This window comes from Lissotriton helveticus, chromosome 4_1 (genome assembly GCF_964261635.1).
Source record: "Lissotriton helveticus chromosome 4_1, aLisHel1.1, whole genome shotgun sequence".
Classification (NCBI taxonomy): domain Eukaryota; kingdom Metazoa; phylum Chordata; class Amphibia; order Caudata; family Salamandridae; genus Lissotriton; species Lissotriton helveticus.
The window spans coordinates 1,192,951,586-1,193,023,674 of NC_136063.1; positions in this window are offsets into that span (position 1 = coordinate 1,192,951,586).

Consider the following 72,089-nt stretch of genomic DNA (forward strand, 5'->3'; position numbering starts at 1 on the left):
ATGAATGCGAGCTCAGCTTCTTGGGCAATCTGTTCAAATAGTACGTCGTTGTCGGGTTTAAGGAACACCAGGGTGAGCCAATCCATTAACTGGTCTGGGCAGATGTGCTCATTCCACACCATTTCACCACTCCGCACCACAGCCCAATAGGGGAGTGCCTCGATGTGGTCACTGCACACGAGGAGTTGTGCAATCTCCAATGCACAATTGCCAGCACATATGCCAAAGATCAGTGCATGCCATGTACGGGTATCCCAGTGACACTCCTGTTCGTGGGCCAACAGGGGCACACTGTCAAGTCATAATCCAATTTTGCTACCGTTGCGTTAGATAGGAAGACCTCCATGGGCCACTTGAATGTTCATGATTGACAGTGGAACCAGGGCTGGAAGCAGGTGACGTAGGCAAGACGGAAACTCAGGCGGAAACTGATTTGCAACACTGTCATTGGCAGTGATCCCAACAGATGCAGCACAGGGGTTGTGCATGTACCCGGGATTACCTGTCATTGCGTTTGTTGGTCTTGTAGCACTGGCAATCCTCAGACCGGCGCCAGTTCGGTGGACGATATGCCACAGCTCCGGGCAATGAGTTGTATGTGTGTGCAACGTTTGGCTGTATGGGTCGTTTTTAACCAATGTGTCAAGGGCATCCCTTGTAGGTGTAGCTTGTGCAGGGACAAGTGTATGTGGGGTGTAGGCATGTTAGGCTTTCATTAGCGCAGTTCGTGGTGTGGGAGTCATCAGAGCCTTGTATGGTATCTCACGCAGGGTGTGCCAGCCGCATTAAGGACCAAGGTCGGGGGTTTGGTTGTCCTTCCACCTTGTGTATTGAGACAAAGGAGCTTTCATACCTAATTTTAGTCTGACTACTGCTTGAATTTCTTAAATGTGATGTGGCCTTCGCACTGACTTTGATGCCAGGCCTGTAATTTGGGGTGCATCAATTGCAAAACACATGCAGTAGTTGGCATGTTTTAATGAGCCAGTTTCCCGACTGCCCTTGCTCTCCTTGTTCAGTCTCTCTTCTTCTCTCTCTTTCTTTCTTTCTCTCTCTCTCTCTCTCTTTCTCTCTCTTTCTCTCTCTCTCTCTGTTATTTGATGAGTGCCTGACACACCTGTTTATCTTGGTTATTGTCTTGCAGGCTGTGACTCACAGAATGTCCAGAGATGCCCCACCATTACTCTTCAAAATAGTTGTTTTGAGACAAATTAGAATGTGATATTCTGTTCGGACTTTCAATGGTGAATGAATGAATCAGGTTTTCTGTACTCACATGTATGTTGATTGTTATAATTGTGTGACATCAGGCGGGTGCTTTTGCTCATCGTTTTGTGCCATTGATGTTTAGTGTCTTGGTTCGGGGGAGGTGGGGGGTGCCTGGGGTAGGGCCCGGGGGAGGGAAGGGGGTGGTCTTGGGGGTTGTGGCGGTGGGTGTGGTGCGGTGGCCCTCTTGGGTGTCTGGCCCGCATGATCAGTGGCTCCATGGCATCTGTTGCCCTTCAGCTGTGTCTCTGGGCTCACGTTTGTGGTGCAGGTTGTCATCCAACTTTGCCCCAGGTCAGAGCAGGGGTTACTTTCCAGCTGCTAACACGCCTTATCAATGTTTTGGGCTCTTATCACCGATCTGGCTGATCATTGAGAATGTTGCGGAGTGGTGTTGTTGCTGCTTTTGGCACGGGAACACCTACTCTGCATCTCATTAGCGATTGTTGCCGGGGTCATCTGTGGCGATGTTTTTTGCGGCTGCTATTGTGGGTAAACTGGTGATATGGGCTGTTAGCACCCGCTTGTGAATGGGGAGATAAATGTATCGCGACTTTGGCTGCGATAAAGTGCTGTTAACTCGGCGATAACTTCTTGAGAATATGCCCCTAAGTTGATACAAGGACTAGATTCATATAAGGTAAGAAAATATACTAACTTGCGGGATCATTCGCTAGCTTGTCTTTCAAGAAAATTGTGTCAAAGTACTTTCCATCATTTAAGAATGATAGGAATACACCACTCAGAAATGCTGATGTTAGTAAGGAGACTCTACTATGTAAAACGTCCTGCATTATCTTTAAGTGAAATGAACAAAGCTATTTTGCACGGTTCAGTATCACATGTAAAAAAAGTTTTTGGTGATTTCCCATTTAGTTTATTCAGTTCACAAGAGGAGTGTAGAGAAAGTGAGAGCTTGATAACTGTAGGTGTTGAAGAACAGCAGGAAGATATTAGTACTGCTACGTTTGCAGAAGAAATTAGAAACTTTAACATAGTTTCATCTGAAAAACCAAACTATGGGGCATATTATCAAGCAGGGTGTTAAAAACTATTGCTGTTTTAGCGGCAGAATACTGCTGCTAAAGAGGCGATAATGGGCTTGATAATATGGCCTTGTGAATTCCAATAGAAACCCATGTTCTGGTCAGAGCATGGGCTTCTGTAGGAATTCTCCAGGGCATATTATCAAGCTCATTATCACCGCTTTAGCGGCAGTTTTCTGCCGCTAAAACGGCGATAATTTTTAGCACCCTGCTTGATAATATGCCCCTATGTTTGCATTTGTTGTCGACGTACTCACTGTAAAAGTCAAACGAGGAATGTTGATTTATATTTAAAAAGTGAAAAAGGAAAGAATGATAAGTGGCAGAAATGTGGTGCTTATTTGTTGGTAGAAGGTCAGTTTAAATTGGGTGTTGATCAATGTATTTGGAAATAATGTTACAACAAATTAGAAGAGAACAAAATGCCAGCTAAAGCTGTACATAACAACTTAGAGTTGGTAGCCATTTCTTCAGAACTGGCAGATTTGAATGCATATGAGTCCATTCTTATTCAATCTGTCCACCGATTTTAGGCTATAGTTCGTATGGAGCCTAAAACAGGTAAGCTGCCACCAACAGATTTACAAAGAGGTCTGAAAGGAAGAGTTGTATACTTAACTTTTGATTTTAGGAAAGATATTGAAACTGTTGGTGTAGACATTGAGCCTGTAGGTATTCTTGTAAATGGTGTACCAACGAAGACCCCAAAAATATGGCAAGAGTTTGTAGATGTTAATAAACGTCAAAAGACTACACTATATCTGATACAGAAATAGCCAATGCGGCAGTAAAAAGGAAATCCTTTCTGGAGGATAAAGAGACATTGGCAAAACGTCGGCATGGCTGGACTATCATGAACTCTTATACAAACTCAAAACCACTCGCTTACCTATCATCTCACTTTAGTGGCTATTTAAAAAAGGCTTTCATCGATTATCGGATGGGGTTGCACGTTTCAAAAGACTTATTGCCGTCCTGGAAACCCTCCGACCAGAAGGAGCAATGTCGCCTCTGTGGGTATAAAACTGAAACCCTTGCCCACTTTCTTTGTGTTTGTCCTGCGCTGATAGGACAAAGACGACTGTTATTGAAAGCTATTTTAACGCGCTAAACATACGCTCTTGTAGACATGCCGTTACAAGCTGGCTTGGAGGTTCCATCATAATCTTGGCATGCCGCGGAGTTAAATTTTTGGCAGAAGTAAGAAATCGCCTTGGACAAATTGGAAGGGGGGATCACCAGGTTGGTGGGCTATCAGGAACTTTTTAACACGATGATCTTTCACGTTTTGACCCTAATTTTAACAGACGCAGAGAGTTTATAACTCTAGTATTTTTAATCAATTTTGTATTGTTATTTTATTATGCACATTTTGTAATAATTTTAACCAATTATGCAAATAAAATTTTGACACCTTGACACCTAGATACAGAAATATATTTACTATAAGAATGTAAATGTTGATGAACAGAAATTTTAAGTGGCCAAATAGAAAAAGTGGACAAATCTAGGACTGAAGAGAACTATGAACATTACACTATACATCCTCTACATTCAAAAGAAGTGGAAGGAAACAATATTGAATTATTTCAAATGAATGAAGCAAAGGGAACTCTCATGAGTGTATGGGAAAAAAGTTTAGAAGCTCGTTGTTTTTCACAGCTGTTCCCCATTGGAGAAGGTGGAGGATTTGATGACCAAGCTGTACAGATTCCAGCTTCAGATTCCACTCCACAAGATTGTACTCTGAAGATCCAAGATTTCGACAGTGCATTCCATATATATTTCATCTTCTGTTTGAAAGTGATTTGTCTGCACTTTCATATGCAGGAAACCATATATTAAAAACAGAAGTTCATCTTTCAAATGGTGCTGAAAAGGAATTTATGGACAAGGAGATGAACAGTAAGAATCTCAGTTAATTCATTTGATGGCATGTCAACGTGGTACCAATGAGTATTGGTATCGTTGTAACGGGGAACTTAAATGTATGTTAAGAAACTTAGGTACTCCTACATGGTTTCTAACACTTAGCTGTGCTGAATATGCATTTGAAAATGTACTTGAATTTCTACGAGCAGCAAATTCAAATATTAAAAATATTCATTTGAAGACAGCAGGAGAACTCTGTTCCTTGGATCCTGTGAATGATTGCAGGAATTTTAACCATAGGTTTCCAGCTACGATGTTGTTTATCTGCAATAAAAATGTTGCACCTCTTGGAGAGGTAACAGATTTCTTTTAGAGAAAGGAGTACCAAGCCATAGGTGCTCCTCATATTCACATGCTATTATGGATCAAGAGTGCTCCAAAATTTGGAACTGATATTCATGGTTTTTTTTTTAGTCCTCATCACGCAAAGGTTTGAATAGTTGAGTGTTATAGCAAAGTGGCCACTTAAAAAGAGCCTTTCTGGCTAACTGTACCTTCTGTGTCCCTTCCCCGACAATAGGATCACTCCTTAATCTTCAGGGGGTTATCCTACTGGCTTATTAGACATCTCTTAAGCAGCTTACTCACTCCTCACACAGGCTATATTCTGTACCCGATACTCAAAACTATTGATGCGCTTAATCATTGGACCTCAAGGTTTGCTGAACCATGGTTTATTATACTCTTTCCGCCCAGTACTGTTCTCAGTTATTCCAAAACTCCAGCCTTTTACTATATAGCCCCGCTTTATCCAATTTATTTATTCTAATAACTGAATTAGACCATTCTTCTACTGTGGGGGGAAGGGGATTAACCCACTTGATACAGATCTCACGTCTGGTTGCTAACACCATCATAAATAATAGATTCCTGAGCTTTTTGTTAAAGCTAGATCCCCCCAGAATCGTCTAATTTCACCCCGAATAGTATCAAATGGGTGCTTACCTGTATTTCTTATTTGAGGACCTCGGAGAGGATCTTACCTACATTATTCCAATAAGACCGGAGGTGCGGGCACTGCCAAAACATATGGATGTCGTCCACTCTTTCTTCGTTGCATTTGGGGCAGCTCCTTATTCTACCTTTATTCATTTTCGATAACCTCTTGGGTGTCCAATATGCTCTATGCAGAGTAAACAAGAAGTTCTTTTTCAAGGGTGTGGATTTAATCACATCCCCGCATGCAGCCACAGATACTTGTCATAGTGCTGATACATCCTGCGACAGCAGCGCCTTCCGCCATATCTCGTCCCTCATTGATAAGCGCCCAGTACCAGTAGGCTACTTCTTTGTTCTCAAGTATTTGTTGGATCTTTGCCTCTAATTCTAAATTTCCTGGCCAATCTTTTCCTAGGGTTTTAGCCCAGCTTGCTAACTGGTAGTACTTACATTTTGACAGACTTCCGTTTGTTAAGTCTGCGAGTTTTCTCCAGTCAATAATGTTAGACCCAGTCAGTATTTGCCCATTCCACAATTCCGTTTTCTTTCAGTGGAGCTGATAGCACATCCTTTAAGCATTCGGGCGTGCCAGGTGAGTCCCAAATGGGGGCGTAATGACTATGGAAGGGGATCTTCCATATGCGTCTAATCTGGACCCACAATCTAATGGCTGTCCCCAAGATTTTCAATTTGATCTTCTTGAAAAATTTTGTGTGACCGAATTTGTACAGAAAATAGTCCCCTTCTGGACCTGTCAGTGCTTGCAAATAGGCTGGAAAATTGTTGAGTGTTTTAAATAGCACTCTAAAATTCTTAAAATGGAACGCGCTATATTATTGGAGAATGTCTGGGCTGGCTATCCCTCCATGTTCCTGTTTCCTTCTCAGCTTCTTCCAAGAAATTCTGACTCCCTTGGAGGCCCAAATAAAGCTATTGCTATCGCCCTGAAATTTGGCTATTGAATCTTTTTTAAACTCTAACGGTATCGAGTTGAAAAGGAATGTAAATTTAGGTAAAATCATCATTTTAACCAAATTAGAGCGACCTATAAATGACAGAGGGAGAGAACTCCAAGCATTAAATAGTTTTTGACCTCAGATTGAACCTTATTAAAGTTTATCTGAGCAATCTTCTTGATCTCTTTCACAATTGAGATCCCTAAGTATCTGATTTGCAATTTTTCGAAAGGGTGGTTAGTCTGAGTTTTCCAGCATATTATCTCTGTCTTTTGTCGGTTAATTTGGTAACTTGATAGGCTTCCAAACCGCTGTAATGTACCTATTATTTCAGGAAGAGAGCCTGGCAAGTTATTTGTGTATATCATTAAGTCGTCCGCATAAAGCGCAACTTTCTTTTCCCATTTCCTACAGCTAAAAGGAGATATGTGTGGGTTGGATCTTAAGGCACAGGCCAGGGGCTCAATGTATAGATTAAACAATATAGGAGATAACAGGCACCCCTGCCTAGTACCTCTTTCTATGTGTATTCTCTCTGTCAGGGACCCATTAACCAGCACACATAAAGTTGGGGAGACATATAGGGCTTTAACAGCTCTTGAAAAGTTATTGCCTTAATTATAAGCTTCCAATGTCTTGTGTAAGAAACTCCACTCAACCCTATCAAAGGCTTTAGCGTCATCAAAGGTAACGACCGATAGGGGGAGGTTTTCTTTGTTAGCTAGATCTATGGCTCCTATCAGCTCATGTGTGAGTTCCTGAATCTGTCTACCCCTTATAAACCCTTTCTGATCTGTGTGGATTAAATGTCCTGCGCATGTTCCTAGTCTCTTTTCCAGCAGCTGTGTAAAGATCTTGTAGTCACAGTTTAACATAGAGATCGGCCTCTAGGACTCACAGCGCTTAGGATCCTTCCCAGGTTTCAGTATTATACAGATAGTAGCTACGCTCCATGATTTAGGAGGTGTTTGTCCTCTTATAAAAATGTCATTGAACAGATTGGTAAGTTCTGGAACCAGTACCCTCCACAATACTTTATAAAAATCATTAGGCAAGGCATCAGGCCCAGCTGCCTTAGCACTCTTCAGACTTTTAATCACCTCGTCAGTTTCCATAAATTCTTCATATAGTTTCTCTTTTTGATTTTCTGATAGGGTCTGTTTAACCCATTGCCTAAGATATTCTCGAGTTAAGTCCTCGCTATTTTTTGTATCATCCTTATATAGTTCTGAGAAAAATTCAAAGAAAGTGTTTTTAATATCTGCCTCTTCCACCAGTGGTCTAGTACTATTTGCCTCTTGAATGCTTGAGATTTTGTTTTTAGTTAGATCTGTCTTTGTTTTCCAAGCTAGAAGCTTGCCGCATCCCTCCCCATATTGATAATGAGCTAACTTACTTGCTTCCCACTTCTTCTTAATTCTAGAATCTAACATGCTTATTAGGTTGTTTTTTACCTTAATTAGTTCCTTCCTCGATGTTTCTAATATTTCAGCTGATGTTTCCTCATTAATATTCCTTTCCCACCTGTGTATCTCACCCTCTAAACACTCTATTTCCTTCTTCTTTATTTTATTTCTGTGAGCCGTTAGGCTGATCATTTTACCTCTAAACACCGCGTTGTAGGCCTCCCATCTGATCTGGCTCGAGGTCTGTTCCTGATTAAGTTGAAAATATGTCAAAGTTTCATCCCTGAGAACCTCTATTATATTGTTTTCTGCAAGTATTACTTTATCTAAAGTCCGCCTTGGCTGAGACCTAAGCTTGTCCAACTCAAATTCCAATGTTACTGCAGAATGATCTGACAAGTGTTCAGGTAAATGTCTAATCTTCTTAACTTCCCCCAATAATGATTTATCTATTAAGAAGTAGTCAATTCTAGAAGAGTGTCCCAGTTTTTTATTTTTGAAAGTGAACAAGTGGTTTGTTTTTTCTCCCTTGTCTCTCCATACATCTATTAACGCTAGATCTTCTTGGTAAGCCTTAAGCCATCTCCTCATTCTAGGCAGAATGTGTTTACTTTTTTACGAACTCCAATCTAATACCGGGTCTAACAAAATGTTAAAATCGCCAACAAGGATGATGGGCCCTGGTGCGTCCAACAGGTATGCGTAAAGCTCCTGCAATGCTGAGGGATCGTCGATATTGGGCCGATAGTACCCTCCAATCACTAGTGTTCTACCCGCTATACATATATTCCCAACAGCCCATCTCCCTTTTACATCAGCTTTGTGAGCCTCCATAGTTGCTTTTGCTGATTTTTAAAAAAAATGAATACACCTTTAACACAGCATGTTTGTTTTGTACAAATATAAAAATCTACCCAGCGATGGCCTTTTCATTATTCCTTCCCATTCGTATAACAAGGGATGGGTCTCTTGAAGAATAGTTATGTCCCAATATTTATTTTTAAAGTACTCTAAGATCCCTTTGCCTTCTTGCTCTAACTCTCAAGCCATTTACATTCCATGAAAGAATTTTATTTCCCATGATTTAAGGTGGTAAGGGCACTTTCCCTATTAGCTTTGCGTGGTTCGGACCAGGAATTTAAATTTTTTTTCCCCAAGATGCTCCCACACTGTGTACACCACATTCTATACAAAGGCCGTGTCCCCCCCTCCCCCCTTTTACCACCTCCCAGGGGAACCCTCCCTTTATTCCTCAGCAGGCCTATCCTGCCTATTCGAGAACCCTACCCCATGGGCAGATATTTGTTACTTTACAGTCCGGCTTTTCACACCTTAATAGTATCAATCAGTGCTTCTACCTTTTGTGGCTCTTTCAGGTTATACATGTGATTGTCCCACATGATCCTCAGCATTGCAGGAAATTTCATTTTCACATTTGCCCCCATGGATTTTAACTCCTGTATGTATTGACCTAACTGCCACTGGCGGTCTTGTTTCATGTTAGAAATATCAGATCTTAATCTAAATGTCCACTCATCCTTTTTGTAAGATCCTGCACTTATCGCCTCTTTTAGAATTCTCTCTTTTAGTGCATAGGTTTTAAAGTTTACAAGGATTTTCCTAGGATCTGTCCTGTTTTTATTTTTCATGAAAGGATCCCTGTGGACCCTCTGTATATCATCAGAGAGCAAGGGATATCAAAAAAGGGAGTGAAGAGGTGGTGCAACTCGGCACCGCGGTGGGCTAATCCTCCTCTTATGAAAGTATGAGTAATCAACAAAGACCACCTGAAAATGAATCAGTAGATATTCCGATGTTGTTGGAATACACTCAGTGTGTTAAAATACCCCTCACACACCAAAAGGGCCCTTGGTGTCATGCTTCATCATCGGGGTCTTCCCGCCCCCGCTGCGGGACGGGGCAGTGCTGCGACAAGCGGCTACGCCGGAGCACCTTTTAAATGTGAGTGCTATGTGAGTGATAATGAGGTGAGTGTCAGTGGGGTCAGGAGTGATATAGGTGAGTTTAAAAGATACCTGGCCTGGTGTTAGAAAAAACTGTTTAATAGGCACTGGCTGGTATCGTTAAAAAGGGTGAGGCGGAGGGCAAGAGCGGGTTACTAGTCTTGCTCTCCTGTGTGGGTCAACATGTTTCGGGGCGACATGCCCCTTCGTCAGGACCGGGTATATAGATCCCCCTGTCACTCACTAATGTGCTCCCACAGATGGAGAGTGTTATGTATTATCAATGTGTATAGATAGACTTAATAGATACACGTGAAAAAGCTAGGTCAGAAATACTGATGATATAAGCCTGAAAGGATAAGAACACAGGTTTTAGAAAGAGCGCGGATCCCAATGCGCTTTACTAGAGAGTACCTGTAAGGAAAGAAAATACAAAAAAAGGGGGAAAAACACACTTATAGGCTTTTACATGGCACGCCAAAGATTTCTTGGGGGGACCAGGTTGCCGAATATGGATAGAAAATACAAAAAGGGAAAAACACACTTATAGGCTTTTACATGGCACGCCAAAGATTTCTTGGGGGGACCATGTTGCCAAATATGGTGATAGTGGGAAGGAATAGACACAACTGTATACACACACAACATAGTAGAGCACCAGACACTAGCAGTGAGATGCATATTCAACCAGATACATACTTTTGAAATGAGGAGGCAATGCCCCATGAGCCAAGCTGGGCGAAGGGTACAGAGGGTCCAACTGTGGGAAGGAATGGAGAAAAGGCAGAGATAGTATTGCCAGGACCTAGAGTAGCTACATACACTAAATTGATTAGAGTAGTGTATTCCAGGTCAGTTCTATCGGCTATGCCGTACTTACTCAACCCCCACACCTCAGTGCTTCCTCCTTCGTCAGTGGCTTCCGTGATAATGGTAAGCCAGGGCGGGGCGGGTCTTTTTATAGTCTGGCAGAGGCTTGTTGATTGAGCCCTGATTGTTAAACTCGGTTCCGATGTGAGCGTTCGGTCGAGTAGTTAGGGCTGGTAACCAGGGTGGCCATTGTTAAATGTCCGAGGACGGCTGGGCGGAGGTGAGTTTAAGGGATCACTCATAGGATCTGTATGTCCTATTATAATGTTGGATCGCGGTAGGCAGATGGTGTTGATAAGTAGGTAATATACACCCTTTGTCCGCGCTGGTGAGTGTAACGGCGTCTGCGCCGACACAGGGGCGCATGCGCGGTGAAGTTCAGTGTTGAGTATTCACTTGGCGCATGCGCGGTGATGCTTAGTTTAGAGTTTTTTCAGCGCATGCGCGGGGAAGAGGCGTTCCTTCGCGCTACTCGTTCATGAAGATTATGGATCCATGGGAGATTCCCTGGTGTTGTTCAAAAGCAGGGGAACGTGGGACTTATAAGCTGCTTTTGAGAAAAACCACTAGAGACACACTAAGCAGCTCTTGTTCTTGTTGAATGGCAGTAGAACAAGGGGAAAGTATCTGTTTTTTAGTCTTTGCAGGCGTTATTCAACACTATGAAATACATATTAACAAGTCATGTTCCACTGTGCCAGCCTGCAGGTTATTGCGTTGGCTGGAAAAGGAAAGCAGCTCTTGTTCTTATTGAATAGCAGCAGAACAAGGGGAAAAAGGATCTGATTTACAGTCATTGCAGACGTTTATACAACACCTTAAGAAAAAAATATAAATAAATACATATTTACAAGTCATGTTCTCCTGCACCAGCCTGCAGGTTATTGAGTTGGCTGGAAGGAGAAAGTGGTATTGTGCTTTACATTGACACTGTATTCATGTCCCGATCTGTAAAACGGGCGCTCACATGGTACCTGGGTGGATCATACCTTAAATTGGGACCAGGGAATATCGTCATTCAACCCTGTTAGGTGGGTGCCCAAGCGGTAGACCCAACGTTGTTCCTTAACAAGAAGGTCCTTGTCATTTCTGTAGGCTTCTATGACTGTCCATTTTAGGTCATCCACACTGTGACCCATTGTGGCATAGTGGGTGGCCATTCTTGTGGTAGTTTTTTTGCAACGTACGTTGCTGCGATATTCGCCCATTCGTATTTTGACCGGCCTTGTGGTCATGCCAATATATTCTTTCTTGCACGGGCAGGTGATCAGATAGACCAAGTTCCGGCTGTTGCAGTTAGTAAAGGAACGTTGTTCCCATGTAGACTGGTTGGAAAAAGTTATATTCCGACTTTTTTTTGTGTACTGACAAGATGTGCATGAGCCACACGGGTGGTGCCCGCCAATAGTTGAGAGTTTTGAGGGTCCCTCGTTAGTGAGTTGTTTTGGTCTCGTGTGGACCAGCAAATCCTTCAGGTTCTTACCTCGCCTGTGTGCAAACATGGGTTTCGGGAAATCTAATTTCCCGCAATTTAGTATTTTCCAGTGTCTATTCACAATCTTTGTGATCTGGTTCGAATTGGTGTTATATGTTGTGACACAAATAGGGCGTTGGTCTTGTTCCTTTTCTGCTGTGGGTTCTAATAAGGCATCTCTGTTGTTATTTCGTGCTCTCTTAAAACCCTTGTTGACCACCTTGCTAGGATAGTTTCTGCTACTGAGCTTCGTTTTCAAGTCAGCTGCTTGGGTCTTAAAGTCTTGGATAGCGCTGCAATTACGCCTAAGGCGGAGGAACTGTCCGTAGAGTAAATTGTCGCGTAGATGTCGTGGGTGGAAACTACTATATAGCAACAGGCTGTTTTTAGCCGTAGGTTTGAAGTGAGTACATGTTTCTAAGTTGCCATTAGAGGGGTAGATATTAAGATCAAGGAAGACTAGGTTTTCTTTAGAGGCTGTGTGGGTGAACTTGAGGAACCGGTCTTGTTGGTTCAGCCAAGTCATGAATTGGACAACAGAGTCTTGATCACCCCTCCAGATGACTAAAACGTCATCTATGTATCTTTTCCATGCGACCACATGGTTCTTGTAAGGGTTCTGGTCGTTCAGGATTCTGGTGGCTTCGAGATGGTGCACGTAGAGCCCTGCCAGGCTCGGCGCACAGGTGCTGCCCATGCTCGTGCCGTGTTTTTGTAGGTAGTATGTGTTTTCATACATGAAAAAATTCTTCTTCAGGGTCATGGAGATGCATTCAAGGACCACCTGTCTCGGGGTGTGGTAGGCCCATGGGGTAGAGAACAGAACTTCCTCAATTATTTCCAGAGTCTCTTGATGGGGGAGACTCGTGTACAGACTCTCTACATCCAGACCTAAGAGGAGGTCTTGTTCGGGGTCAAAAGATATTTCTTTTACCAGCTGTAGGACTGCTTTTGTGTCCTTTAGGTAGGTACTCGTCTTTTGCACTATCGGTCTTAGGAAGGCATCGGCAAATTTTGATAAGGGTTCAAGGATTGACTGTATCCCGGATACTATAGGACGCCCAGGTGGATATGGGGCGTCCTTATGAATCTTGGGAATAGTATAGAAATAAGGAGTCTTTGGATTTTTTTGAATCAGAAAATCGCTCTCCTGTTTTGTTAGCCAGTCGTGTGCCATTGCTTCTTCAATCATTATGAGGATACAGATCCTAACTTCTTCAGTCGGGTCTTCCCTTAGTATTTGATAATTGCGTCTGTCTTCAAGTAGTTTCCTGCACTCCCTATCGTAATTGGTATATGTTTGTATCACCGTAGCCCCGCCTTTGTCGGCTGGCTTAATTACAATAGTTTCATTATTTGCGAGTTCGTGAAGGGCCGTTCTCTCAGCTGTGGAGGTGTTGTTAAAGATATCCCCACCGTCAGTGGTTAGCTTCTCCAGATCTGCCATAACTGCCTTTTCGAAGGTTAACAGTTCAACTGGTAACATTGAGTCTAGAGGTGTGAAAGTGGATTTGTTTTTTAAGCCTGTATCTGATCGGACAATTGTTTCATTGTTTGAGTCCTGAAAAAAAGCTTTTAGCTTAAGTTTTCTCGTAAATTCTTTCATCTCTTGGCAGAGTTTAAATTTATCCATTTTGTGAGTAGGGACAAAACCTAAGCCCTTACTTAGGACATTGTCCTGGGCTTCCGTTAGTAAGTGGTCAGACAAATTTACCACTAAGTTCCTCGACTGGTTGACGCTGTTTGACTCCGGGTTGATACACCTAGGGGTGTCACTGGCTGTTGATTCCAGTGGACCTGTGTACCTTTCCGATTGCGACCCTTTCTTGTTCCTTGGCGCTGGCCTAAAAAAGGCGGTTGGCCATAGTGGTTGAAAGGGGGCATTTGTTGGTCCCATGGTGGGAATTGATTCCCCATGAAAACAGGCCCTGGTGGGTATTGCATGAAACCTGGAGGTCCTTGCATGAAGGGAGGTGGTCCTTGATAAGAGCCCCAACCTCTCCCACCTCGTGGGTAGCCTTTGCCAAAGAATTGTGTCCCTCCTCGTGTGCTCTGGTTGCTGTTCCTACTGGAGTTTGATCCGTTGGAACTAGTATCTGACAGATCAGTGTCTTGGTCATTGTTCTGGTTTTTGGACACATGGTCTTTTCTAATGTAGGGGTATATACGTTCATGTGTAAAGTTCTCTGTATCTTTTTTGTGTTTTTTATACTTGTTCTTTTTGAGGGTACACTCAAATTCTGTCATTTCTTGATTTAGTTCCTCCAGTCTTTTTTTCAGAGCGGTTGGGGATAGGTAGCTTTTTATCTTCACTTCTAACTGGGTTATCTCTATTTTGAGTTCTTGTGTTAGTTTTGTTGCAGTTTTTACTATGAGGACTAGCCAGTCCCTAGTACACCTCCAGCTTATTAGAGACCAATCCCTCTTGAATTCCAAATCATGCGTGAAGATAAACGGTTCGTTTTTCACTATTAGGCCAGGAGGGGCCGTTTTTGATTTCAAATACTCGGACATGAGAAGCCCATGTAGAGCTGTCTTTATTTGTGTTCTCCTAAGGGCTGCCAACTCGTCCCAGTCGCCTTCATTGATGCCTGGTTCTGTGTTGCTCAGCCCTTCGAATGGGCGTAAGGTTGCTAGGATCCTATCGACCTCCTCATCGTCAAATGCGAGGCCTCCAGCTTCCTCCATCGAGGCTAGTAAGATGTGTGTATGCTAGATGTGTGTGCGTTGTTAATTGTGACTATGTGTGTAGGGAAGGGGGGATAGGAAAGGGGTAGAAGAAAGTAGAAAAAACCGAGTTGGCTTTTCTACTGAAGTCCAGAGAGCTACTCAGTTTTAGCCCAGGGAAAAAACTCTTTTAGAAGATTTATCACGAAGATCTTTATGTCACCTGTTTCTTTGCCCTCTGGTATGTGCAGGGGCCTCAGGTTATTACATCGGGCCTGATTTTCTAGTGACTCGATTTTGCTTCGAAGTTCTTTTTCACTAGCCTGCAGGGCCCCCGTGTTTTTTTCATTATGGGTGAGTCTTCTATCTAGCTCTTCCATATTGGTTTCCAAGGTGGTGACCCTCTCCATCATAGAGTTAATCTTAGATTCCAATGTCTCACAAACTCCCTGGATTCTGAGTTGATTTTTTTCTGACATCGCAAAGACCGATCTCATTTCTGTGATCAAGATTTCCATGAATTGATCAGAGTTTCTAACCGCCTCTTTTTTCTTTATGTCTGGGGACTGTATATTTTCCTCACTCTCCACTTCCTTATCTTGCTCTGGTGTTGCGAGCTCAGTGAAGCGGTTGGTACTGTATGGGATACCTGCAGTTAGAGTTTTCTCCGCCATTGTAAGTTGTGGTGAGTCTCCGTCTTAGGGCTTTGATCTTTTAGATCTTTTGGGTCTTTAGGAATCGTGTGTATTACCTTGAAGTAGGTACAAAGAGAGGGGGTCATTTTAACCTTTTGTGTTTCAGCTTTAGGCCGTATTGGGGCTATTTTTGACTCCAGAATTTGTGGTGGAGACACTACTTTTTAATTTTTTTTATTTTGCCCTACTCTCCTTCTCTTTTTATAGTGCTTCAGAATTTAGTGCAGCCCCTGAAACGTTCCTGTTTCTTAGGCTGGCTGTTGCCTTTGACCGGTAGGAAATCCTAGTAGCAGCCATCCTGGTCTGCCTGAGCACTGCCCCTGCCTCACTCCACAGCTTTTTTCTGGATCTCTCCGTGAGGTTCCGTGAAAATCGTTACGGTGTTTTGGGCATTGCCGAATATGGCGAGTTCGGTAAGTGTACGCGTTTTCGCTACACTACTTGACACGGTTCGCCTAAATTACGTGTTTCTTACCTGAACCCTCGGGTTCCATTTTAGATACGGCATCCATTTTGTTTCTTGTCCTCACGTAGTCAGCGAGCAGGCAACTGTTCGCCTCATGACCCTTTCTGTTCCCAGGCCATACGGAAGACGCATCTTCCTTTCATGCGTCTTTATGACCGGAGGAATGACACTGCAGAGGCAAATGGCTCAGCTTGAGGGTAATCTTGCCGTGCCGGCCTATTGTTTCAGCCGTGCATGTGCTGGGATCAAGCTCTTTGATCCTATGATCATGTTTCCAATATTACCCCCACACTTTTTTCTCTAGGTGTGCCTGACTTCCTAGCAGCTGTTCTTGTCTCTTTTCTCTTGCTCATTTACAACTCAAGTGGAATGTGCCTAACGATGGGAAGATGTGCTTTTACAGTTGGGAACCGGTAATGTTACTGTGATTATGTTCCGGGGTTCTGAAAGCATGAAAGCGACCCTTTCTTGAAGTTTATTGGGGGAACTGGGTTGTAACCTTTTGTTCACATGTTGTGCAATGGCAAAATCTTGTATAAAAGAGAGCGACTCACATATGCAATTCGAAGCAGACTCGTAGAACCTACACGCTGTTGTACTTCTAGTGACTTTTGCCTCCCTGCAGTAATAAACTCTGTTCTTTGACGCCGAAGGAAGTCTCCCGTGTCTCTGTCACTTGTGCGCCGAAACAGGTATCCCACGAAGGTTATAGGTGTTGTTCCCTGGCACCGCTGGGCCTTAAATAGCCTTAAATAGCCTAGTCCTTCAGTTGACGCCCAACGTTGGGCGACATCGGCGGTACCGGTCCAAAGCCTGACGATTGTGAGGAACTTCGTGTGAAATCTCCGAGGAAAAGGTGCACCCCGCTTCATCGATCCTGTTGTCGAAATAAGTGGTCCGAAGATTTTTCCCGCGAAGATTCCCGCCTCCTGACGGCTGCGACGGACCGATGCCCTGACTGTCGACCTGTTTTCGACGCCTGGCGTAGACCTTTCATACAAGCGAGACGATAGACGGGCCTTCCTGGTGACGCCATTGAAGCTCTCAGTTAAGTATTTGTGGGTCGCTCCTAATCCTTAGGTTGTTGCAGCTTATTGAAGCTTTGTTGTATGCATGGTTCCATTGCATTTGTGGTTCTTAGTTGTTGGTTCTTAGTTGTTATTTGACAGTTGCAATTGCCAAAAACCGAGGGTTTTGTCTTTCACCAAGATTTAGTACTTCGGTAACCCTTGAAGTTTGATACTAGGTTAGTGTGCACGATGCCTAGCCATAGTGGATTTCTTGGTTTTCTTAAATGTTGCAACAAGGATTCCCGGTTGGAGGACTCGTGTCCGATACCTCCAGTTGGAACCCCGATATATGAGCTCTATAGTCGACATGGTGTGGGTCCTATTATTTATAATTAATATTGGGTCCGTTACATGAAAAAAGATGGTGTCCTTAGTTGGCCACCACATGGAAGTTTCGAACTTACGATTTTAGATAATCTTGAAGCTAAATTATTTAAAAAGAAAGCTAGGCCAGCTATGTTTGATTCTTTTCGGTTGTGGCGTAAAGAGGCCAAGCAGAAAGAAGTCAAACAGCTTAAAAAGGATCGAAGAGAAGGTATTGTTCCGATAATGCAAGTTGTACAACAATGTCAGCGAGATAAAGAAGAAAAACAAATAGAAGTTTCTACTAGATTACATCACATGAGGATAGACAAATGTTATCCGGTTTTACCAACTAGTCCTGATAAGAAAGAGGAGGATCCGAAGGAGGATCCCCTGTTAACGTATTTCATGAACTCGCCCCCTCCTTATGCACAGGGTGCTACAGCCCCTGTAGTTCCTCCTGTGGTTCCGCCTGTAATTCCTCCTGTTGTCCCTCCTGTTGTTCCGGCGGCTGCTGGTCAGCCCGTTGTTAATCCTACGTTTGTCCCACCACCTGTTCCTATTCCTACTGCTCCTTTGCCTGTGCCTTCGCAAACTCCAGTCTCTGTTACCCCGACTACCTTGCCTGCTTCTACTACGCCTACCTTCACCTCTAATGTTGTTGCTCCTGTTCTTCTTTCTTCTTCTCCTTCTGTTCGTAATCGTATCCCTAATGCTGTTGCTACCCTTTATTCACCGCTTACTGGTCCATTATTTCCACTTGATCTTTCTGAAACTCCCCAGAGACGGAGTCAGATCCCTAGTGGAAGGGAAAAAGAGACGTTAGTGACAATGGCACGTAGGTGGATAAGACACCCTGCCAACTACCCTCCATGCATGGTTTTTGAGACGTTTTCTCAGTTTAATGAGCCTACTCAGAGATTCGTGTTCGAAGAAATGTGCAACTTTTTGAGGGAGGAATGGTATAATGATGATTTAGATAATGTACCGCCCGATGTGACTGAGCTTCAGAGTCAATTCTCGAACGGTATGGTTGTGGGTGGAGATGTACGGCGTGCACTAGAGCGACTGTTAGCCTACAGATCCTCAGTGCCTTCCCGTGTATTATTTAATGATGACACCGACAAAACGAAAACTAACGCTGGTCAGTATCCTATGCGAGAGGTTCCGCCACTTTGGGTGCCAGGTGATCCACAAGCTCACCCTCCGGTTTTACCGCATTTCCGAAGAGTTTGGATACACCTCCCATGGAAACGATCAGAAGTTTTGCAAGTGAAGCAATCTTTGCCTGATCTGCGTAAGAATCCGGCTGGTTACTATAAGGAGTTATCCCAATTGGTGGACGCTTCTGTTATGAACCTTGCCGACATCGACATGCTGTTTGGTAATGTCGTACCGCAACCGGTTTGGGCGAAAATTCGCCAAACAAATCATGCAAACAAGTTAGGTGGTGATTGGGCAGCACTATTAGCGGCTGATGGATTACAAGTTGGTGGGGCTAAGCCTGATCAGTTAATTTTAGATTTACCTCAGAAAATCATTACACTTATGAAAACTCTCATGCCGGCGATGAAGGTGAACTGGGATAAACTAGCAGCTTGTAAACAAAAGAAGGATGAGAGTATCTCCGATTTCTTTACAAGGTTCGAAGAGGCATTTGTTGATCATAGTGGTCAGGACATGGGTACTGAGGGAGGTCAACGGTTATTTGTTGACAAATTTGTAGCGAATTTGTTGCCTGAACTATGCAACAAATTAAAAAATTCAGAAAGTGCATGGGCTGTTTCAACCACTGCACAGATATTAGCAACGGCTCAATATTATGAGAATAGGGAGAAAGAAGAAAGTGATCGTTCAGACAAGAAAATGAAAGAGCTTAAAACGAAGGTTTTGTTGCAACAAGCGTATCCTCCACGTTCGAATCAAAATGATTCGCAACAGCAGTATAGGCCGCAGTCACAGTCCTCCAGAACGCAGTCACGATCTGATTCCTCCGACTATAGATCTATGCTTGGGTATAATCAGTGCGCATATTGTAGAAGAGAGGGACACATAAAATATGATTGTCCGGCTTTGCGTGATCGACTTAATGGTGTATCAGCACGTGGAAGTCGTGGTGGTCCTCAACAAGCATCTCGAGGTAGAGGCCGCGGTACCCCCCAAAATCAAACTGAGCACTGTAATACGTCAGCAGATGCGAATAATTGTTTTGACCAGCGAAATGCGGGGTCAGTTAGATCTACACAGTATCATGTGGACGATTACTACGTTGAACATGAGACTGTCGCAAACGATCATTACTAGGACAGCCACCGACAGAGAGAGGGAGTAGTATCAGTTCCGGTTGATCAGAGTGGGCCTTACGTCGCAGTTGCTACATCTGGCGTAGTTGAGCCTTTTCTGTTAGACACTGGTGCGACGAAAAGTTCCATCATGCATTCGAAACTCCCTGGCGCACCTTTGTCTGGCTTAGCAAATGTTTCCGTTGGATTCTCTGGCGCCCCGGTTAGCAATCCTGTCTCTAGCCCTTTGCCCCTTACTATTGGTCCTCGTGAGCTGGAGGCTCCATTGAGTCTATCTACTGGTTGTGGTGAGAATCTTTTGGGTCTGGATTTGCTAAAACGGTTATATGCGACTTTGTATTGCTCTCCCGAAGGAGTGGAGCTTACATTAGGTCGAAGAGTAATCTCTCCTATGTACTTGTCGATTGATAAATTTCCACCGGAATTGAGCTCCCTTCCTGCGTCTCTATGGGCCACAGGTCCCAATGACGTGGGTCTCTTGGACATCCCACCTTATATGATCAAGCTGAAACCAAATGTGCGACTGCCACGTATACCACAGTATCGTATCTCCATTGAGGGAGAACGGGCGCTATTAGCGATTGTACACGACCTGATCAAAAAGGATGTCGTTGATGAAACTCGAGGAAATGTGTGTAATAGTCCTGTACTACCAATTTTAAAACGCACTGATCCATCTAAACCTCCTGTGTATCGTTTCATAATTGATTTAAGAGAAGTGAATAAAATCGTGATCCACAGTTTCCCGTGGTCCCTGATATAACGGCTTTGTTGACCCTGATTCCAGCTTCTGCCTCTTGGTTCACGGTGATCGACCTAAAGAATGCTTTCTTTAGTATCCCGATCGCTGAGGAAAGCAGAGACCTATTCGGATTTTCATTAGGTGGTCGCAGTTTCAGACTAAAACGCGCACCACAAGGCTATTGTGAAAGTCCGTCGATCTATAGCCAAGCACTTAAAAGTCAACTGGATGCATTTGTGTTACCGACGGATGCGGTTTTGATTCAATACGTTGACGACCTATTAGTGGCAGCTGATAGGGAGGCTATTTGCAAAACGGCTACAGTATCACTATTGCGCTATCTACATGACTTACATCACAAGGTGTCACCTTCCAAGCTGCAATATTGTTGCCAAGAAGTAACCTACTTAGGTCACTTATTGTCAAAAGAAGGGAGAAGGTTGACCCCAGAACGAATTGCAGCGATTTCTCGAATGACTGTGCCAAAAACTCAGAGAGATGTACGTGCCTTTCTAGGTATTACGTCATACTGCAGACAATGGATCCCAAATTTTTCACTATTGGCGAAACCATTGTTAGCTCTCACGTGCAAGGATGTTCCGACTCCTTTGCCATGGACTGAAGAGTGTCAGAAAAGTTTCTCTGAATTACGTGATGCGTTGTGTTCGGCTCCTGTGTTAGGTACTACTGATTACAGTAAGCCGTTTACACTGTACGTTCACGAGAGGGATGGTTGTGCGTTGAGTGTTCTGGCGCAACAATTCGGTGACAAACAGCGCCCATGCGCATATTTTTCTTCGACCTTAGACCCAGTAGCTAGAGCTTTGCCAAGTTGTTTAAGAGCAACAGCGGCAGCCGTGGCGTCCATTCGACAGTCCGCAGGTCTGGTCATGGATAATATGCTTACGGTGATCGTTCCGCATGCAGTTGACACTCTCTTGAACCGAACGAAAACTCAACATTTGATGAGCGCAAGGTTGTCTGGGTATGAGTTGACGTTACTGTCTAGTCACATACGCATAAAACGATGTAATGTGTTGAACCCAGCAACATTGTTACCGATCAACATGGAGTCAAGTGGCGAAGCACCACATGACTGTTATCTGAGAACTGAGGAGGAAACAAAGGGTCGTATTGACCTGAAAGATACTCCATTGGTAGATCCCGATGGTACTTTGTATGTGGATGGTTCCTGTTTTAAGTTGCCGAATGGTGATGTGACGACCGCGTATGCTGTAGTGACATTGAGTACGGTTGTAGAAACTGCAAGATTGAGTCAGAATTCGGCTCAGGCTGCTGAGCTGATCGCCTTGACGAGAGCGTGTGTGTTGTCCAGAGGAAAACGGGTGAATGTGTTTACCGACAGCCAGTATGCTTTTGGTGTGGCGCACAGTTTTGGGCGATTGTGGAGAGAAAGAGGATTCTTAACGTCGCATGGCACGAAGATTCAGCATGGACAGCTTGTGAACGACCTTCTAGATGCACTTACATTGCCTAAGCAGGTGGCCATAATCAAATGTAGTGCGCATCGGAAAGTGACGGATGATGTTGGTCGTGGTAATGCGTTTGCAGATGAGATTGCTAAGGAGACAGCTAAAGATCTGACAAATCGAATGTATGTTACGAGTTCAGTGAGATGGCCAACGGAGACTAGTATGTGTGAAGACACAGTTGAGAGTGTGAAGGGAATACAGAATAAGGCCACTAAGACGGAAAAGACTAAATGGAAAGAGAGTACGGGGAAGTTGGATGAGAATGGATGTTGGGTTGATTTGTCAGAAAAACAGAGATGGATGTTACCGGATGCATATGTGCTCGCTGTTGTTACAATGGCTCATGGTACAGCACACATAAGCGCAAAAGGCATATGCAAGTTGTTGTCTCCTGTATGGAAGAATGATGGTATTACTAAGTGTGCAGAGAGAGTAGTTAAGAATTGTATGGTGTGTTTGATGTATAATCCCGTTAAGGGCACTCCCACTCCACCTGGTCATTTTGCCCCTCCTACATGCCCTTTCGAAGTTATCCAGTTGGACTTCATCCATATGGAGATTTGCAACAATTTGAAGCATGTGTTGGTTGTAGTATGTGCTTTCTCCAGATGGATTGAGGCTTACCCCCTTAAGGATAATACTGCCCTATCCACAGCAAATATTCTGCTCAAAGAGTATTTTCCCAGATACGGCATGCCTCGGGTTGTATGGTCGGACAATGGAAGTGAGTTTGTGGGAAGTGTGATGAAGAGTGTGTGTCGTGGTTTAGGTATAGTACAGAAATTTCATAGCGCTAATCATCCTCAGTCAGCGGGTTTGGTGGAAGGATACAATGGCACCCTGAAACTGAAACTTGCTAAAATTCAGGCAACAACTGGTTTATCATGGCCAGATGCTTTGCCTCTAGCTCTCTTATCGACCAGGGCAACTGTGCACTCTCGAGTTGGGCTTAGCCCATATGAGATTGTGTTCGGCCTTCCTGCTAATATTTGGGGAGTACCGAGGCCTAAAGAATTTGATAGAATTGAATATCCCATGCTGATTGATTATCTCCATGATCTGACTGCTGAATTGAGTTTGATTCATCAACAGGTCTTTGAGGCTCTGCCGTCACAAACAGAGGGTCCTGGTCATCGGCTGCAACCAGGGGACTGGGTCCTCACCCGTAACTTCGGACGAAAACGAAACCTTGAGCCGAGGTTTGTGGGACCCTTCCAGGTGCTACTGGCAACAAGGACGGCGGTTCGGCTGGAGGGACGGAAGCATTGGGTGCATGCCACCCACACCAAGAAAGTCCCGCTTCCCGTGCCGGTGGATACTTGTATAAAAAAGGGTTTTTCCTCGTCTGAGACCGACGCTCCACAACGTTTTGTTCCGTTCAGCGAAGCTCAGCCCATATCTGACACCCTTGTTGATTCCCCTCAAACAATTTCCGTACCATTAACCTTGAAAAATTCGAGTGCTGAACAATTGTCTGAACAATCGAACACTCATTTGCCATCCAATTCACTATTTGAAGATCAGACTCGCCCTGGGAGCAGCCGATACTTTCTTCGCCCACGCACAAAAGACTAATAAAATAATTTTCTGTTATTTTTGGATCCCAGCACATTTACCCTGAACATTGTGGACATTTTATATGGTGTACCTTTTTCTTTTCTTCCTTTCTTTTCCCTTTTCCGTGCAGCCAAGAACCTTATAGTAAATTGAATGTTCAATTTATCTAGAAACCTATCATCCGGGTTGGCCGTAGGGCCGTGCGGGTACTTTCTTCTGTTTAGCAGTTATCGACACTAGGTCGGTTTCTTTTGTCAATTTCTGGGAACTCCTGGGAATTGATAATCGCTACACAGAACGGAGTGCGTCAAGAACGTCGCGGACGGTCGTTAGAGGATGGAATTTTCTAAGTTGTCGAAAAGAGAGAAAATGTCGGCGCAAAGATTTGCATTAGATAAGGTGTTGCATACAAAATGTTTCTTCCTACAGGTTTTCATGTTGTTCCTAACTGTCTCTATGCTGCTGGTGGGTGGAGTATATTTTGGTTTTCAATCATTACTGCCTTCTGCCTTACCTACCTCTCCTTCTCTTGATCTAAATTTCGTCTCTACTGTTTCTCCACATTCTTTTCACATACTGCCCCAACATGAGCAAGTCAGACGTGCGGAATTTAGAAACAATTCTTTTGTGCAACTTTTGCATCAGCATCAGTTGGTGGTAAATACTACAAATTGTTGGGTGTGTGGGCTAATGCCACATACCATGGACAGGGGTATCCCGTATTTTGTTCTTCCGTACAGCCCCCAAGGGTCAGCTCGGGCATTCCAAATCATGTTCCATAGTGCACTAGATTCCTACCCCCACCGAGAGCCACGCTCAGCAGGCTTTGGTCCTGGCCCATACCATAAGTCTCTGGCGACAGCGATTGCTGATCTAGATAGAGACATTTTCGATACTTCACTTATCCCAGAGGAGGAAGTGCAGGCCTATAAGTACCTTAGTGAGGCTGAGTATAGTATATCAGTGGGTGATAGGCAGCTTAAAAGCTCATCTCCAATCTGGATTGCACCTCACCTAGGCCACCTTTGTCTGCAAGGTCGTGGCCGAAATCCAAGAGCCCAGCTTGGGAAGAGCGCTTGTGTGGATACTTACGTTCTACCGATGCTCTCTTCCCCCGTCTTCCTAACTGCCAAGGGTACCTATTTTGTATGTTATGATCGAGCATATACGTGGTTACCCCATGACTTCTCGGGTACCTGCTATATTGCAAATCTCTTGCCTCCGACTTTCACTGTTGCCTCAGATTATCACAGAACTAGAGTTGAGAGAGGTGTTATTAGCAAAGAAGATACTGCCGGTCAAGAAGCAGGAGATTTCTTTAAGGGTTTCCTACCGTTTTGGGGCCCTATGGTCAATAGCAGAAATCTGAGACAGTTAACTCGTGTAGTAGAGTCAACTGCTAACATAACCGCAAGTGCCCTTGGTAATTTGACAGCAGAGCTTCAAGCGGATAGGCTTATGACGTTACAGAACCGTATGGTTCTATACATTGTTCTAGCAGATAGAGGAGGTGTGTGCAAGGTCATCCATTCGAGCTGCTGCATATTCATACCTGATAACGCTCCAACGGTTTATCAAGCCATCTCCAAGTTGCACAAAATCTCGGAGTCCATACACGTGGACGAGGGAGATTGGACGCTTCTAGGATGGTTTTGGGGCCTGATGTCGACCTGGGGTTGGAAGATTCTGATGATTATAGGGGTTGTTGTGACGTTTCTGTTCACGTGTTGTCTTTGTGTACAGTGTGGTCCTGCCTTATGTGGCCTTTGTGCTACAACGTGTATAAGAAGGCCATCTGTTTCCGGAGAGGCATTGATGGATAGAATAATGTTCCAGCAACACCTGAATGATCTGATGAATATCGAGATTGACTCTGATTTCGACTAGTGCTTGCCTACATGAGGGCAAAAGGAGCGTCTGAGGTTCCGTGAAAATCGTTACGGTGTTTTGGGCATTGCCGAATATGGACGAGTTTGGTATCTACGAACCGTAAATGGCGAGTTCGGTAAGTGTACGCGTTTTCGCTACACTACTTGACACGGTTCGCCTAAATCACATGTTTCTTACCTGAACCCTCGGGTTCCATTTTAGGTACGGCATCCATTTTGTTTCTTGCCCTCACGTAGTCAGCGAGCAGGCAACTGTTCGCCTCATGACCCTTTCTGTTCCCAGGCCATACGGAAGACGCATCTTCCTTTCATGCGTCTTTATGACCGGAGGAATGACACTGCAGAGGCAAATGGCTCAGCTTGAGGGTAATCTTGCCGTGCCGGCCTATTGTTTCAGCCGTGCATGTGCTGGGATCAAGCTCTTTGATCCTATGATCATGTTTCCAATATTACCCCCACACCTTTTTCTCTAGGTGTGCCTGACTTCCTAGCAGCTGTTCTTGTCTCTTTTCTCTTGCTCATTTACAACTCAAGTGGAATGTGCCTAACGATGGGAAGATGTGCTTTTACAGTTGGGAACTGGTAATGTTACTGTGATTATGTTCCGGGGTTCTGAAAGCATGAAAGCGACCCTTTCTTGAAGTTTATTGGGGGAACTGGGTTGTAACCTTTTGTTCACATGTTGTGCAATGGCAAAATCTTGTATAAAAGAGAGCGACTCACATATGCAATTCGAAGCAGACTCGTAGAACCTACACGCTGTTGTACTTCTAGTGACTTTGGCCTCCCTGCAGTAATAAACTCTGTTCTTTGACGCCGAAGAAAGTCTCCCGTGTCTCTGTCACTTGTGCGCCGAAACAGGTATCCCACGAAGGTTATAGGTGTTGTTCCCTGGCACCGCTGGGCCTTAAATAGCCTAGTCCTTCATCCGCCCCCCAAGGGTTGCTGCAGGGATCTTGCCCGGAACACGGTGCCAACCCCCCCTCGCTGCCGTGGCACGAGAGTCCACCGTCTCGTGAAACGCCAAGATCCCCCCGCATTCCGCGCCGACCACAGCTGCACGAAGCTCCCAGCTGACACCCGGAAGCAACCGGAGCCTGTCGCAAGGCCGACTGAGCAGATCGAGCCGAGCCGAGGGTGAGTTGTGCTACGTTCTTCTTACCCCTTCTTTTTAATTTTTCTTTTTTTTGGGCAATATCAAAGTTGCACGATTTACAAATTAAAGTGCTATGCTGCAATTTTGGTCCGGACCCTCATTACAAGTAAGCATGGGCGTAAAATCCGCTCCGCTCGCGGATTTTTCGGATTTTCGGCAAATTCGCAATCCGCGAACGCTCGCGAATTTGTCGAAAATCCGTGAATCCGCTCGCGGCGGATTTTTTGCTTGGTTGCGGCGCGCGGCGTGGTGCACGGCGTTCACTTTCCGTCATTTAGCGTTTGCCGAGTTGTTTTTCTTTGCGAGTGACGCGCCATTTTAGATCTTGCTGCGTGTTCCCGCGGGAGTTTGGCGCCCGCGAATACGTAATCGCGGCTTGCCACCTTGCACAGCACACCTCGCGAGAGTTCGCAATTGCGAACACGTAGTTGCGGCGGAAAGGAACAATCTCGCACTTGCGAAATAGAGATTTTGCAATTTCGCACAAGAAAATCACCAGCAAACAGGATAAACCTTCAGAAAATTATGATTTTTATCAAAATCACTCCTCAGGTTGACATTTGCATGGCCTTTTTTTGCAAGGAGTCCATTTTGGGGGGGGGAGGAAGGAAGTGCCCCACAGTCTCCAACTTCCTGTTCCTGTCCAGCAGGCTCCTCCCAGTGCTTTGTCCATCTCCTGGTCACTTTCATTTGGATCTGGAGCTGGAAGGATTACTTTTTGTGGGTGCTGCTGGATATTTGGATTTGAGGCCTTTTTGACTGTCTTTGGATCACTTTTGGATTAGAAATCAACTTTCACAAGTAAGTTTGTTTGGGGCATTACAGTTGCTGCAAGTAAAATTTTGGAACTTTTTCAGAACATTAAATAAATTATATGTGGGTAGCCACAGTATCCAGTAGGACCAGGGTTGGTTAGGGTGGCATGATACAACTGTTTTGTTGAATTTAAACACCATTTAGGCCATGGATGGGCTGGGATTGTGCTGATTTTTGTCCTTTTTTTGGGCCTGCTGGTGGGGCCCTTTGCCCAGGGGTGGTGAGTGTTGCATGGGCCTAGTCTTTCTGTGGGGTGTCTTCTTGAATTTAAACATAATTGAGGCCATGGATGGGCTGGGATTGTGCTTATTGTATTGTTTTTTGTCATTTTGGGGGGCTGCTGGTGTGGCCTTTTGCCCAGGGGTGGTGGTGCATGGACTGAGTGTGCCTGTGGTGTGGTCTGGTCTCACTCTCTTTAATGTAAACATCATGGATGGCATTGGATTGTGGTGATTTCTGGCTGTTTTTCTGTTTTTTGGGGGTGTACTGTTGATGTGGACTGGCCATGTGGGTGGTGGTGGTGGCCATCTTGAGTGCTGGCTGGTACAGGCAACATGTGCTTGGGGTGTAAGGGGCCATTTTGAGGAGAGGCAGTGTCTGAGGCCTGCACTTATTTTGCCTACTTTTCATCCATTATGCCCAGGGGTAGTGAGTGTTGCATGGGCCTAGTGTTTCTGAGGGGTGTCTTCTTGAATTTAAACACCATTGAGGCCATGGATGGCCTGGGATTGTGCTGATTTTATTGTTTTTTGTCGTTTTTTGGGGCCTGCTGGTGGGGCCCTTTGCCCAGGGGTGGTGAGTGTTGCATGGGCCTAGTCTTTCTGTGGGGTGTCTTCTTGAATTTAAACATAATTGAGGCCATGGATGGGCTGGGATTGTGCTTATTGTATTGTTTTTTGTCGTTTTTGGGGGGCTGCTGGTGTGGCCTTTTGCCCAGGGGTGGTGGTGCATGGACTGAGTGTGCCTGTGGTGTGGGCTCACTCTCTTTAATGTAAACATCATGGATGGCATTGGATTGTGGTGATTTCTGGCTGTTTTTCTGTTTTTTGGGGGTGTACTGTTGATGTGGACTGGCCATGTGGGTGGTGGGGGTGGCCATCTTGAGTGCTGGCTGGAACAGGCAACATGTGCTTGGGGTGTAAGGGGCCATTTTGAGGAGAGGCAGTGTCTGAGGCCTGCACTTATTTTGCCTACTTTTCATCCATTATGCCCAGGGGTAGTGAGTGTTGCATGGGCCTAGTGTTTCTGAGGGGTGTCTTCTTGAATTTAAACACCATTGAGGCCATGGATGGCCTGGGATTGTGCTGATTTTATTGTTTTTTGTCTTTTTTTGGGGCCTGCTGGTGGGGCCCTTTGCCCAGGGGTGGTGAGTGTTGCATGGGCCTAGTCTTTCTGTGGGGTGTCTTCTTGAATTTAAACATAATTGAGGCCATGGATGGGCTGGGATTGTGCTTATTGTATTGTTTTTTGTCGTTTTTGGGGGGCTGCTGGTGTGGCCTTTTGCCCAGGGGTGGTGGTGCATGGACTGAGTGTGCCTGTGGTGTGGTCTCACTCTCTTTAATGTAAACATCATGGATGGCATTGGATTGTGGTGATTTCTGGCTGTTTTCTGTTTTTTGGGGGTGTACTGTTGATGTGGACTGGCCATGTGGGTGGTGGTGGTGGCCATCTTGAGTGCTGGCTGGTACAGGCAACATGTGCTTGGGGTGTAAGGGGCCATTTTGAGGAGAGGCAGTGTCTGAGGCCTGCACTTATTTTGCCTACTTTTCATCCATTATGCCCAGGGGTAGTGAGTGTTGCATGGGCCTAGTGTTTCTGAGGGGTGTCTTCTTGAATTTAAACACCATTGAGGCCATGGATGGCCTGGAATTGTGCTGATTTTATTGTTTTTTGTCGTTTTTTGGGGCCTGCTGGTGGGGCCCTTTGCCCAGGGGTGGTGATGAGTGTTGCATGGGCCTAGTCTTTCTGTGGGGCGTCTTCTTGAATTTAAACATAATTGACGCCATGGATGGGCTGGGATTGTGCTTATTGTATTGTTTTTTGTCATTTTGGGGGGCTGCTGGTGTGGCCTTTTGCCCAGGGGTGGTGGTGCATGGACTGAGTGTGCCTGTGGTGTGGTCTGGTCTCACTCTCTTTAATGTAAACATCATGGATGGCATTGGATTGTGGTGATTTCTGGCTGTTTTTCTGTTTTTTGGGGGTGTACTGTTGATGTGGACTGGCCATGTGGGTGGTGGTGGTGGCCATCTTGAGTGCTGGCTGGTACAGGCAACATGTGCTTGGGGTGTAAGGGGCCATTTTGAGGAGAGGCAGTGTCTGAGGCCTGCACTTATTTTGCCTACTTTTCATCCATTATGCCCAGGGGTAGTGAGTGTTGCATGGGCCTAGTGTTTCTGAGGGGTGTCTTCTTGAATTTAAACACCATTGAGGCCATGGATGGCCTGGGATTGTGCTGATTTTATTGTTTTTTGTCGTTTTTTGGGGCCTGCTGGTGGGGCCCTTTGCCCAGGGGTGGTGAGTGTTGCATGGGCCTAGTCTTTCTGTGGGGTGTCTTCTTGAATTTAAACATAATTGAGGCCATGGATGGGCTGGGATTGTGCTTATTGTATTGTTTTTTGTCGTTTTTGGGGGGCTGCTGGTGTGGCCTTTTGCCCAGGGGTGGTGGTGCATGGACTGAGTGTGCCTGTGGTGTGGTCTCACTCTCTTTAATGTAAACATCATGGATGGCATTGGATTGTGGTGATTTCTGGCTGTTTTTCTGTTTTTTGGGGGTGTACTGTTGATGTGGACTGGCCATGTGGGTGGTGGGGGTGGCCATCTTGAGTGCTGGCTGGAACAGGCAACATGTGCTTGGGGTGTAAGGGGCCATTTTGAGGAGAGGCAGTGTCTGAGGCCTGCACTTATTTTGCCTACTTTTCATCCATTATGCCCAGGGGTAGTGAGTGTTGCATGGGCCTAGTGTTTCTGAGGGGTGTCTTCTTGAATTTAAACACCATTGAGGCCATGGATGGCCTGGGATTGTGCTGATTTTATTGTTTTTTGTCTTTTTTTGGGGCCTGCTGGTGGGGCCCTTTGCCCAGGGGTGGTGAGTGTTGCATGGGCCTAGTCTTTCTGTGGGGTGTCTTCTTGAATTTAAACATAATTGAGGCCATGGATGGGCTGGGATTGTGCTTATTGTATTGTTTTTTGTCATTTTGGGGGGCTGCTGGTGTGGCCTTTTGCCCAGGGGTGGTGGTGCATGGACTGAGTGTGCCTGTGGTGTGGTCTGGTCTCACTCTCTTTAATGTAAACATCATGGATGGCATTGGATTGTGGTGATTTCTGGCTGTTTTTCTGTTTTTTGGGGGTGTACTGTTGATGTGGACTGGCCATGTGGGTGGTGGTGGTGGCCATCTTGAGTGCTGGCTGGTACAGGCAACATGTGCTTGGGGTGTAAGGGGCCATTTTGAGGAGAGGCAGTGTCTGAGGCCTGCACTTATTTTGCCTACTTTTCATCCATTATGCCCAGGGGTAGTGAGTGTTGCATGGGCCTAGTGTTTCTGAGGGGTGTCTTCTTGAATTTAAACACCATTGAGGCCATGGATGGCCTGGGATTGTGCTGATTTTATTGTTTTTTGTCGTTTTTTGGGGCCTGCTGGTGGGGCCCTTTGCCCAGGGGTGGTGAGTGTTGCATGGGCCTAGTCTTTCTGTGGGGTGTCTTCTTGAATTTAAACATAATTGAGGCCATGGATGGGCTGGGATTGTGCTTATTGTATTGTTTTTTGTCGTTTTTGGGGGGCTGCTGGTGTGGCCTTTTGCCCAGGGGTGGTGGTGCATGGACTGAGTGTGCCTGTGGTGTGGGCTCACTCTCTTTAATGTAAACATCATGGATGGCATTGGATTGTGGTGATTTCTGGCTGTTTTTCTGTTTTTTGGGGGTGTACTGTTGATGTGGACTGGCCATGTGGGTGGTGGGGGTGGCCATCTTGAGTGCTGGCTGGAACAGGCAACATGTGCTTGGGGTGTAAGGGGCCATTTTGAGGAGAGGCAGTGTCTGAGGCCTGCACTTATTTTGCCTACTTTTCATCCATTATGCCCAGGGGTAGTGAGTGTTGCATGGGCCTAGTGTTTCTGAGGGGTGTCTTCTTGAATTTAAACACCATTGAGGCCATGGATGGCCTGGGATTGTGCTGATTTTATTGTTTTTTGTCTTTTTTTGGGGCCTGCTGGTGGGGCCCTTTGCCCAGGGGTGGTGAGTGTTGCATGGGCCTAGTCTTTCTGTGGGGTGTCTTCTTGAATTTAAACATAATTGAGGCCATGGATGGGCTGGGATTGTGCTTATTGTATTGTTTTTTGTCGTTTTTGGGGGGCTGCTGGTGTGGCCTTTTGCCCAGGGGTGGTGGTGCATGGACTGAGTGTGCCTGTGGTGTGGTCTCACTCTCTTTAATGTAAACATCATGGATGGCATTGGATTGTGGTGATTTCTGGCTGTTTTTCTGTTTTTTGGGGGTGTACTGTTGATGTGGACTGGCCATGTGGGTGGTGGTGGTGGCCATCTTGAGTGCTGGCTGGTACAGGCAACATGTGCTTGGGGTGTAAGGGGCCATTTTGAGGAGAGGCAGTGTCTGAGGCCTGCACTTATTTTGCCTACTTTTCATCCATTATGCCCAGGGGTAGTGAGTGTTGCATGGGCCTAGTGTTTCTGAGGGGTGTCTTCTTGAATTTAAACACCATTGAGGCCATGGATGGCCTGGAATTGTGCTGATTTTATTGTTTTTTGTCGTTTTTTGGGGCCTGCTGGTGGGGCCCTTTGCCCAGGGGTGGTGATGAGTGTTGCATGGGCCTAGTCTTTCTGTGGGGCGTCTTCTTGAATTTAAACATAATTGACGCCATGGATGGGCTGGGATTGTGCTTATTGTATTGTTTTTTGTCATTTTGGGGGGCTGCTGGTGTGGCCTTTTGCCCAGGGGTGGTGGTGCATGGACTGAGTGTGCCTGTGGTGTGGTCTGGTCTCACTCTCTTTAATGTAAACATCATGGATGGCATTGGATTGTGGTGATTTCTGGCTGTTTTTCTGTTTTTTGGGGGTGTACTGTTGATGTGGACGGGCCATGTGGGTGGTGGTGGTGGCCATCTTGAGTGCTGGCTGGTACAGGCAACATGTGCTTGGGGTGTAAGGGGCCATTTTGAGGAGAGGCAGTGTCTGAGGCCTGCACTTATTTTGCCTACTTTTCATCCATTATGCCCAGGGGTAGTGAGTGTTGCATGGGCCTAGTGTTTCTGAGGGGTGTCTTCTTGAATTTAAACACCATTGAGGCCATGGATGGCCTGGGATTGTGCTGATTTTATTGTTTTTTGTCGTTTTTTGGGGCCTGCTGGTGGGGCCCTTTGCCCAGGGGTGGTGAGTGTTGCATGGGCCTAGTCTTTCTGTGGGGTGTCTTCTTGAATTTAAACATAATTGAGGCCATGGATGGGCTGGGATTGTGCTTATTGTATTGTTTTTTGTCGTTTTTGGGGGGCTGCTGGTGTGGCCTTTTGCCCAGGGGTGGTGGTGCATGGACTGAGTGTGCCTGTGGTGTGGTCTCACTCTCTTTAATGTAAACATCATGGATGGCATTGGATTGTGGTGATTTCTGGCTGTTTTTCTGTTTTTTGGGGGTGTACTGTTGATGTGGACTGGCCATGTGGGTGGTGGGGGTGGCCATCTTGAGTGCTGGCTGGAACAGGCAACATGTGCTTGGGGTGTAAGGGGCCATTTTGAGGAGAGGCAGTGTCTGAGGCCTGCACTTATTTTGCCTACTTTTCATCCATTATGCCCAGGGGTAGTGAGTGTTGCATGGGCCTAGTGTTTCTGAGGGGTGTCTTCTTGAATTTAAACACCATTGAGGCCATGGATGGCCTGGGATTGTGCTGATTTTATTGTTTTTTGTCTTTTTTTGGGGCCTGCTGGTGGGGCCCTTTGCCCAGGGGTGGTGAGTGTTGCATGGGCCTAGTCTTTCTGTGGGGTGTCTTCTTGAATTTAAACATAATTGAGGCCATGGATGGGCTGGGATTGTGCTTATTGTATTGTTTTTTGTCGTTTTTGGGGGGCTGCTGGTGTGGCCTTTTGCCCAGGGGTGGTGGTGCATGGACTGAGTGTGCCTGTGGTGTGGTCTCACTCTCTTTAATGTAAACATCATGGATGGCATTGGATTGTGGTGGTTTCTGGCTGTTTTTCTGTTTTTTGGGGGTGTACTGTTGATGTGGACTGGCCATGTGGGTGGTGGTGGTGGCCATCTTGAGTGCTGGCTGGAACAGGCAACATGTGCTTGGGGTGTAAGGGGCCATTTTGAGGAGAGGCAGTGTCTGAGGCCTGCACTTATTTTGCCTACTTTTCATCCATTATGCCCAGGGGTAGTGAGTGTTGCATACTTGCATGTCCCTAGTCTTTCTGTGGGGTGTCTTCAATGTAAACATCATGGATGGCATGGGATTGTGCTCATTTTTCTGTGTTTTGTCGATTTTTTGGGGTGTATAACTGAACTGATGTTCCTCTGTCTTCCATTGCTTTTAGGTGCACAAGAAGACTCAAGAGAACCACCAGTGCCAGGAAGAAGTCTTGCAGCGGTGTGTGCAGCATAACGTCACGCGACGTCACGTCTGGACACAGAACCCTCTGCAACTCGTGCAACTGCTGCCCGCTGACCTGCTCTGAAGAAGATGGCCCCAAAAAAAGTAACCCGTAGCTCCTCTAGCAAGAAAGGTGCCAGTAAGGAGCAGAAGAAGCAAGTTAGCAAGGACACTGGTGTGCCGCCCGCCCCTTTTTTTGGGAGTAAAAAAAAAAGTATGCCTGCAGCAGCAGCAGCGGGATCTGCTGGGGACCAAGCTGGCAGCAGCACCCCCGCTCCATTGGGCTCAGTGCCACCACCACCACCACGCCAACTTAAGTCCAAGCCCTTGAGTGCTGCAGAGGCAGCCAGTATAATTCTTCAATCACCATCGACCAGTGATGTTGGCTCATCGCAAGAAAGCAGCAGCAATGTCCCTCAATCAACACAGGTTGTTGTAGCTCATCTGACGAGTGTTGAACAACCACAGCCGCAACAACAATCACATGTGCAAGTACAAGCCCAAGTACATGTGGAAGGAGAGGCAGCGCAAGGAGATGCGCAAGCAGAGGTGCATGGAGGGTCACAAGTGCCCACAATAGTTGTTCCTCCCGAAGTAGGGGCACATCAGGAAATCGACAATCAAGGCGAGGTATCATTTGAGGAAGCCACTCCTCCTGATGATCCTTCATTGTCTTCCACACCCCTAGCAAGGAAGAGATCAAGGGTGGTGTCTACATCCTCTTCAAGCACACCTCCTTCTGATGATACGGATCAAACTTGGGAACCAGCACCACAGCCGTCTGAGAGTGAGGCACACCATGATCCGACAAAGGTAGTTAAGCGTAAAAGGAAGCTCGTCCAAAGTCTCAGAGTTATGGAGTGTGATGAGTCTCAACAAGAAGTGGCGGATACTGCTGCTGATGAAGACTCTGCCAACGACGACCCAGTCATCATAAAGGTCACTGCAGCCCCAGCGGGCATGCAGCAAACAGACATTTTGACCCTAGCCCGAAGAGCTGCTGAGTGTGATGATGATGATGATGTTGTCGATAAGGAGGCAGTGGAAACACCACAATCATTGGAGTTAAGTAGTACACCAACTCGTCCCGCTTCCATATTTCTTTCTGGCAAGAAGAGACCTCCGTCAACCTCGACCTTAATTAGTGGCGGTGAAAGTGCAAAACGTAGAAAAGTTGGGCAATCCAGATCCTCCACTTCATCTGGCATTAGCTTCATGACCACCACCACCAGTATCGCCGCCTCCTCCATGTCCCACAGACACTTCAAGTCCCCAGTTTGGGACTTCTTTACTGTTTGTCCAAAAAATCCAAAGTTTGCCATTTGTACCATTTGTAAGCAAGCAGTTAGTCGTGGTAAGCCAGGTACCAACTATGGTACCGGAGGCCAGAGAGGTCATCTTAGGAGACAGCACACTGTCAAATGGTTTGCGCACCTAGATGCGATCAAGAAATGCCAAATTCAAGGAAACGTTGATGTTTCATCTGATGATGACGAGCAGGAAGAAGACGTGTCAAACACTTCCCTTACACCCAGTACCCCTGTCAGCAGCACACCCAATGTGAGGCACACTAAGAGTGTTGGAGCGAGTGAGACACCAACGCACAAAAGTTCACCAGCGAGCAAAATTGGGTCAACGAAGTCATTATCAGCCCGTAAATGCTTGGTCCAGGGCAACATTAGAACAATGCTTACTTCAGACGTGCCATATGAACGCAACCACCCACTGACGCGTCTGTATAACACTAAGCTGGCTAAAATGCTATCTGTGGACCTTCTACCTTTTTCTTTTGTAGAAGCGGTAGGTTTTCTTGAATTAGTGGCAACGCTCTGCCCTAAATGGAAGGTTCCGAGCCGGTTCTATTTTGCCAGAGTTGCGGTTCCAGCACTACATGAAGATGTGCTGGAGGTGATTGGGGCAGCTTTGCAGAAGAGTGCTGTTCACACAATACATCTGACAACAGACATGTGGACCAGTGGCGCAGGCGCTGATTACATGTGCATCACTGCACACTGGGTCTCTTTTTCAGGTGTTAAAGCAAAGCTAAACGCAGGTGTTGACCCGGACAAAGTTTTCAAAGCTGCTCGGAAACATGCAACACTAGCCATGTTTGGCTTGGAGAAAAGTCACACAGCAGAAAACCTTTTGGAAGAGTTTGACAAAAAGGTCTTGAACATGCTATCCCCCCTAAAACGCAAGATTGGTTATGTTTCCACGGATAATGGCGCCAATGTAGTTAAGGCCATGTTGCAGGGTCACTATTTTAGAGTGCCGTGTTTGGCGCACTGTATCAACCTGGTAGTTCAAAAATTCTTGAGTGATAAAGACAGTACAGCGTTCGAGGTAATGGCCACCTGCCGCAAAATGTGCAACCATTTCAGCCATTCTTTTAAGGCCCGGAAGCATCTGAGGAGACTGCTACTTCAACGTGGAATGCCAGTGAAAGCACTCATCCAGGAGGTGGCAACACGTTGGAACTCAACCTTCTACATGCTTGAGCGTCTGTATGAGCAGTATACGGTACTCGATCACTATTTCTTCACAGAGGGTACATCTCAGAAGGAGGACCTGCGGATGAGTGCGGCGCAATGGGACATAGTTAAAAGCCTGACAGACATGCTTCGTCCTTTTGAGTTCTTCACGCGTGCAGTCAGCCAGGAGGACTGTAATTTGGGAAAAGCTATCCCATTGTTGTGCATGCTGGAGCACCAACTGATGGCGGTGTCTTCTGAGTTTGAAAAAGATGAAAAAAAAAAGACCATTTTATTTTGTCTCAGAAATTATTAGAGCGCCTACGTGGTGATGAACGTCTTAAAATGATCAACTCAGAACAGCATTACATTTGTGCTACTATTCTGGATCCACGCTACAAAAAGGAGCTGGCAGACGAAGCATTCTTTCCTTTTGCTGATGCAGATGTTCAAAAGTACAAACATTGGTTAGCCTGGTCAGCCAAGAGGTTTGAAAAAGAACGGCAGGTTATTGAAGGAGAAGCCAGTACATCAGCATCAGCATCAGCAGGCCATCCCCAGTCACAAGAATCCACTTCTGCACCTGTGGCTGGGGCACAAGTGACCTCTCAGCCGTTAAAGACACCGGCAACTGGATCATCTGCACCACACACAATGACAACACTAACAGTGGCTGCGGAGGAGGATTGGCTAAGTTTGATGGGGTATGGTTCTCGAAAAAATGTCACAGGCACAGCAAAAAGTAAGCAAAGTGGAGGAACAATTGATGACCTTGAGTCGATGGTGCAGGACTATCTGAATGACTCAACAGAGGTCTTTCTTAATGAGGAGCCATTGCAGTATTGGCATGGCAAAAAACAATTGTGGCCACAGCTCTCCAACCTGGCTATAAACTATTTGTCTTGCCCACTCGCAAGTGTGTCTTCTGAACGTGTTTTCAGTGCTGCTGGTGGCATTGTAACTCCCAAACGGAGCCGCCTCTCGCCCAAAAATGTGGAGCGGCTGACAATGATCAAGATGAATCAGCACCTCATACCACCAGATTACAAAGTACGAGAAAGCACGCCGCATGAAGACGAGGAGGACGGCAACGTAGATGAGGGGATTTTTTCTCTGTTCGGTGGCACTGACCTCATCCAGCCTGAATTCGCAGAGTATGATGACGAAATCTTGTTCTTATTCCCTGACACCGAGCCCTGAAAATGAGACAATCAATCAAGAACTTTCTTTTTCGTCCTTATTCACTTTTATTCCTGTGTGCTTTGTGTCTCTCTTTCTTTGTTTTGCACAGTTAATTTAATTCAAACTTTAATCACCTAATCCCAAAAACAAGACCATCATCAGAACTGTCTTCACTTGTTTGCTTATTGATTTGAAGGTGCCGCAGTCTACATTCCTCAGGTTCACAAGTTCTGAAGAACATGCTCCTCTATCCTCCTCCTCCAGACTGCGATTTCCCTCCAAGCAGAGTGCTGGATTACGCCCAATGAAGAAAGACTCAGCACTTGTGGGGGTGTTGTACTTCTTTGCGGGTGAGTTGACGGATTTGGGCCCATTGCTGTGAAGCTCTAATAATGGACAAAAGTGTTTTGGACCAAATATGAGGTGGAAATTTCTTGCCGTTTTTGCTGACTTGCTTGCCTTTGAGGTGCTCTTTGGCGGGGTTCCGGGTGTTTGTGGGTAATTTTTGTTGTCTGTCGAAGCACTGCTGCGAGCCTGCGACAGTCTAATCTTGATTGCATTTGCTTTTCAGGAAATCCGTGGTGGAAAACAGGAGTTATGATGATTGATGATGATGATGATGACCTAGCTGCACAGCGCCGCGTTTGGACCGAAGGCCGAGAGACATTGTAAGTATGAGATTTAGCTTTTTCGCTGTTTGGGGGTGTTGTCGGGTGTTTTTTTGCGGGTGGGTTGGCGGGTCTTGCCTGGGGCATTCCTGGGAAGGTCTAATACCGGATAGAAGTGTTTTGGACAAAATCCATAAGGAACAGCCTTTTTTTTGCTATTTCTTCTGACATCTTGCTCAATGTAGCGTTTTGGGGGGCTTCCTGCTGTTCGTGGGTGGGTTGCGGCCGGGGTCTCTGTCGAAGCACTGCTGCGACAGTCTAATCTTGATTGCATTTGCTTTTCAGGAAATCCGTGGTGGAAAACAGGAGTTATGATGATTGATGATGATGATGATGACCTAGCTGCACAGCGCCGCGTTTGGACCGAAGGCCGAGAGACATTGTAAGTATGAGATTTAGCTTTTTCGCTGTTTGGGGGTGTTGTCGGGTGTTTTTTTGCGGGTGGGTTGGTGGGTCTTGCCTGGGGCATTCCTGGGAAGGTCTAATACCGGCTAGAAGTTTGTTGGACAAAATCCATAAGGAAACACCAGTTTTGGCACTTTTTGTAAGTTAGGGTTCGTTAGGGTTAGCCCTAGCAGCAGGATTGCATGTGTTTCGGGGGGTTCTATTGCAACGCAGTTCTGTTGTTGTAGAGCACTGTTGGAGCGATGCTGGCTATGGATACTTTTGCTTGCTTGCAAGTGGTTTGAATACAATCCACGGTCTGTATTTGGGCCTACTGTTACTTTCAAAGTACGTTTTGTAACCATTTTTCTGCTAGGCATCGTTTTTGGAGATCTGATTGGGGTTCTTCTACATTTTTGCGACTGGCTTTAGTAAGGGTCTTGGTGGGAGCATTGCTGGGAAGGTCAAATTTTGTTCTAAAACACAGTAGTACACCTACCTTGAGGGGAAAGATCCGCTATAATATTTTGGCCATACTTATTGATCCTTAAAAAGGTGACTCAGACAGAGCACGCAATTTCAAAAATATTGTACTGTCTATTAGGGAAATCAAAGTGTCACTTTTTGAACCACACAGCGTACATACCTTTTATTTATTTATCAGTGGTATTGTAATAGCACTTCCTGTTTTCCGTTCAATAATTACAAGCCGGGTTTCAGTCAACATCCGCCAGGCAGGCAGTGGACAGGGTGTCTTCTGTCAGTGGTCACCACATTGATGACGAAGCGTCAGCTGGAATGGAGGAGTGCCGCCAATAAGAGGAATTGTTTGCTGCATGCAACTTACTTACCAAATTCAACAGGACAACTCCAACAACATACGCAATACAGATACAGTATCCATTGTTGTCTTTTATTCTATGAGTGTGACTGCATGTGCTTACCTTTAGTTTGTAACCAAAGATTGTCTGTATCTTCAATTATTGTTTGTCCATGCTCTGCTTTTTTTTCTTCTCTCAACAAAACCTACCCAAAAAGAAACCCCCATTCCCATCCATTTTACAAACCCTAACCCTCTTCCCCCGGGCTGTGTTGTTTTGCTTGATGTCTGACTAAAATGACATCAATAATTCCACACACTTGCTGGGGAGGATAAGGTCATAGCAACAGGCTGGTGAAGGAATACGAGGATATCTTCTAGACTTACTCAGCTTCAGTACTATATCTTCTAGTAGTAGTAGCCAATGTCAAATAAATTCAACGCAAGTACTAGTTATACTTGCAAGCAAATACTTTACCATTTGTTAGGCTACATTATGGCACTGTTCTAGTGTACTCTCACCTGCTATTTTCTCGATCGTACCGTAACCGTTGTAATGCTACAGTAAGGAGGACAAACAAGGTTTCGTTTTCTTTTTTTCCATAGGCATGCAACTGCCACTGTGTCACACCACTAGTACCACCGCAATGAGGAAATGTCACCCGCCCAGGATTGACAACGTTAATCCCCATTTCACCTGGAGCCAGCCCTGGGCCTAGCCCTAATTTCTAACACAAATTACAGGTAAGATAAGCGTTTGGTGGGAGGTAGTATAATGGAGTATTATTTCGGAGTAGACAAGAGATTGACGGTTGTACTACTAAAGTCCTACGACTGTTCAGGAAAACAAAGTTACTGTTACACCCCCGCCCCCCACCCACCAGACCGAAAAGCAGTAAAAAACAGGTATGGTCAGATAAAGTTTAAAAATATATTTATTTAGCCCTAACAAAATAATCTCCCTCACCCACCCTAACCCCAACGATTGTCTTTGAAACGTCCCAAAACGATCCCAACTCCCAAATCCCACCCCCCAAAAGTCTATAAAAAAAGGGCAAGGGACACTCCACTACTGGAGGGTGCTGGTGCTGGTGCATGATGCGGCATGGGCATCATACTCCTTGCGGAGGGTGGCAAGCTCGGAGCGGAGGCCCTTAACCAAGTTCTTATACTTCAGGACCTCCTGCTCCAGGTTGGACATGCGGACTCGTAGGCGGCGTTGGCGGTCCTTGCAGCTCCTGTGGGGGGCAGCTGGTATTTCGGTTGCTTGGCGGTGGCGGTCATCTTTCTTAGCCAGGCTCGGTCCCGCTGGCTTAGTCACGGAGGAGGATGCAGTGGTCACAGTCGAGGATGTCGTTGTTGCCCCGCTCGACTGCGTGTCCTCCTCCTCCTCCAGGGCCACCAGCCGCCGATATTCGGCGACAGTGGCCTCCAGCCTCCGTTGCCGGGCCAATCTAGCCTGCTCCCTCCTTGTTGTTGATTTGGAAGGAGCAACTATATGAAGAAAGAAAGACATAGTCTGTAACCAATGCTCCTTATTAATAACACAAAGTGATTGAGCCGAAAGTTGGGTCACAGAGTACAAGTAGCAAATTGAAAGCACAGTACATAACTATTGAGGACAGTATCTATGTAACCTCCCACTTCTGCATCCTTGCTCTAACATTAGTGGTAGTTTAATGAACAAATTCTACGACCACTATGGACTTCCATTACAGTCGACTATGACAGTACACCAGTCTTATTCTTCTTCTTCTCTCTTGTTTAGGGAAATTGGTACGTTATCTTATGCAAGCCGGCAGAATGACATGGACAGCACAGTGAACTTGCACCCGAGAAAAAAAGTTGCACACCATGATGAGTGAGACAGACTTGCGTTACTGTACCGGTCCAGTACATGCAGGTGGTGAAGCTATTACTTTTCTATTACGGGTGGCACTGAGAATACTCTGTTACAAGGGCTACTGCTTAATTAATTTACCTTTCACCCTACAGTGCAAATGAGTACTAGAAAAGGAAAATGAAGAAGCTAACTAATTTGATTATCTATCACTTCACATGGGACGTATTTGATGACATATGAGATGACTTTAGGTGCTTTGCTTAATATTGAGTGAACAGTGATACACCCACACATGAATGACGTACTACAAGTAAACTAAAGTTATTAAGAGAGGTACGGAGTGTCCACCGTAATAACCAGATATATGCTGTGATTGCAAACGCAATACAAAGTACTGCTACTATTCATGGTAGTATTGGACACATTTACAATTTCTTTTCCTTGCCTTCCCTGCACTGGAACGGACGTGCGGGTGCGGTGGTACATGCTCTTCAAGGTAACACTTACTTCACCTGGCGACCATCTACTCTCTCTAGATACACATGTGCTATCTAAGAGTCAGAGAATACCATGCTCCGGGCATCCATTCAGTCAAAGTATACGCACACATACAGTTTCTGTTTCACCCACCCAGGCTGCTGTCCTTCCACCCATCCTTGCTTCATCATTGACCCAGCCATGCACCATACCATATTCTTTCCTTCCCAGCCACCTCGGGGGCCAAGCAAACACATATCGTTCTTCTTTGCCAGCCATCATACAAGTTCGCGTCCCACTTACTTACACCCTTCTTTCGCTTTTCGTTCATCCCATCCATCACGTTCGTCTAAGAACTTATTGGGATTCTTCTCACCAAAAACTTCACAGCTAAGTCGAAGTACATTTCAAAGAGGATACTACCTGGTTGATTTGTAATTGTAATACACCCGTGCAGAAAGCACACTATGCAGTCTTCAATCTCAATAAGTAAGGAATATATAGCTTACCTGTTTCCGCCACCACCGTTTGAACCCCCACAGGACCGTCCGCCGGCTCTTGCACCGCCTCCTCCCCAGAGTCCTCCGAGTCCTCGCCCAACACAGCCACCTCCGCGCTGGCCCCGTCACCAGATGTTACACCTACAAAGTACATTTAAGAATGTTAGAATACACCACTCACTACTATATAATATTTGGTCTAGGAGAAATGTTAAAAAAACAGAATACAATGTAATAATTTGTGACTGTCTACTCCATAGTAAAAATGTCCCATTTTCCAGGGAAGGCTGTTGTCTTGCTGCACTTTTATGCACAACTGATGAATGCTTGCTTTTGATTTTTAACACGCACCACTTTTTCTCCTAACAGACAGAAGCTTGACTCCTAAGAACACGACCAGGATCAAGTTCAAACCAGGTGAGAGCTCGGCTCGACCACAAGAAATGTGTCCAATTAATCGTCAGCACTAACCACTTTTCCGTTTTCAGTTAAATAGTTTTATGACAAAGTAGATTTTAATAAATGTGTTTACTTTTAATAAAGCTTTTAAACTTAAATAGACTCTGTGGTTTTTGTTCCTCCAGACTAGAGTGGATGAGCTAAAGGTTTTGGAATTTTTGCAAGCATGAGTGCCTCTGACACTTCTTGACTGTGCTGTGACTCCGTACTACTCTCTTGTCCTGCGTACGATAATCTAGAGATCATTGGGGATCTATAATCGGTGACTTCGGGAGCTGAATGACTCTGCCACACTATCTAGTCAGTAAGGAGACAGTGCATAGAGGTATTGCTGAATATAATGGGAGTCCAATGGAATTGCCAAATGTCCAATCTTAGTTAGCTACACAGACAGACTAATAAGAATAGTCTAGTAATACCACAGGGAGTCATATTCGAGGCAGGATAAGAATTTATATCCAGTCTACAAGAAGATCAAAGACGATTTAGAAAAAATCGAATGAGGAACGCTAGGAAAAAATAGGTACTGTTTATTAAAATGTAAACTTACTGGGGCCAGCAAAGGAGCCCTCGCCTGCCCGATCCTGGCCTGCATCCTCAGCACCCTCCTCCTGTGTCCTCTTGCCCTTGGGGGGAGCTGATGTACAACATGAAAGAAAGAAAAACCAGAAAACATGGATGAGATTTTTCAACCAAATCAAACATTTCAAAAGAACAATAACAAAATATTTTGGAAAAATAGCAAATAGATAGACAACTATTCCACGGGATCTATCTCATGTGGTATACTACGTTATTCGTATTGCCTGATTTGCGGAACGTTGACTTAGAAAGTTCCTATGTAACTCAATAAACAGACTACTAAAGAGGTTTGCCTAGGCCTGGCACTGCAGGCAGCAGTGCGCAGCACGCGAAGTGACAGACAAAGTCCATCCTGCTTGCAGATCAGTGAATACTCAAACTATCAATCCACCCGCCACCACCGCCACTATTTCTTCTTATAGCCATGTGTCTAAAGGAAGGACTGGACTTCAGTCTGTTGGGGCTGATTTAGAAGTCCCTTGCGGAAGTTGCGGCTCATTTTCCTCCATTGTTGCGTGCCTTTTGTGACGCAGCGGCAGAACAAAAGACTCGCCATGGTGTTGGTGCGGCGTATATATTAAAAAAAAAACACATATGGGCATATGGGCGATGCATCACGTTGTAAAGCCCTGCGCCATCAGGGGGCGTTCCGGCGCAAGGGAGGGCGTACCTGCGCAGGAACGAATCCTAAAAGTGGCTGAGGGAAATCTACAAGATGTCAATCAGTCACTTTTAGGACAATGATGCATGACTCAAACCCTGCGCGCTTGAAGCCGACGTACGGCTTGATGCAGCATTGGGGAGATAGGGTACCCCAGAGCATTGCTGGAGCTGCGCCATCGTTGGCACGCAACTCCAGCAATGCGCTGCCTTTACGGCACAGATGCGTAAGGCTTCTGTGACGTTTTGGGCCAATGGGTGGTGGTGGCATGGCACACAATTACTGCCGCATCCCTGCTACTTTGCAGGGATGCGCCGGTAATTGAAAATATGACCCTTACTGTCTAGCATTACGCAGTTCTTATCTTTACACTACACTCATACATAATTTCTCAGGCCAATGAAATGCTTCTGAACACAACATACAAAACAAAGAAGCATAGTAGCAAGCAAGGCTACTGAGAAGGAGAGCAGTGCACCTGAAATGCATAGAAGATTTTGAAATATAATTTACCTCAATGTAATCGGCAGCATTATTGCTCTTGGTAAAGAACAAAGATTTGCAAATAACAGAGCAGGATAAAACAGAGTAGTAAATGTACTACTACTACTACTCACCAAGCCCGGGGACCTCTACGCCGAGCGCGTCCAGCAAGTCCCGCTCCCGGTCCATGACATCGGTCCAGCGGTGGGTGGCCTGGTTATATGTGCGCCGGACCCCAGAGATCTTGTACATGGCCCGGCACACCTTCTCCCACCGCTTGCGACGCTCCCGGATGCCATAGCCAGTCGCGATCTTGCCGCCTCCCAGGATCGTCTTGGGGAGGCGGCGCTGGACGTGGAAGATCAGTGCCGCCACTTCCTCCGCGCTGAAGATCTCCCGCGGGACTACTTGCTCCCCCCTTAAACGCCCGCACGGGAGCCGGGCACGGGGTGCGGGACCCTTCCCCTTCTCAGGGTGCTTCCCGGCTCCCTTTACCATGGTCTGGGCAGAAATAGAGTTAAATGATAAACAAGAAATAGAATAGTGAAGAAGAAAAGAAAAGAGTTTAAAAAAGTAGTTTAAAAGTAACTAAAAGCTGCAGAAAACACAAAAATATAGAGCTAGAAAAATAGAGGGATAGATAATAAGTAAAATTAGATCAAAAAAACTTCAAACAAGCAAAGGATGGCAGAGATTGAGAGAGGATAGAGAAAGCATGCCCAGAACCATAGCAATGAATGAGAAACAAGATGGCCGCGCCCGTTCACGACCGCGTGGGTAAGTTCGCGCGAGATTTTCCTTGCGAGTACGCGCGAAATTGTACTAGCGAGCAGCACACTTTGCGAGATTACACATAGCGGCCGGAAACGGAATTACGTCACGCAAACAAGATGGCCGCGCCCGTGTACGACCGATAGGGTAACTTGGCAAACGTATAGCTAGAAGCGCCTCGCGAACACGCGCAAGATCACGCGAACATACACGTCGCAAAAAAAACAATTTTGTATTCGCACGTATTCGCGGCTTCCGAAATCGATCTCGCACGGATTCGCGCCCCAAAAAACGCGCAAAATTGCAGAAAAAAACGATTTTAGCTAAACTGAAAGCAATGAGCAGGTGCAAAAGTTCAAACTTAACATTAGTAACATTCAAGGTAGTGCTTCCTGATGGGCCCCTCCAGAGTTTGCAACTATTCTATGACCCTGCTATGACCCAAACAGCAGGCTCATAGAATAGCTACAAGTAGACCATAAAGGTCCTGTGAAAATTTTTTTTCACTGCAACAAAAAGCAAATTACAGATAAGGAAGGAAGCAGGTGCCAGCCAGACTGGAACTTTCAAAATTACTGACACATTAATGAAACACAAATTAATTGATGGCAGTTGAAGAAGGGCAGGTGTGCTTGCTTTTTTCAACCACCATAATCTACAGTGATAAATAAACCTAATGGGTGGCAGTGAGGAACTGAGGATGTACCAGATGGTGGCATGGGTGTCCCAGAGGGTGGCAGTGGTGAAACAGAGGGTGCTGTGAACCTGTGATGATAAACCAGACGTAGAAACAACATAGTCGCGGCCGTTGCGAGCCGAAAAGTAAGTTCGCAATTGCGAACTTGTCCCAAAATCGGCGCGAACGCGCGCCAACACAAAAAACGGGAAAATCCGCAAATCCGCTAGAGTTCGCGGATCTTCGCGGATTGCGAATCCGTAAATCCGCAAGTTCGCGTACGCGAGATCCGCTAAATCCGCCCATGCTTAATTACAAGGCCGATCTGCTACTCTGCCCACAGGAGCCGGGAGCTCCCGACCGGCGTCCCTATCCGGCCGCCATGTTCTCCTCTCTCAACAGCACTCCGAAACGACTTCGGAACTGATATTCATGAAAGTGTTTTGTCTTTCATCAAACAGTATCTTACCTGTGCCATTTCAAGAGAAGGAGGAGGAGGAGAAAAAAGCTGGAGACAACAAGTTTTACTGTCAAAAGTCATCAATGTGGAAAATACTGTAGATGAAAATACAAGTCTAAAGGGGAATTTTATACAAAGTGTCATTTTGGATTCCAATGTACAGTAATTCATAAAGGAAGAGTAAATAGTTTTATGTCAGCAATAAGTCATATAATAACTTGGAAATCTCGAAAGAGCACATACAACTTAGAAAAGAATAGAAGATTCCTAGTTTATTAATTACTACAATCCAGTGATTTTGAAAATGTGGAATGCAAACATGGATATTCAATATGTTGTAGATAATTCAATTGCTGTTGCTCCTACTAACCTTCAGAAGACTACTCAAGACCTGGCTATTCAAGCAGTAGCAGCACCCTTCAGCACCTTGAGACCCTCACGGGTAGTTAGTGTGCTTTACAAATGTTCTGATTGATTGATTGATGTTACATCATATATAACCAAATCTGAAAAAACAAATGTGGGAAGAAATTCCATGAGAAAAGAGTCTTAGTAATAGATTGTACAGCTTCAGCTTGAAAATGCTTTCCCATCAAGAGATTGAAATCTATGAATGTTCGGATCGCTTGAGCTCTGCGAGTTTATATTCAAAGTCCAGAGGAATCATTTGGGTACGTAGAGGTCTTGTCGCCACACAAAATAGAGTATTGAAAACATTGCAAGAAATTGAATACTTAGCAGTGAATGAATCAGAAAGTACTGATATTGTTAAAACTAATATGTTATCGAATTCTTGAAGAATAGCAAGGCTCATCTCTGTTTTTTAGAAGAGACCCATTTAGAGTACCAGAAGTGTAAACAGGGGTTTAGCAAGGAGAGATGGGTTCAGGAGGTGCTTTGCTCCGATCAAACAGGAAGAACCAGGGGAGTGGCGCTGCTTATAAGGAGTAATGCAGGCATTAGTGTTGTAAAACAAGACTCAGATCAGTCAGGAAGGTGGTTAGTGGTTACCTTGACAGTCTGGGAAACCCCCCTAATATGCGCAGTATATTATGGCCCGAATGAAGACAGCCCAGTGGCACTCCTGAGATTGGAGGCTAGTTTGTTGAATACTACTGAACCAATAATAATCGGGGGGGATTTCAACTTGGTCTTAAATAAAGAGATGGATCGTACTTCTAAAGTAAAATATAATAGTCCTCCAAAAACTTTTGCGGTATTAAAAATATAATCAAATATTTTAATTTACTTGATATATGTAGAAGAAAGAATGGGGAACCCAGTGATTTCACCTTTTATAGTAAAAAGTATAAGCATCATTCCAGAATTTACTTTTTTCTAGTAGATCAAGCATTATTTTCAGAAGTTGAGGATACAAAACATATCCCAGCTATACTGTCAGACCACTCAGCAGTAGAGATGACTCTGGGGCTCAAGCAAAGAGAGGTACAAAAAAGGTGGACCCTAGACAGAACCATGTTATTAGATGATGAAGTGATTACGGGGATTATCGACAAAACAGATGAGTATTTTAAGTTTAATACCGGCACAGCAAAGGTCCAGACAGTGTGGGCGGCCTATACAGTCTATATAAGGGGGGTACTTAGCTCTATATCTGTAGGAAGAATGAGAGTTTTGAATAATGAAGAATTAGATAAGATTATTAAGATTAAGGATAAAGAAATAGAATTACAGAAAGCATCTATAAAAGACTCAGGAAACAGTTCCATCCTTGGAGAAAGAATTGGAAAATTTGCACACGGAGTTTTAAGCCAATTTAGATAAGAAGCTCTTGGACAGGTGGAAAGTTAGTAAGACCCAGGACTTCATCTATGGAGAAAAATGTGGTCCTCTTTTAGCATGGAAGGTGAAAATGGATAGGGCAAGGCATCTGATAAAGAGTTTAATTTTAAGAGGTTTAGGCAGGACAACATGTGAGGAGGACAAGATTTGTGAGGAAGCTGGAAGCATGGAAGGTGAAATTGGATAGGGCAAGGCATCTGATAAAGAGTTTAATTTTAGGAGGTTTAGGCAGGACAATATGTGAGGAGGACAAGATTTGTGAGGAAGCTAGAAGCTTTATAAATGATTTGTATAAAGAGGATATTAGATCAGGACAGGAGGAAGAGGAGGGGTGGTTAAAATCAATTAATCTCCCCCAGTTGCCTGAAGAATATAGGGCTCTTTAACAAGCTTGTATTACTGAGAAAGAAATTGGAGCAAAATGCAGAAAAACGATCAGGGGAAAAGCAGCAGGTCAGGATAGGCTCCCAAGTGAGTTTTATACAGGGGTTTTAGACAGTTTAATGCCAACTTTAAAAAAACCTATTTAACAGTATCTATATGGAGGGAGAAGATAGCCCAGGCATGTGGCAGAAGCTACAGTTACCCTAATAATAAAACAAAATAAAGCCCCACAGCTGATAGAGTCCTATAGACCCATATCTTTATTAAAATCAAATTACAAGCTTTTTAGAGGTATATTGGCAGCATGGATGGCAAAGGTTATAAAGGCGGTAGTCCACTCAGATCAGGGAGGCAGCTAAATGATCTTACCTTCCAGGTAATGGGGGGCATAGATATGGCTGAAGTTAAGAAGGTACCTCTGACAATCGTAGCAATAGACGCTGCAAAAGCGTTTGATCAGGTTAATTGGATATATCTTTGGGGAGCATTAAAACGCTTTGGTTTCCCAATAACTTTGTTCAAGCGATGAGGAGTGTGTGCTCTAATCCTAAAGCAAAGATGTTGGTAAATGGAGCTTTGACAGATTGCTTTAACATTTCGAGGGGCACAAGGCAGGGGTGTCCCCTGTCACCACTTTTATTTAACCTGTACATCGAGTCTTCTGTCAGCTGGATGGATCCTGTTATTCATACCTTCAAGATGGGAGATTTAGAACTCAAATTACTCTTTATGCAGATGATCTGCTTCTTTACACAATAAATCCAACAGAGCCATACCATGGCTATTTGAGATGGCGGAGAAATTTGGCGAGGTTTCAGGATATACTATTAATAAAGAGAAAACTGAAATAATGGAGTGGAACCTGGTCAAGAGATATCAGGGGGCAAAGAGCCAAATGAGGTATTTAGGGGTCCAGTTAGTGCAGAAATTAGAGGATATCCCTAAAGTGAATGGGAGGAAGATCTCTAAAGAGGTCGCCAGCTTACTTACACAATGGGCCAATCTCCCTTTTAACATTTATGGGAGGGTTAACCTCGTGAAAATGATAATTTTGCCTAAAATTAATTTCCTATATAATTCAATCCCATTATTATTTAGGACAGAAGATATAGCTAAGTTACAAGGCAAAAGAGGCACCTTTATTTGGGAGAAAAAAAGTCCCAGGAGAGCCTGAAAAAAAATAAGAAGAGGCCTTAAGGTAGGTGGGTTAGCTTTACCAGACTTATTAACATATTGTTATTCTTTCCACTTTAAAAATTTTAGGATGTTGGTGAACAAATCCGATTCTTCATCGGTAGTTCTTTTGTTTGATGCCATGCTAAAGGATGTTGTACAAGGGCAGTATTTCTTTTTATATAAGTATGGAGATCCCAAATTTTACAAAAAGGTTAAGCTAAAGATGTTGGGGGCGGCTTTAAAAACGTGGATGTATATAAGAAGGAAAATGAATATCACTTATTATGCAGCACAGGCTCAAGTTTGGGACTCCCCCGGCACTCCGGATTGCCTACAAGACCGATTGAGTCAACCACTTAAAATGGGGGGTATAAAATGTTGGGGCGATCTACAAGAAGTCTGTAAACTTATGAGCTGGGAGGCACTCAGTAGGTTAACCCAAGAATCTTTGACAAGGTTTAAAATTTATCAGATCTCATTCTGGTGGGCGATGCAGAGTTGGCAGGAGGAGGAGGTCAACCCAAAAGCGGATCTAGTTATTAGAACAGGCTTGTGGAAAAACGAAGTCTTGTTCTGGTACTGGGCTTTACTGAATGCGGAGGATGAGGGGGAGTCCGAAGTCATAAGACTATGGGGGAAGAATATGGTGAGAGCGAAATGGATGTCTGTAAAGTATGGTCTGACTCCTTTGTTATGTTACAGGCTATAGTTAAACCAGCTGCATTGAGGAGGAACCACTTGTATACTGCCCATAGAAAATATTGGTCTCCAAAAAAGTTGTCCAAGGTGACAGGGAATGTATATAGTTGCCCAAAGTGCAAATACCCAGCTGCCGATGACATTCATATATTCATGGAATGTCCAGGAATCAAGTCTTATTGGATGGAGGTATGTGAATTCCTGGAAACTGTATTGGAAAGATCGATGGAAGTAAGTACCAGTTTGATTTTCTTTGGTCTACCAAATGACTATCATATGAATTCAACAAAAGTGACTGTGGGTCTCAAGAAGAGAGAAGTCTATGTGTGCATTAATGGTTATGTGTGTGCCTCAAGTATGGGGCACACAACTGGATATCTACACAGTGTGAAAGAGTATCCATCAGTTACTCATCCTGTACCGCCCTTTCATCATCTGGATCACTTCACAGAGTGGGGAGTCCATGTCGTAACCACCTTTTAAAGATTGTTCTAGAATGGTTAACTATAATGATAATAGGACTCAAGTGGCCAGTGGTAGGTATGTAGTGTAACTGGAAGCAGAGCATGAAGTGAAAAAAGAAAAGTGCTCTTGTTAAAATTTGGAGAGTGAACGCAATATTCACTTTATTCTGGAGCCGTCCACTTCCAAAGGGATAAAAACAGTTAAGTGCAAATAGGTCAGTAAATTCAAACAAATAACTACTGACTAGATCTTATGGTCGACATGTTTCTGCGGGAATTAAAGATCCATAATGGTATCTACCGCTTCTTCAGGACCTACCAAATATTTGCTACTGCTCAAAAAGATTAATAATAATAATATAATGTGCGAAAATTAGGTGAACACAGAAAATGATCAAAAAGTATCACCTGTTCATTCCTGGTCTTCCTCCTGGTTGGATAAGAGATATCCAGATTTCAAAGACACAAAGGCATCAAGGCACAAACACAACATAGACAAAAAAACAGAACAAAGTAGGATAACAAAGCCAAGATTAGTATAGGTTATCACAACATATAACATTGTTCCCAAGTAAATATTCTTGTTAGATGGGTACAATTTATCCCAGTTTTAAGAAATTTTAAGAAATTGAGGCCTCAGTCTCACCTCTGATGCGAGAGGAACGTGCTCCTCCTCACCTGGCATGCAGCTCAGGATAATGGGGCACCGCACTGTGATATAGAAAAATTATGCAGTCATGAATGTCTTTGCGACCACTGAACAGATATGCACTCTGTCAATGAGTAGGATTAAAATATAAAAACCGTCAGCCCATTTCTTTCTATTGGATTCTTAATTTAAAGGTCTTATTTACACAGCGATATATGCTCTCCTTAGACATTAGCACAAACATCGCTACTCAATTGAGAAAGGATAAACATACCCTCTCTTTTCCATGGCATATCTGGCATGGAGCATCACATGTATATAATATAAAGCGTCAAAATGGTTCCGTTATTACATCTAGTACATGCTTGCCTCTCTCTGTTAGATGACAAGATTTAACGCTTATCACTATGTTGATAGATGTTAGCTCACCACGTCTAAAACTATCATTTCTTTACGTATATCATTTTTTACGATTTTCTCCGGTAGTTGGTTAGTGCTCAACATGTTGTTTAAATGCGCAATACATATCAGCTTAAATTTGTTGGACCAACGGCACATACCATTTTTCTACATGTGGTTAGCATCAAACCCACTGCGTATGTGCCTGTCTTTCCATGTGATGTCAAATCATTGTGATTATCGTGTTCTACGGCGCTACGCCATTATTTGCCAATCACTCAGTGACTATAGTATTAAGCCGCTGTCAACCGGCTGTGATCGTAAGGACTTGCAAACAGAGATTCATCAGCGATTATGTGTATGCAATTCTCTTGTTTCACTCATTCGACGTAATACCGCTGCATAGCGCATGCCATGTCCCGTAATTATAGAGTTAAAGCTCAAATGCCCTGTGTAACACTAACCTGTCCGTCGGTACTCCTAGCAGCCTGCTGGGCTGTATGGGGAGGTATCGAGTCGCGTCTGGGGCCATGTTTGTTCTTTGTCGATGTCATGTGATTTGATAGAGATGACCTCATCAGTCCTCGACTGAGAATCATGGGGAATGTAGTTTAAAAGCAGACCCATAGTGTTTTGTACGTATCAGAGTCAGAAACTGCTGTAGTCTCCTTACTACTAATTGGAATCATGTAGAGAAGAGTCGTTTGAATAGCTAATTGATAGAATCTTAGTTTTGATATTATATCTAGCCTTGCTCTAGTATTTGGATTGCTTAAAAACCGCTTCAGACACTTGTTACATTTTATGTGTCAATCATCATTTGCAGTAGAACTCTACCTGTTAGGTTAAGATATATCAAGCATAGGAACAGTCTGATCCTTGATAGTCGTTGTTACATTATGGGGAATTGTCATCATGTCTAATGTGACTATACCTATCTGGTTAGGATATAATGGTCATAGAGAGGCTCCGACTCTACAGAAGGTCTGAATAAATAAAAAAGATATCGCGAAGCCAACATTATTGATTATTCCAGGACAATTAATTGTTTGGTGTATTGAACAATAACCATCAAAACTGATCTGTTAGTGAACAAAGGGGGTCACGGGCACTATTTAGAGTGACATCCATGGGATGTCCTCATTAAGGCCAGCCTTGTCACAGTTTAATATATAAACCCATTTCTGTTCTAATTTAAACAGATACTTGGACACGTCAGTTATATGTACTGGACTAGTTGGTTGTTCCAGTACGGTCCATTCAAAGTCTATAGGTTTGTGCCCCACTTGCAAAAAATGATTAGTCAGTCGGGGTGCCTGTTTTTTGCACCTTATCGTGCTTTTGCGTTCAGAAATTCTAGTTCTGATTTTGCGAGTTGTCATCCCGACATACCTAAGGAGACAGGGGCAAGTGATAAGATAAACTACATTGCTACTATTGCAATTTGTGAATCGCCTTTGTTCCCATGGGCGGCAGCTCCCTATGTCAATGCTATTGAAACGCTTTGTTTGTGGGAAGGCTGCACAGTTCCCACATGGGTGATGTCCCGTCACTGGCGGCATGTCCCATAGTGTACCTACTTGGTGTGTCCCTCTCGTCAGTGGTCTGGTGTGTATCAGTTGATCTTTAATACTCTTGCCACGTTTAAAAGCAAACAGGGGCTGTTCCAGGGAGTCAGTTCCTGTGTTCAGTATCTTCCAATGCTTCCCGATTATCAGCTGTATTGCATTGGATCTTGTGCTGAAGGTATTAACGCAGGTCATGCGTTGATTTTGCGCTTTTGGTGGTGCTGGCTCCAGCAGCGTCTCGCGATTGTTATTTCCTGCCCTTTTTCTTGAGCTTCGAATCAGTTTCTTAGGGTAGTTTCTGTCTTCAAGCTGTTCTGCTAGATGTTCAGCATGCTTGTTAAAAGTCTCTTTAGTGGAGCAGTTGCGCTGAATCCGCAAGAACTGTCCAAAAGGCAGATTGTCAGGTAATGATTTAGGGTGACAACTGTCATACTGTAGCAGTGAGTTTCGTGCCATTGGCTTCCTGTAAAGCTCTGATTTAAGGCCTTCTGGTGTTGTGGATAGTCTTGGTGTAGGATCTTCATCCAAAGGCAAATAAGAGTGAGTGTCTCCAAGTTGGCATAAGCACTCTTCCCTGTATGTTGTGGTGTCCATAAGGACAGTCGCTCCGCCTTTATCGGCCGGTTTCATTGTAACTGACTGGTCTGCCATCAATACTCTCAGTGCCTCTAGTTCCACTTTCGGTATATTCATAAAAGGTTTTTGTGTTTGCTAAAACAGATTATGAATATCATGTTGTACTGCTTCCTCAAATGCAGTAACTTTAGCTGGAACAGCACTAGGAAGGGGGTGAACGTGGATGGTCTCTTAAGACCTGTGTTTTGCTCACTTCTGTCACCCTCTTCATTCTTTGAGAAGAAAAAGTGGAGTCTCACTTTCCTAAAAAACTTAGAGCTCTCAATCTGAGTTTGAAAAGGATCTCCTGTTGTTGTGGCCACAAAGCCCAAGCCACGATTAAGTACTTTCTCCTCATCAGCCGTAAGGATCCGTGAGCTCAAGTTAACTATGAGGCTGTCCCCGTGCTTGTGCCGGCTTGATCCTGAGGTATCTTTTTGCCGTTCCGTAGATCCATTGATTGTGGGGGCAGATTCCACTGTACCTGGCCTTGTGGAGCTCGCCGTCTTCCGTGTGACCTCCCGCGGCCAAACCCTAAAAAAGGAGGCAGATTCTGGACTGGTTAAAAGGCTACAGGGCCATATGGGTCCATATGTTGTGGGAATTGAGGTTGTCCTTGTAGCCATGGATAAGGGGTCCACAATGGATTGAAATGGCCTTGATTGTAATTCTGCCCTCTCCAAGGTCTCCGGTTACCAAGGAGAAGATATATCCTTATACCAGTGCCACATATCTTCCTACGCCTTTCAACCAAAGTGGTAGGAAAGGAGGATCTACCTATGGAACGTCGTCATCGGAGAATCTTTCAAGTGATTCCGATTCTTCTAATCAAGGTAACCCCACAACTTCCAACAGAGGCAAGGGTAACCGGAGACCTTGGAGAGGATATATCTTAACCTAAAAGGTAGAGTTCTACTGCAAATGATGATTGACACATAAAATGTAACAAGTGTCTGAAGCAGTTTTTAAGCAATCCAAATACTAGAGCAGGGCTAGATATAATATAAAAACTAAGATTCTATCAATTAGCTATTCAAACGACTCTTCTCTACATGATTCCAATTAGTAGTAAGGAGACTACAGCAGTTTCTGACTCTGATACGTACAAAACACTATGGGTCTGCTTTTAAATACATTCCCCATGATTCTCAGTCGAGGACTGATGAGGTCATCTCTATCCAATCACATGACATCGACAAAGAACAAAGATGGCCCCAGACGCGACTCGATACCTCCCCATACAGCCCAGCAGGCTGCTAGGAGTACCGACGGACAGGTTAGTGTTACACAGGGCATTTGAGCTTTAACTCTATAATTACGGGATATGGCATGCGCTATGCAGCGGTGTTACGTCGAATTAGTGAAACAAGAGAATTGCATACACATAATCGCTGATGAATCTCTGTTTGCAAGTCTTTACGATCACAGCCGCTTGACAGCGGCTTAATACTATAGGCACTGAGCAATTGGCAAATAACGGCGTTGCGCCGTAGAACACAATAATCACAATGATTTGACATCACATGGAAATACAGGCACATACGCAGTGGGTCTGATGCTAACCACATGTAGAAAAATGGTATGTGCCGTTGGTCCAACAAATTTAAGCTGATATGTGTTGCGCATTTAAACAACATGTTGAGCACTAACCAACCACTGGAGAAAATCATAAAAAATGATATACGTAAAGAAATGATAGTTTTAGACGTGGTGAGCTAACATCTATCAACATAGTGATAAGCGTTAAATCTTGTCATACAACAGAGAAGGGCAAGCGTGTACTAGATTTAATAACTGAACGATTTTGACGCTTTATATTATATACATGTGATGCTCCATGCCAGATATGCCATGGAAAAGAGAGGATATGTTTATCCTTTCTCAATTGAGTAGCGATGTTTGTGCTAATGTCTAAGGAGAGCATATATCACTGTGTAAATAGGACCTTTAAATTAAGAATCCAATAGAAAGAAATGGGCTGACGGTTTTTATATTTTAATCCTACTCATTGACAGAGTGCATATCTGTTCAGTGGTCACGAAGACTTTCATGACTGCATAATTTTTCTATATCACAGTGCGGTGCCCCATTATCCTGAGCTGCATGCCAGGTGAGGAGGCGCACGTTCCTCTCGCATCAGAGGTGAGCCTGAGGCCTCAATTTCTTAAAATTTCTTAAAATTGGGATACATTGTACCCATCTAACAAGAATATTTACTTGGTAACAATGCTATATATTGTGATAACTTATACTAATCTTGGCTTTGTTATCCTACTTTGTTCTGTTTTTTTGTCTATGTTGTGTTTGTGCCTTGATGCCTTTGTGTCTTTGAAATCTGGATATCTCTTATCCAACCAGGAGGAAGACCAGGAATGAACAGGTGATACTTTTTGATCATTTTCTGTGTTCACCTGATTTTCGCACATTATGTTATTATTATTATTCTTTTTGAGCAGTAGCAAATATTTGGTAGGTCCTGAAGAAGCGGTAGATACCATTATGGATCTTTAATTCCCGCAGAAACATGTCGACCATAAGATCTAGTCAGTAGTTATTTGTTTGAATTTACTGACCTATTTGCACTTAACTGTTTTTAACCCTTTGGAAGTGGACGGCTCCAGAATAAAGTGATTATTGCGTTCACTCTCCAATTTTAACAAGAGCACTTTTCGTTTTTCACTTCATGCACTGCTTCCAGTTACATTACATACCTACCACTGGCCACTTGAGTCCTATTATCATTATGGTTAACCATTCTAGAACAATCTTTAAAAGGTGGTTACGACATGGACTCCCCACTCTGTGAAGTGGTCCAGATGATGAAAGGGCGGTACAGGATGAGTAACTGACGGATACTCTTTCACACTGTGTAGATATCCGGTTGTATGCCCCATACTTGAGGCACACACATAACCATTAAGGCACACATAGACTTCTCTCTTCTTGAGACCCACAGTCACTTTTGTTGTAGTACATAATTTGTTTAGGGGGCTGTGACTGTGTGAAGGTCGTAAAACATTCCCTTGGACCCTCAACATATCTGTTCTTTGTTATCATATGAATTCACCTGTGTTTAACTTTATATTATATGTGATTATTCTTGCAAGGAGAGAAATTTGTAGGGTCTGGAAATCAGAATACCCCCTACTTTTGCTGATGGTTTGAAGAACATTATCCATACTAGTGAATCAGATCAAAAAAGTAAAATAAAGACCTGGTCAGCTTTGTCAATCTGGAGGGAGAAGGAAACAGGGTCCAATGATTAATCCATTGCACCGTTGGACCTGCCCTCCTAAGTAACACCAAAGGGACCTCCAGACAAGTCAATAGGAGTGGGAGAAGGTAATGGTGTCATCTTGGAGGGAAAGCTCTCTCACTCTCCACTTGCCTCTCCCAAGGGACGGTAAAGGTAGGCATGGAGCGGTTGGAGGTATCCCATCTAGAGTTTTGGCAGCATGAGGACACAAAAAAACAACAAAAACAACGAATATGTTAGAAACATATTATCCCAAAAGGAGTCCACACCTCAAAAATCTATGTCTATATGAAATACTTCAACATTAGAGCTTTAAAAGAAAAGCTAATGAAAATATAAAAAATAAAAATATGCAGTAATTGGATGTGATGGATGTTTGGTAAAACATGCCAAAGGAAATCTTTTCAACCACGGAAAACTTAGCTGTGAAAGTTCAGATAAGAGCGAATTTTTCTATTTTCACATGTTTAAGCCTTGACATTTTGACTGCTATGCAGATTCTTTTAATGCATGTACAGATACCATTCAATGCACACTTTTTACTACATATCTAAAACTGTTATATTAAGAGATTGAACAAGAAAGTACTATTGCAGCTGAAATAGCTAGAGATAGTTCTCAAGAAAATCAAAGTTCTGTTCCACTAAGTCAAGTTCCACTGAGACAACCAATGATCAACAACCTTAGAACAACTAAACATTGAGCAGAAAGAAATATATCTACAAGTGAAAGAACAGATACAACATGGTTTGCTACATGAAAAAAAAGAATGCCAATGTTCGTAATTTAAACCTATTCTAACATGCATCAGCAGTCAAGCTGGAACAGGAAAACGTTCCTTAATTAATGTTTTGACCAGTTATCTATAGAAAGCTATACAATCACATTTATCTTGTGTTGCAACAGCTCCAACTGGATTAGCAGCACACACATTAATGGGAATACTTCACATCAATTACTTATGCTACCTGTTGAACATGATAATACATTGGAACATCAGAAACTATCTGGAGAAGCTTGTTATGAAGTCTCAAGAGTACTGAGAAAAATGAAACTTTTAATCATTGATTAGGTGAGCTTGGTCTCCAACTTAATGCTTGCCTTTGTACATTTATGAATACAACGGATTTTAAAAACAGATTACGATGTTCTGTTTGGAGGAAAACATTTCATTGTATTCGGAGATCTACTACAACTTACTCCTGTAAAAGGACAACCTGTTTTTAAAACACTTGTTCATGAAGACACAAGGAAATCTTTAGGAAGTATTGAAAAGGTGGATGTTGGGTTGCATTTTGAATATAAAGAAAGTGTAAAGAATGTGCGACAAGCTAGTGATGAAGATTATGGAAATATTCTTCAAGATATAAGAATTGGTCTCTTGACAAAACATGGTAAACAAGCTTTAGAAAGTTGCTACTAAGGAGCTTGTTTACAACTGGAAACACAGCAGCTGATGTAATGTACAATACGCTTGGAGAAAACAAGTTTATAGTGTGTCTAATGCCTACACTGCAAGAGTGTTCTACATTTAATCAGGAACTTTTGAAACTGAAAAATCAGAAAATAGTGGAATTTAAATCAACTGATAAAATTGAACACCAGGGAGTAACTATTCTTCTTACAGAGAAACTACAGGCAAACTTGGATTCTTTGGAAAAGTCTTTATCTAAAACCGCAGGCTCAGAAAAGACTTTACATGTTTGTATAAATGGTCAGGTAATTTTACAGGATAATTTGAATGTAGAAGATGGTTTAGAAAAAGGAAAAAGGGATTGAATTTGTGAAATTTCAGAAAAGAGATGGAATAGAATTTTTGATAATAAAATGTGATCAGATTAAAGAAGTTAGACAAATTGAGCGTTGTGTTGTACATTTTTTGCTTGTAAAATATTTGTATGTTCGCAGAAAACCGTTTCTTCTGTCCTTAGCATATGCACTAACTATTCATAAATCTCAAGGTTTAAATATAGACAGTGCTTTTGTAAATATCGGAAGTACAGTGTTCAAAGGAGGAATGGCATATGGGGCATTAACTTGAGTTAGAACATCATCTGGTTTGTGTTTGATAGATTTCGATGATAAAAAGGTTAGTGGTGATGCAAATCGTTAAGAGAGTATACTCGTTTAAGAAGACTTTATGATTCTGATTTAGGTGAATATCCCATATATGAGAAACATATACTCTGTCCAAAATGGAAATATGTCAAAGATGAAATTGAGGTTCAATAAAAGAAAAAAAATGAAGAGAAACTTGAAGGCATGAAGAAAAAGAAAATGGAAACTGTTGATGATATTGTAGGATACCAGTTAGAAAATAGTTCAGGTATCAACTGCTATGCTAATGTGATTCTGAATGTTGTGTTTTATCTAGAAGAGCTTTATTGTGAAATCATGCAAAAATATTCTGTTCTTCATTACATCATGTATTTCAACAGTTGGTAACTGAAAGAAGAAGAATCCATACTGCTTCTCGGATTCGGCATCTTTTGGATATATGTACTGGTTCACTGACATTTACTCTCAATGTACAACAAGATGCACAAGAATGTTTGATGCTTAGCAAATGGAAGAAAATTGAAAACCAAAATTAAAAACTTTGTTGCGTCAAACTTCTATTTTGGGAAGAACTTTTATAGCAGTGACTATTATTTTCCAAGATGGACCTATTGCAACTTCTAGGCACCATACTGTGTATTTAAAGTGTAATAAAGGATGGACGCCTTGCAATGACGCCCCCTTGGAATTAAAACCTAGCTTGTCTTATGAATTACCAAATTCATATTTGATATTTTTGAAGCCAAAGTTTTGAGTACATGATTCGGCCAATTGGGATAATGTGAACAGAAACAAAACGGGAATGCAAACTATTAGTATTTAAAATTAGTTTTTGGATTATTATTTGCGCTAATTGATATTGCATTTGAAAAGTTCAGTTGAAAAGGAAATATTTTATATATTTTTTGTCTATTTTGTACCAGATATAAATAAAAGTGTATATTTTGGCAAGTGTATTTGAGATAAATAATAGAGATAATTTAGATGAAGGAAGTAATTAACAGAGTGTAGTTACAAAAGTACAAAGCTAGGCCAATAAAATATGTTGCATTATGATGATATTGGTTTGTTTCAACAATCAATTAAATTGTTTTTTTCCCCACTGTTCAATGATGATACTACATTGAAATCACTGTGACTGGTGAAATTTAGTGGAATCTGAGAACAGCAAAAAAGGGAATCTAAAAATGTTATTTAATTGTAATTTTATGTTGAGTTGGTGAAAATATAATCTTACAATTTCTGTAATATGTTATCATTAACAGTTTTTCTTCTTCTTTATAGTAGGTACTTTTCAAGTCTGAGAAGAGTTTTAATGGTATTTATGACAACACTATTAAATATTTCTAATGAGTAATGTATCTAAATTATTTAAACGGTAAGAGCACATAATATAATATACATGATAGCATGAAAACATGTTTAATGTTTAATTATATGTTATTTATTTCTAATATAAATAATGTTGAACCTTCAAAGTTATTCACAATTTTCATTAGGTTGCTCATGTAGTCAAGGAGTCAGTTATCCTTTTATGTAGACACTATCAATATACTTGTGCATTCTCTGAAGCAGACGTTTGCAGTAATAAAAAACAGTCATTAGATTTGCATTCTTTCCTTTACACGGGCACTACCCATGCACTCATTCAATTACCCAGGCACTACCCATGTACCTATGAAATCACTCAGTCACTACTCTTGTACTCATCCATTCACTCAGGCACTAACTATGCACTGATCCAAGCATTACTCTTGCAGACATCCTTTTACTCAGACACTACCCTTGCACTGATCTAAGCACCCAGAGATTACTGTTGCATTCATAAAGTTACTCAGGCACTACTCATTCACTCATCCAATCACTGAGACAGTACCTCTGGATTTATGCAATCACCCGGGGACTACCCATGCACACATGCAATCACTCAGGGACTACTCTTGCACTTAACCATTCACCTAGGCCCTAACCATGCTCTCATCCATATACTCAGGCACTACCCATCGACTCATCCATTCACTCATGCACTACCCATGCATTCGTGAAATAACCCAGGCATTACCTTTGCACCCATCCTTCCACTCAAATACTACTCATACAGTCATCCCATCACTCAGGCGTTTCTTCTGCACTCATGCAATCCCCCAGGCATTACCCATGCACTCATGCAAACACTGAGCCATTATTCTTGCACTCAGCCATTCACTTAGGCAGTACCCATGCACTCATCCATTGATAAAACACGGAGTCTTATAATCTCCTTTTCTCCCTGAAACAATAGGTATAGAAATTCTGCCAGATAGCTCTGAATCTTGTGATAGCTCCTACCCATTTAGCATAGGCCTCCTCAAATCTGAATATCCTGTGCATTTTATTAAGCCAGTGATCAATACTAGGTAGCTAATCCATTCTCCAATTTTGCAGGACGAGTGACCTAGCGATAACTATGTAGATTAGATTAAAATATTGCTGATAGTTTGTTAACCATTTCCCCTTCCCGAGGAACCAAATAAAACCAACATAGGTGATGGATCGATTGTCACAGACATACATAGAGAAATCTTGGTAGAAAGTCTTCCCAGAATTGCTGTAAGTTGCTACATTCGTAAATTATGTGCACCCATCCGCCATCTCCCTGTTTATTACATCTGAAACATTGGTTCGGGTTCGTTGGATACATCTTATGCAATGTCTTGGGGGTGTAATATACCAACTACCTAGATAAAACATTAATTCTCTTAAAATGTGTGCCTCTGAGTGCTCTATTTGCAAGCTCACTGAGCTGTTGCCATTCTTTTGTATTAAATTTACACCCTGTCTCCTCATACATTTTCTGGAGTTCTTTTGTCAAAATCTCTTTGGTATGAGCCTTTTGATGTAAGAGCCAATACCAGCATCCTACCACCTCCATTTTATTTGCCATTTGCCTTGTGATTTGACGTGTTGCCTCACCCATCATAGTGTAATTATTTTAAAGAAAATTAAGTAACTGAAGAAAACTCAGAGGGAGGGCCGTGGTCAATATGCGGGATAGCAATCGCACTGTTTCCCAGGTGATTAGAGTATCATGGTTATAAAAATCCCCAAGCTGATCGTAGCCTACTTTTTGCCATGCTTGGTAAACCCCCCTGGGCAATATAAGACCTCCTTCTTCACAGTCTTGAATGGGGGTATAGGCATGAAATACGGGAATATCTAGTGATTTAAAAAAAAAAGCTGGTTTGTTTCTGGTAATGCGTAGTACCCCCTTATATCTGGTCTTTTTAGGAAGTTTCGCTAATCGTAGAAAAATGGGAAGTTTTATAGACCTTTCCTTCAGCATTTGTACTAGCAAAAAGCTGTCAAAAAATTAACTTTTCTCACCTAATTGTGAGAGTAAGTTAGTCAAGGAAGCCTGGTAGTAAGTTAAAAAATGTGGAAGTGCTAACCCTCCTGAAGCTACATCCACTTGTAGTGTAGTTAACTTCACCCGGGGATGTTTATTGTTCCGCACAAACTTCAGAATCATTTGATCTAGCTCTTCAAAATAAGGGCTCGGAATTTTCAGGGGGAGATTTGTAAAAAGAAACAAGAACAAAGGGAGAACTGGCATTTTAACCATAGAAATCCATCCTATTAATGATAAGTGAAGTAGAGACCATTTATCTAATACTTTTTTTCACTTTCGTGAGCATGCCATTATAATTCAAAGGGAATAATTGGCTAAAATTGTTTGTAACATATATCCCCAGATATCTAACTGGATACAGTGGCTAAGCGCGAATATCTCCAAAAGCTAACGCCTGCCCTGACCAGTTCTTAGCCATGTTATGTAATGAGAGGTGGATAACATGGCTAAGAGCATTGTCACCGTAATGCCTGAATATCGCTGTATTGACAGCGATATTCACGCATTTTGCCTGTTTTATATCGCTCCTGAGATAAACCTTGCTAATAGCAAGGTATCTCAGCGATAAAAACAGGTGAAGGGCGGCGATATAAATATTCCCGCTAAGCCAACACAGCGATAATTATCGCTAGTTGTTGGTAATATGCCCCAAAATTCCCTCAGTTTGCTCCTTGGCTTTAACTAGTTCTTGCTGTTGTGATCTCATGATAAGCTCTGAAGTATTTGTTAGGGTTACATTTCATCTAACCTTCTCTACAACAGTCTGTAGTCTCAGAATCTTAGATTTACATACATTTCTTATAAGATATTGTCTGGCCTCTAATAATAGCGTTAAATGCCTCCCAAACCATTAACATTGGGGCAGTATTTTCATCAGGCTGGAATAATTCTTTAATAAAGATCATAGTTTCTGTCACCCAGGTAGTATTTTGTAGAAGAGATTTGTCAAACTGCCATCCTCTCCTTTTTTTGGAGTGATACCTAACTTTAATGTAAACAAAACTAGTGACGGATCAGAAAATGAAATGGCCATTATTTCTGCTGGGCCTTTAACAAACAACTTATCCATCAGAAAAAAATCAAGTCGGATGCTGATCTATATCTTGCAGAGTAGCAAGTGAATTGCAAAAAGCCAGGATGCCCTAGTGTCCAGGAGTCTATTAAGGAGAAATCTTCTGACAAACTACTTATTCGTTTTGCGGTTTTAGGCTTTAGCTGTCATTTTGCCTTATATGATGTATCTAATTCCAGACTCTGAATAAAGTTTAAATCACCACCCATAATTAGTATACCTTCCATCCATAGTGCTAATTGATAACTTTGCTCAAGTACTGTAGTGTTGTCTATAGGACCATAATAATTCACCAAAATCAGCACTGTTTCCTCATGTCAGACGAAGCCTTCCTCGGAGTCTGGATGCGATGACAAAAGGGCCCACCTCTCAATACCTTCAACTCTGACTGTATTACTTACACAGAGTATTGAAGTGATCAAGCGGGGGAAAGGGAATTAGGAAGGGGACAGCTGGGAAGGAGAACTGCAAAGGAAAAGTTAGCTACAAATAACAAACAATAACGCAATTTGCCTTTTGCGTGATAACGCCACTCAGAATGTGTCTATACATTCTTGTTCAATATTGACCACACTAATGAGGCTTTGTTTCTCTTTGAGTGCATAGAATTATACGCTTTTCTGAATAATGCTGGACAACACTTAACTCTAGTATCAGCAGATTCTTCTCACTAAATGGCTAACGTAGCATTAGACTTAAACTAACCAAGATTTCTATTGTCGTATAACATGCACAAAATCCACTCAGTTTAGCATCAGATACATGTGGTTCATAAATTGGTTTCTGCTTTCTCAGGTTATTTGGATATAAACATTAGCACTATAAAACATCTGTGAAAACTAAAATAAACTTAAATAAACACTCTGGTCCACAAGCCAAAATACGCTTTAACAATCACAGCACTCTCTTGACTGATAGATGCTCAGGTAAGCAAAAAGTAAAACCTGGTCAGGTCCTACCTGTAGAGTACGACCTACTCTAGGCACCAAACGATGTCTGTGCTGAATGACTATAAAGGAAGCCCAGCGGAATGTCAGCAATCGTATCAAGAGCCGACCTGGGGAATCTCACTGCTCCAAAATTAGCCTCCGTCTCTGATCGTGCAAAAGACTCCTGCTAACAAGCTGGCGCTAGAGGACTCACCACCACTGCTTTCTAAGAGCCCCAAAGCCAAGTGAAGATCAAAGCTCCTGGACTAACCTCCTTCTTCTCCAAGAACGCCGAATAGTGAGCACGGGAGACTGGGCGCGGCCGGTGTCGCCATCGTAGGCATGCCCATGCCAAATCTCACGCATCTCGCGTGAGGTGCCAAATCTCACGCATCCTGAGTGGTAAAAAGTTAGTAAAGAGAACAAACATACTAGGACACAAGAACATGCACAAAAAAGGATATGTACATAATGGAGACCACAAATTAAAATTCAACAAGTTGTGGTTTGCCTCTTTAAACATTTACGCCACCACAATCCTCCAGAGGCTACTCTATGGCTTTTACCACATAAGGGTTGATCACACAGGAACAGGCGTATGTGCCTACAGGATGGGGCGGGTCCTAGACCGCAAGCCGCCCTAGTCCTGACAGTACTTCCCCCTCCCTGGAGCGGTCTAGGGCCCGGCTTAAGAGGGTTTCGGGAGTGGAAGAGTCGCAACAAGTGAGAGGCATGCACATTCTCAGCTGGCTCCCATGAGTCATTCTCAGGTCCATACCCTTTCCAGGAAATCAGATACCATAACTTTGTACCTCTACGTTTGGAATCCAATATGTCTTGTATCTCATACTCCCATTTTCCTTGAACCAAAAGAGGTGCTGGCTTTCTGGACATGTGTCGTCCAGCAGGTTTTAAAAGGGAGGTATGAAATACCGGATGAATCCGCAAACCTTTGGGTAAGAGTAGTTTGTATGTTATTGGATTAATCTGACGAACAATTGGATACGGGCCTATGAATTTTGGATGAAACATGCTCTTTTGTTTGAAGACAAAGTTCTCTGTGGATGACCAAACATGATCCCCAGGAACATAGTGGGGACCTGCTCGGTGATGTTTATCATATTGTTCTTTATTTTTTTTCTTGGCTTGCAACAACCGGTCATGAATCTTTTGATGAACTTTTTGCATGAGACGAACTGTGTCCTGCACAGCTAGTGTGGCACACTCTATTTTGGGTAGAGTCAATGGAATAGTGTTTGGTACGTATCCATACAGCCCTTCAAATGGAGTAGAACCGGTGGATGAATGAGGTGATGCGTTATAGGCTATTTCTGCCATCCATAACAGATCGAACCACGATCTTTTAGTGTCAGAGACATAGCATCGTAGGTATTGCTTTAAAGTCCGATTTAAACATTCAGTCTGGCCGTCCGTTTGTGGATGGTAACTAGTCGACATGGTTGAAGCTATCTGTAAACTTTGACACCATTGTTGCCAGAACTTAGACGAAAATTGGGATCTATGATCTGACAAAAGGACGGATGGCAAACCATGCAAACGTACAGTGTTTTCTAGAAATATCTGTGCTAATTGTCCTGCAGTTGGTAATCGTTTGCATGCAATGAAATGAGCATATTTCGTTAGGCTGTCTATTACTACTAAGATAACGGAATGTTGGTCCTGTGATAAAGTCTAAAAAAACATGATCCCATGGTTTGGTTGGTGTAGGTAGTTCTTGCAGTAAACCCTTTGGTTTACTATGCTCAGTTTTAAATCGTGCACATGTTTCACAATCTTGCGCCATTTTGAGAACGTCTTGTCTAAGCGTTGTACACCAAAACAATTGTTGAATTTTCTCCATGGTTTTTCCAGGAGTCAACATCCTTTGTCCTGACAAAGGAAGAGAGTGTAACCAATGAAAGACTGTCTCTTGTAATTTCTTGGTGGGTAAATACACTTGTTTTCCATGGAATGGTATTCCCTCTTTGATGGATCGAGTTGGATCTTTTTTTAGCCATTGTGTCCATAACAAAGGAGGAAAATGTGCATGAATGTCATCCAAAAATTGTTCGGTTGTCAATACACAGAGCACTCTCTCAAGATCAATAATGGCTTGGGGAAGTCCTTCACTTTTGTGCAATGAGGAATCTTTTATGGAAAGTGCATCAGCTTTTTTATTGTCTTGCCCTGGGCGGTAAGTTACAATAAAATCATACTCGGCGAAGAACATCATCCAACGTAGTTGGCGTGGAGTCAACATCCTTGCGGAACTCATAAATTGCAGGTTTCTATGATCTGTGACAGTCACTGTGAACCGTGCTCTTAAAAGATAATGTTGCCATTCTTTGAAAGCGTCATGTATGGCTAACAATTCTTTTTCTGCTATGGTGTAATTTTGTTCAGCTTGATTTAATTTTCGAATTGCTATGTCTGAGGCGTCTGCTTCAATAATGAATGGTTCATGTACATCCGGATGCATTAGAATGGGAGCTGCTGTAAAGGCACGTTTTAAGCTATTGAATGCGTTATTAGCCAGTCAAGTCAAATTGGCTTTATTTCGATATACAAAATATCTTAAAAAGCAGTGCATACATATTACAATGGTGATAAAAGAATAAAAGCGTGGCATACATTACATTTAGAGATAACAAGTAAGATACAATTTTAAAAAAGCCGTAATAAATTATCTAAAAGACGGTCACACCAGGTAACCTAAATTAAACATTATACAAAAGCCTTTTTGACCTAATTAGCCATGCTCAACTTAGAAACTTCGCCATGCCACATGCAAACAGGGGCCGCGTATCAGTTTTTAGGATTCACATAGCCACACTGTGGTCTCTAGTACCCAAATCATTGCAGAGTGGGTTCAGCCATCTATTTCGGGGCGTTTTGTAGGCAGGGCATTCAAATAAAAGGTGAGGTACTGACTCAATCCAAGAAGGGCAAAAACAGCAATAAGCAACAGTTTGCGTCAGAATTTTCCAACGTGCCGTCAATTCGCCCACAGGGAGGACACCTAATCTAAATTTAAAATATAAGGCCCTATCTCTGGGTTTTGAGATAATGTTGAGATAGGGTTCCCGCTCGGCTATATCCTTTACCAAGAGAAAGTCACTGGAGGATTTACATGGGTTGGGGTCGTTATTTCTCTTATTCATTACCCAGTTCCAGTACACACTTTTCAGGACTTCCTTCGGGGGAGCGGACCTAGTGTGCCACGCCACACCAAGGCCCAACTCTTTTAGCAAGTTCTTTACATCCACTAGCCACCTTATTTTTGACCAACCGGGCATGGATAAGGTTTCCTTCAACCCCTCTGCGTACCAAGTTCAGGGACCCTCCATATGCGAGCCCAAAGGAGAAGGGGTCTTAATCGGAGTAAATCTTTAATGGGGCGACAACCCATGTCCAAAAGCAAAGGAAGGGTAGGAGTACTATTAGGGAAGGACATAGGATCCTTCAGAAATTTGTTCTCTGAGTAGGATAATTGGTCTTTATTCTGAGCTCCCCAAAGCTCTGCCCCGTAGAGTGCTGCGCTAACACCTCTTGCCGTATAAATATCTAGTATCGGGGCAATAGGTTTAAGGGAAGATAGCCTCTGTTCCTTGAGGAGAGATCCCACCACCCCTTTATGGCTAAGTAGCATTTTATGGAGGTGACTATTCCACCTCATAGTGTCAGAAAGGCGGATGCCAAGATAGTCAAACTCCTGAACTCTATCCAGAGGTACCATATTTAGGGCAGGAGGACGGCCACTTTTTTGGGGGGGGTTTATGACCAAATATTTAGTTTTTTCTGTATTGATCTTTAGCCCCCTAATCTCACAAAAGGTATGAAAATTGTCGAGTAGGGTCTGCAGACCCACCTGGGATTTGGAAATTAAAAGGGTATTGTCTGCAAATAATAAGGTGGGAATTCTTCTCCTCGCCAGGGATGGTACGTCAGCTGGAATTTTTAAAAGATGCTCCACCACTCCGTTGACATATAATGAGAACATAGTGGGGGCAAGGACGCACCCCTGACGAACTCCTCTATTTACTATTATCCGATCAGTTTTTTGGCCCTGGTTGCCCCACCGTACCTGGGCAAAGTTCCCTGAGTGGAGCTTCATTATTAGTGATAATAGATATGGAGGCATTCCCAATTCAAACAATACCCTCCATAGGAGGTCCCGGGGCACTAGGTCAAAGGCTGTTCGCAGATCGATAAAAGCAAGGTATAAACTGCCTTTGCCCAGTACCACCACCTTCCAATATAACATCAGCAGCCGAAATGACTGCTCAATGGTCCCCATGCCGGACCTAAATCCTGCTTGAAAATCGGACAAGATCTTATTTTCTTCCGCCCACTCAAGCACCCTCCCAAGGACCACCTTCCCTGCGACTTTCTGAGATGAGTCAATTAAACTTATGGGATGATAGTTAGCTGGGTCGTCCCGATTCCCTTTTTTAAAAATCGGGACGACCTCAGCGCCCATCCAAGATTCAGGGAAAGTGGCACCAAGGTAGGTTGCGTTAAGTATGGCAGCAATGAGGATCCCCCATTCCGGCAAGTTGAGGCGAAGCAAGTCCCCCAGTATACCATCCGGCCCTGCAGCTTTATTAGGTACAAGGGTTTTAATGGCATTCTCTACCTCCTTGGCAGTAAATGCCATGCCCTCCCTCAGCCCGGGGGGACCCAGTGCTGGGAGTTCGAAGGGGTCAAGTGGGACTAGCCCATCTTCCTCAATAATTGTATAGAGGCGAGCAAAATGCTCAAACCAGCTACCCTCAGTGATGTTGCAAGTTATAAGTGAGTCAGTGGGTCTATTCTTAGATCTCACTAAGTCCCAAAAACCCCTAGGATCTCTTTGCTGCACTTGCTGCTTTCAGGTCGCACCAAAACTGATTTTCCCACCCCTTCCTAGCTTCACTAGTTGCGTTCCTGTACCTCTTCCTAGCAATTCCAATCGCCCCAGGCTCCTTGTTTTTAACGGCATCAATTAGATCCTTTTTTGCCTTTCTACAGGAGGTAGAGTACCATCCTGCGTTGCCCTTAAGTCGCCCCTGCTTACTTACTCCACCCCCTCGACTATCTATAGTAAAGAGATCCCCAAACTTTTGGTGGTAAGGCAAAAAGAGAAGATATCTCCTGGGGATTCATATTGGTAGACTGCAACCTGTTTGTGGTCTCAACCATAGTAGACCTTATTTCTGAGACCTTCTCCTCATCGACGGCAACTTTGGCCCATTTTAGGCGCCTCCCACAGTTCGCGAGGGAGACAAAATTTGTCGACCTCAAAACTTGGGGCGCTTGACTATTTTTATCAGCCCTCCATAGGGTGGTTAGGGATAAGATAAGTGGGTTATGGTCACTGTCTACAGATGGCTGGACAACCATGTCCAGCAAGAATGTCCAAAGCTTGAAGTCCAGCAGGATATAATCAACTCTGGATAAATGGGCAATCCTGTTGAACGTGTGAGCGCCATCAGGGTCAGAGACTGTTCTCCCATTAGTTGCCCTTAGTCCAAATTCCAAAGTGAGGGCATTTAATTGTACCACCCTATTGGACCACCGCTTGATTGGTGCTACAGTTAGAGGGGGGATTCCTCTCCTTGCATCCTCTTCAAGGGTACCCAAGATATCATCTGCTGCCAGGGGCTCATAAGAGCAGTTAAAGTCGCCGGCAAGCAAGAGATAACCGTTAGGGCTACAGGTTCTGAGTTCGTCCTCGAGGGCCGCTAAAATCGGGGATGCCAAGCCCCCATTGGGGCCTCTTACATATATTAAAAATGTCCAGGGTACGGCCCCTATGCGGCCCTCTCATGACAATTCTCTGTAGGTCGGGAGGCCTAGTATCTATATGCCTAATCTTTCAGCCCAGTGGGATGCTCACCCAAACAAGTAGGCCACCCGAGGGACGGCCCCTTCCTGAGGGAGAGACAGTAGCTGGCACAAAATAGGTTGTATACCCAACCTTATGGTGTGGCTCCAGACACCAAGTCTCCTGCAGGATACATATCCCGAAGGACTCGATGAAGGAATTCCACTCTGGTGACTCTAAGTTGCGGAAAAGGCCCGCTATATTCCAACTGATAATTTTTAGCTCAGTATCACTTGCCACCTGCTCATCTGGGTATCGGGGCAAACTCGGACTGGGTTCAGGGCTAGGTTCATTTGTTACGACCTCCTCCACCACAGTTGCATTAGAATTAATCGGACTTAGGCCAGCGGAAACAGACCTGTGTGAAGGACCGGGGGAGGAGGAGTAAAGGTTTCGTCTGAATCAGAGGGGGCCACATTCACAGAACTAGACACACCATTGCTCGTGGCTGGTTTGGTATGGACAAGTGAAGTTCTAATCAAATTGTGATCAGCGGGTCAGAAGCCCCACGATGGCCAATGAGAGCTAGGGCCTATGTTCTGTTGCATCAAACAAAAAGGTGCAGGGTCATAAAATTGATGCCCACCTCTCTTTCCCTCGCCATAGGACCAATAGCTTGCCCAAGGATTTATTGAGCGTGGGTTAAAGTAACTAAGATCACGAGTGTTAATGCCAATATGGCCACCACTGGGTTCATAGTTACAAATAAAACTAGCTACCCTAGGGTCTTTGAAATTTACCAAGATACAGTCTCCTTTTAGGTCTTTGGGCCTGGTGCCTACCCAGCTAACCCTTCTCACATGCATAACCCGGCCATCCAAAAAGTTAGGTAAGGGTCTATTTTCCTTAAGCCAGAAGAGTGTTTTATTTTCCAATTCATTATAGGGCTCTTGCTTGCCTGGTAAAAGCGGAGGTACCCCCGTTAAGACAACAACAAACGGCTGGCAGTCGGGTGGTAGGTTAGCATGATGGCCTGGGCTTTTGGCCTTTTCTCCTTCCTGCTGACCTTTTGGGGCTGTATTCTGATTACCAGATCCAGTCATTCCATCTTTCTTACTAGGGCGAGGGTCCTATTCTTAGCTGGACACTCAACCATAGGGTGGGTGGGCTTTTTTGCCTTAGAGGCCACTTTGCTGTTTTTCCTAGGGGCTTCAGAGTGCGCTGGAGTATTCACGGCCTCCATCCCTTCACCTAGGGAGGACCCTGAAGAGACAGCCAAGTGTACCTTTGATGTATTAGTGTTTGCCTTGATCGGTCCTTGGGCTGTCCCTACTGGGTAGCAGGTGACATCCGAGGATGTTGCCCTAGAGGTTGGGTCCCCTGCCATCCCATCCTCCCTTATTTTAATATGTAATTTGATTAAAGATTTCAGGGAAAAGAAATTATCCAGGGAAGCCTGCTCGAATCTGTCCAGACGTTCACTCAGGCCTTTCAATCTTTCTGTCGCGGGGAGGATTAAAGATTTCATTATTTGCTCAATCTGAGCAAATAGTGTAGTTTCTACCAGGGCACCTACAGTGGGGGCGGTTTGCAAAACACCATCTAGTTGTTCACCCTGGGTACGAGTAATCCCACCTCCCGAGAAGGTACCAAGTTGTTTGCCTCCAGCCCTCATTCCCTTCATTACTCCAACCCCGCGGCTATAATTCTTCCTCAATTTCTTGTAGTGTTTAGAACAGCTACCCTTATGAGGGCTGACAATGCGTTTCCTTTTGGTAGGTGCCACTC